Source organism: Magnolia sinica, chromosome 7, assembly GCF_029962835.1.
Source record: "Magnolia sinica isolate HGM2019 chromosome 7, MsV1, whole genome shotgun sequence".
Classification (NCBI taxonomy): Eukaryota; Viridiplantae; Streptophyta; class Magnoliopsida; order Magnoliales; family Magnoliaceae; genus Magnolia; species Magnolia sinica.
The window spans coordinates 80,411,286-80,483,374 of NC_080579.1; the positions used below are offsets into that span (position 1 = coordinate 80,411,286).

A 72,089-nucleotide genomic window follows, 5' to 3' on the forward strand; every position below is an offset into this window, starting at 1 on the left:
AATAACCATTATAGTGGGCCTTAGGAGGTTTTTGACATTGAACATTCAATCACTACTGTTTTGCCATGGTGTGGTCCACCTAAGATTTAGATCTACCTCATTTTGGGATCAAGCCCTAAAATTATTTTTCAAAATGGATAGACAGCATGGATAAAATACATACATCATGGTGGGGTCCGCATAGCACTGACCACTAGCCACCTGGCTGGTGGTGGCATCACTAGCCAAACCGCGTCCATTTCCTCCTAATTCTACTCTTGCCCCACATGTCCCAAGATTCCACTTGTGTGCATCGGCCGGTCATAATAGGCACGTCAACTACTATGACAACGCTTGTTTGAAAAATGTACATGCTTGTCATAGTGGGGTAATTGTGCATGTCATCTCTCTTATATATAATGCATACCTCTTCTTTTTTCTTTTCTTTTCTTTTTTTTTTTTTTCTAGTTCCACGAGGAGCAGTGGCGGAATGACGCATCGGCCTGAGGGATTCAACTGTAGTAAAACAGGGCTTGATCTAGACATGTATAGAATGGGACATATCATATTGGAGCATTTGATAAAATAAAAAAATAAAAAATCAGGCTGTTTGGTTATCAGGGTGTCGGGCTTCTTCTTTTTCCAAAGCAGCGGACAGCCTAATAATTAAATAGCCTGAGTATTTGATCAAATGATTTGGGGATCCACCAAATACATTGAGTGTGTTGTTGGTGGAGCAACCATTAGTGGGGTTTACTAATAGAAAATATCTGTTATACATTGATGATATTGTGACATTGTATATTAAAGTGTGATTGGGTTTCGAAGACAAATGCCATATATCTCTCCACTAAGAGTGCATTTGTGATTGCCCGTTCCCCCATGAAAAGTGATCAAAGCCCTTCATCACAAGGTCTTTCTAACAGAAAATTTCTTGTCCGTCAATCACAATCTAATCACAATGTCACGGTCCTCACTCTTGCCCCGGTGGTAGACTCACAGGTCAAGGGTTCGACTGCCCGTGGGTGGACAGCGTGGGTGTGTGCGCGTGAAAACAAAAATCACAATGTCACAAATACTCTTTTATCTACGTGGTCATGCAATGGAATGGATGGATGCACCATCCCTCTCGTTGCCCATAACTCTCTCTCTCTCTCTCTCTCTCTCTCTCTCTCTCTCTCTCTCTCGTGTAAAAAATAAAAAATAAAAACAGAGAGAGAGAAGGAAACAGAGGAGAAGAGAAAGAAGAAGATGGGGCTTACTCATTATTGATCCAGACCTTGACTGCGGGCTTACTGTCACTGAACTCAGATAGTGGGCTAAAAAGATTCATCCTCTTGACTTGTGATTGATTTATGCTGGTCTCCATGTTTTTTTTTTTTTGTATTTTAGCTCCTTATTCAATCCCATTGTGCAGTTGCAGATATCAATCTACACTATCCATCAAATGATACTCCTCTTCCAATCAACACCGACGCCCGAAAGTAATAACAGTCGGTAAGGTGTGGCTGAAGGTGGAGCAACCATGGAGGTTTGTTACCACACTTCTCCCTCATTTATTTTGGATTGTAAGGCATGTATGCCAATGTGTGTTGGTGTGAAACTCTTTAACTCCAAGGACAGTATACTTTGGATTTTCAAGGCATGTAATGGTGTGAAATTCTCTACTCCAAGCACAGTAAGACTGTAATATTTGTGTTGTGTGGATGTTTCATTTGGATGTTAAGGCATGTGTCAATGTGGTCCCATGAACTGATAAACAGGTTCAGAAATGAAGAGGAGGTTACCTGGCTCTAGCAAGCTAATAAACTGATTTCAATCAACCAAGACATCAAGATGTGCCATGATTTATACTGCTTGAGCTTGCAAAATTGGATTTCGATATGTAGCCATTGATTTACCAGAGTGCATTAATGGATATTTCGTGGTAAGATTTTCATAATCTTTTAGTAATGTAATTGAGAAGAACTAGATCCCAACTCGTTTGGACATAGAAAAGTTAAAAGAACCAAAATGGGTTCTTGTCATTGGTAAGAAGAAGAAAAGGCCTTATAGCCTCTTTGTTGGAAACATTCCCTTCAATTTCTCACCAAATTTGACACAGGGATGGACATGATGAGGTCGATCACCATCTTCCTCAAGGATACATAACTACTCCGAATCCACAGAGCTTCTTTAGACTCCTCACAGAGATTCCTTGAAATCACGAGAGAAAAGAAATAAATTCTAATAAAATTGAAAATAACTTGATTGATAATTGTCTGATGTGTGTCCCTGTTACACTATTAATAAAGAAAAAAAAAACTAAAATTCATAATTACCAAAAATAAAAAAATTCTAACTCTAATAAAAATCCTAATTCTATTAAAACTCTTTTCAATCCTAATTTCTAAAAATAAAAATTTTAAATAAAATTTTACTAGAAGAGTCATATCATGATTACAAGTTATTTCTAAAAAAGAAGAAAATCTAAAAGTCTAAAAATTTTAAAAAAAATATATTAAAAAAATCAAAACTACTAAAAATAGTAATTTTTCCTTAAATTTTCATTTTTGAGCTGAAAGTGCGCATTTTCTGACAAAACGGATAGATGTGACCCATGTTGTGAGTCAGATTTCCTTGGATGGCCCGTTTCAATAAAGATTGATAGGTTATGCGCCTCGTAATGATTCTCGAATCAAAGGTTATGGCCAATTTATGGTTTACCTCACTATAAGAAAATTTACATTTACCGGCGGCCAAAACCTTCGGGTAAAGATCCCAAAAACCACCGACAAAGCCTTTGTCTGCAGCCAAATATACACCGAAAAAGGAGGTGTCGCTTATTCATTTATGGATGCCCATCATGCTTTTCTGGCAGTTTTGCTGATCGCCGCTATAGGGGGAGCTTTACCGGCGCTTCTTCTAACTACCATTGTAGACTAAAAAAGCATCGTTAAATGACATCGTTTATTATTTTTATTTGATTAAAATCTATATTTTTTTCTATATATTTGAAATCTAAAAAATATTGCACAACATAGTTAAAAATGATATTAAAATAATATTTACAATAATAAGTTGAATGGTTCCAAATACATAAAAAAATCCATCGTCCAGCTCTCATTCGCCCTTGCCTACAACCTGCAAAAGAAAATAGCAAAAAGAAATTAATTACATCCCAAATAACAAAAAAAAAAAAAAAACTATCTATAGATGTTAAATTAACAAATGAAGATAATCATCTATTCATATTCCAATCAGCACAAGGATGACAACATGACATGCATATTTTAGATATTCTGCATGAATATTTGTTTCTCCAACTTTAGGAAAGGGTAGACGTTGCCAGGATGATGCAGGATATGAAATTCAAGTATGATGTGCAAGAATTCAGTCTTAGATCATACTAATTCAGAAACAATTACACAAATTTCACATCCCACATGATAGTCCAAACATTCAATGAAAGGGGAATCTATGCGGGTCTAGGGCGACACAGGCTAGGGCTGGACCAATAAAAATTATAAGTCAAATGATGTCAAAGGGAAATAGAAATCAACCACACATGCATAAGAATCAGTGCCTAATCTAAGGGATTCCTCAATTTCAATTCAAGGAACCCTAGGGTGAAAAAAAAAAGAGGCAAATAAATTAGGACTAATGCAAACTAAAGTTAGGGTTTAGGAAATAGGAATGAAAAGAGAAAAATCAGAGGAAAACCTGACCTGGAGAAAGCTCCAGCGTGCAGATAGTGACCTGGAGCTGACGCACATGCGCGGGTGGGCCGGCCGCACATCTGATGGAAGTCCGCCTCCCCAAAGTGACAACTAGGCCTTGGTCGGCCGGGGGAGACCTCCAATTCCTCCAAGTTCGACGGCGATCCGACGTAAGGTCGATGCGTAGTTCTCCACCGAAGTTTTAGCCCTCCTACATGTCCAGATTATGAAAATTGGTTGTAGAGGGATGAATAGCTGCAAAGGCTGAAAATTTCAAAGCAATAATGATAATAAAAGATAAGGTATATGGATGGGAGAGGGTATGGATGGATGAGGATAGATGTGGCTTCACACCACGTAGTTAGCCCTTCGAAAAGGGAGGGCTTTACACCCACTTTTGAATTCTTCTACAACTCACGAAGAGAGCAGAAAAATAAAGCAGGAATTTTTTATTAAGCTTGAATGAATAAAAAGAACTAAAAGGGGTGCCTATTTATAGGGAAAATCCTATATTCCAAAACTCGCACCATGTGTACAACCTATTACTTAGCGGTGAAGTAAACTAAAATAAAAATCAAACAAAGAAATCCAAAGCATTTACGATATTCTAAATAATAACAATAAGCAAAACTTAAAATATGACATCAATCCGACGAGTGAGCCATGATCATAGGTCCCATGATGGGCTTTTCTTGACTATCGGGCCCACCCTTCTGAACCAAAACTTTATCTTCTAACTAAGAGTCCCTCCTTGGACGTCGTCATCGAACCAGATTGATGGTGGGGCCCCCCTTCTACGTACGTATATGCGTAGGGGGTGGCATGCGTGCGCGTGTAGGCGGCGTGCGCACGATGTCCTCATCAACTCTCCCCAGCTGCGAAGATTTCGCCACTAGCGAAATAAAACTCCTAAATTGCTCTAGGATGTCAGGATCAAGTCTCTTAAGCTCTTCCTTAGTGAGCCACGTGCTGTCTGAATCTGGGCGTGACTTCCATTTAACTAAGTACTTCTGAAACCCGCCATCTGACATAAAAACTATCTTATGGTCCAGGATATCCTCTATTTCCTCTCTGGGTGTGTGAAGGGTAGGTATGGGAGGCAGAAGCTGGGATGAAAGGTCGGGAAGAGGTCATTGATCAAAGGGTAAATCTGGAGAATCAGGATAGGTGAGCGCAGGGCCGGACAAAGTATCAGTGGGTCCCTGAAAAGTAACTAGATCTTCCACATTGAATGTGGAACTAATTCCCATAGAAGGTGGAAGATCTACCTCATAGCATTGAGACCGTTTCGCTTTATAATTTTAAAGGGCCCAGCGCTACGCGTGTGTAACTTACGAATGGCCCCTGGAGGGTACCGCTCAGGCCTAATGCGGACCATCACAGAGTCCTCAATATTGAACTCTTTGAAACGTTTATGTTGGTCTGTAGAAAATTTATAATGTTCATTACTAGTAGTGATCTTTCACCTGATTTCTTGATGCAATGAATGTATGTGATGCGCAAAAGACTCTGCAGACTCTGATGGCCTATGAGACAATGACATGGGGATAAGATCAATAGGCTTCCTAGGCTTGTAACTAGTAACGACTTCAAAAGGACTTAGACTTGTGGTCCTATTGACAGAACTATTATATGCAAACTTGGCTATGGGTAGTATAGTGTCCCATGTCTTGGTATGCTCCCCTACTAAACATCGAAGTAAACTCCCTAGGCTCCTATTAACCACCTCAGTTTGGCCATCAGTCTAAGGGTGGTAGGCAAAAGAAAATTGGAGTCTAGTATTCATCATGTGTCATAGTGTCTTCCAAAAGTAACTTATAAAGTGCACTTCATGATCAAACACTATGGTTTTTGGTAACACACGCAGTTTGACGACCTCACTAAAGAACAGCTTAGAAACATGAGATGCATCGGAGGTTTAGAACAAGGAATGAAGTGGGCCATTTTAGAGAAACGGTTCACGACAACAAATATGGAATCGTGTTTCTGAATAGTCTTGGGAAGTCCAAGCACGAAGTCATACTGATGTCCTATCAAGGGATGAATGGGACTGGAAAAGGTGTATATAATCCTGTATTCTGTTTCCTTTGTTTTGCCAATTGACAAGTACGACATTGTCCTATAATTTTGGCCATGTCTTGCCTGAGGCTTGGCCAATAAAACCTATCATCCAGTAGAGCAATGGTCTTATCACGACTAAAATGACCAGCAACCCCTCATGAATATAACTCTGAGATAAGAAAATTGCGGAGGGAGCTGCGTGGTATGCACAAGCGGTCACTCTTAAATAAATATCCGTCCAAAATCAAATATTCACTGTTAACTCCTGATGGACTCTTTAACAACGACTCGTACACAACTCCGAAATCTAGACATGAAGAATACTCTTATTTGATGCGCTCAAGGCCCTTAACTTCAATGCTCATGGAGTTGAGTAATGCGATTCGACGACTCAACGCGTCGGAAGGCTTATTCTCGACACCGGCCTTGTGCTTAAGCACGAAAGTGTACTCTTGAAGGAATTGAACCCACTTGGCATGCCTGGGGCTTAATTTCTTCTAAGAGTTCAAGTATCTCAAGGCCTCGTGATTCGAGAACAAGACGAATTCTTACGGTAATAGATAATGACGCCAATGGCGTAGTGATTGCAATATCGCGTAGAATTCCTTGTCATAGGTGGAATATCTTTGTTTCACCTCATTCAATTTCTCATAAAAAAAGGTGACAGGGTGCCCTTCCTGACTAAATACTCCTCATATGCCGACTCCTGACGCATCACATGTGACTTCAAAAGCTTTTGAAAAATCTGGAAGTCATGTGACTGGAGTTTCGGTCATCTTGACCTTTATCTTCTTGAAGGCCTTCGAGGCAGCCTTTATCCATTGAAACTCTCCCTTTTTTATGCAGTCCATGATGGGAGCCACAATGGAACTGAAGCCTTGAATGAACCGCCTATAAAAATTGGCTAAGCCATGAAAGCTACACACCTCATGAATATTGTGGGGTTCAGGCCAATTAACGATGGCCTTGACCTTCTTGGGATCGGCCGATACACCCTCAGCTAACATAATAAAACCTAAGAAGATCACACTACTAGACAAGAACGCATACTTCTTTAGGTTGGCGTACAACTTTTCGGCCCTAAGGATCCCACAAACCTGCCTCAAATGGTTGAGGTGTTGCTCCTTAGTCATGCTATAAATCAAGATATCATCAAATTATATGAAGACGAACTTCCCCATGAAGGGTCTTAACACTTGGGTCATCACACGCATAAAAGTGCTTGGGGCATTAGTTAACCCAAAAGGCATAACTAGCTACTCATATATCTCATCCTTCGTCTTGAAGGTCGTCTTCTACTCATCACCAGGGCGTATACGGATTTGGTGATACCCACTTTTGATGTCAATTTTTGAGAAGATAGTAGCATTGGCCATCATATCTATCATGTCATCAAGACGCGGTATGGGAAACCGATACTTGACTATGATTTTGTTGATGGCCCTACTATCAACACACATCCTCCATGTATCATCTTTCTTAGGTGTAAGAAGGGCGGGCACAGCACACGGACTCATGCTCTCTCGAATGAAACCCTTCTCTAGGAGTTCATCAATTTGCCTCTTCAACTCAGCGTGCTCCTTTAGGTTCCTTCTGTAATGCGAGAGGTTTGGCAGAGTCGCCCATGGATTAAATCAATGGCATGCTGTATATCCCTCATAGGGGGAAGCTCATTCGGTAGATCATTAGGAAAGACACTACGAAACTCATGTACTACCTGAATGACCTCAGTGGGTAACTCTACACTAGTCTCTGTACACTCTTCTTAGCCACAAGGGCGTATATCGTCGAGTCCGCCTTCGTTTCTCGCTCAAAGTCTTTAGTATTCAAAATATAGAGCGGTTTGTACTTGGACTTTGACTCCACTTCTTTTGGGTCGCTCGCACCACTATATGTGATGGACTCTTTTTCAGTCATATTCTTTGGTGGCAAAGGATTTAGGTTGACTTTCTTACCCTTAAACCAGAACACACACATATTTAAACGACTAAATATGGTGACGTCCCTGTCAAAGAGCCATGGCCTACCCAAAATGATATGACCCACATCCATAAGGACAACATCATACCAAATTGTGTCTTTATATGATCCAAACTGAATAGGGACAAGACAACGGTGTGAGACTGGAATGGATGTTTCATCAACCCAAGAGACTCTTTAGGGTTGAGGATGGGCTTCCAGCTTCAAAGCCAAACGATTCATAGTGCTAGTCGATGCCACTTTGGCACAGCTACCACTATCCATGATCATCTTACAACTTTTTTCCTCACATTTTGCATAAGTGTAGAAGATCGTGTTGCAGCGCCAATCATCGGTGCTCTTGGCTTGAGCCAATGCGCAACACACAATTGCGAGGATCGCAGACTCTTGCAGTAACAGTCTAAATTTTCACAGCCAGAGTATGTACTTGTGCCCGAGGAAATTGGGTGTTAATAATGTACAACTGGATGCTCTGAAATCGCACCCTATTTTTTTATTTGTTTACATCCAGATACATTCATGAAGATAACATTCACAAGAATAAAGTCAACTGCAATGACTATATATCATTAGAGTAAAAGGAATAATCAAGGCCTCATAACAGGAGGTTTATTACAACATCAGAGTTCACAGCGGAAGTATAAAACTAAACAGTAAAACTGTCTTCTTAATCTTTTAAGATAATCTTCTATAGGAAAGTAGTCTTCTAAGTCTTCAATCTGTACATCACCCACATCATCTGTATGGTTAGGAGAAGGTCAATGCCCTACTCATAGTGAAGGTTACCCTTTAAAATTAACAATAATTCAAGAGATACATAACAGGTAATGTCAGGGTCTGATACATCCTGTGCTCCACTAAAACGAGGGTATCAGCATGCGCAAACAACTTACATGAGATGCATGCCTAGCAAAGTATGTGGGGCTCATCATATGTAGTGATCATCACAATGTGGAATACGATTTATAGTTAATCGGCTCGACCCGCACTCTCACTATACGGATATTCGCCGGCATAGCCAACATTACCGTGGATTTATGAGAACTCCTTAGAGCATACAACACATGAGCTGGGTGATTTATGTGACACAACTTGTTCATGGAGCGACTATTTGCAACATCCAATCGTGAGGTGATGTGACGTTGTTGCGACTTACATCGATTTGTGCACCACTACCTAAAAGCTCAAGGACTTAAGTGCCCCAAGAGGGTCTCTACCCAGAGCGCATTACGTCCATAATAGAATATTTGAATCACTAGTTGTGATATATCTTACACATCACTTGCATTTACAGAGATAAATTGAAACATAAAGAATATAACTGAATTTTATCAACTGAATTATGGAGGTTCTGGAATACCAAGACACATGCTTAAGCTGTAAAGATAGACGGCACGAGGCTAATATAATAAAGAGAAGAGTGACAATGGTCAACTCAACAAACGTGGCAATGGCCAATATAATAACAAAAAGAGTGGCAAAGGCCAACTCAAATAAAGAGACAAGTGGCATGGCCAACTCAATAAATTTGATAAAGTAGGGCAAGGCTTGTTTCCATAGCCTCACATAAATTCAGAGAAATCTATTATAATTGACATGATGTCATAATCCCAGTAGGGCCAATCATTGTAATGATAATAACTGAGTCAATTAATAGGATAATTTCCAGAAAAATATAAACGTGAGAGGCAGGATGATTCACATCATTAAAGGTATATTAAGACAAGATAATCCACATCATTAAAGGTACGAAAAGGCAGGATAATTCACATCTTTAAAAGCATGGAAAGGTAGGATAAATATAATAACTTAAATTAGTGTAAGCTTAAAGGATAAAACCCTCACTTTAAGGTCGGATCACCCTCTTGTGTTGTTAAGATTTGGTGTACGCTTTAGGGTTGAATTCTAACATGATTACACAGATTGTACAGTTAGGTTACAATACTAAATAGGTTACAAGATTAGGATTAAATCTTAGGTTAGACCTAGTCTAAGATCTAACTTTGGTTTTAATATATGATTACACCTATATAGAAGACTTAAATTTAAATGGAGTCTAGACAGAGGCTTACCTTATTTAGCAACTGTTCTTGGCCCGACCAATTATTAGTTTTGTGAACTCTCTTTCTGAGTCAACTCAGTTCGACTCGGCGGAACTATGTACTGATTTCTACAACTCAAACTTGAATTGTAAGGGTTATAAAGAGAGATTGCTTTGTGTAACCTACTTACCTCTAGAAAACTGATTCGAACCTGGACTCGAACCCGTGACTCAGCGAGTTACTCTACTATACCCAATGCTCAGCCTTTCTCCTCTCTTTTTCTCTCTTATTTTCTTTACTTTCTTTCCTTTCTTTTCTGGCTGCTGTGTCCAACAAGGAGCTGGACGTTTGTCATGCCCCAAACCCAGAAATCAGATTCACAGGAATCCCGATCATCAAATCCGGTGCCGACAGCCTCCGTAGTACCCCATTCTCTGCTCCCAGCGCCCATATGCTAGGTTCCAATCCTGTGATCCTACAAGGAGAATTTTCAACATGAAATTTATCTCATAAGAAGCATAACCACAAGTATACCCAAATCATAAGAACAACATCATCACCACATATCCACTAATATAATCATTTGAGTACAATCATAAGGACCTTCTCGACTGGTCGAGTGGCCTCCAAGACTGGTCAAGTCCTGCTCGACTGCGTCCTATCGTCACCTGCACGCATCTATCGTGCATACGCTTATAGAAAGCTTAGAGGGTGGTGTAAGTGTGTGCACAAGATAAGTGTCATGTATTCAATACAATACCTTAATCATACAATATCAGAATTACTGGCATGAATAATACGATATCAGAGTAAGTGGAAATACTGCAAGTCCATAAAAATATCATCAACCTCATCCAAGATATGCGATGAAAAGACATAGCAAGCCAATGTCATATACTGAGAAAGTAATGTAAATCGGCTATGTAATGCGGAAACATAATGAACCAGATATCAGATAACGAGGATGCAATACAATATGCAATGCGGAAGAGTTACTAATACCATCAGCCTTATCTAGGTCATATAAATGAAGAAATATAGTAACCCAAAATGCTAAATGCTGTGGATGCAATGCAATATGCGGTGCGAATGAATGACCAAGCTGGAGTGAAGTCGGGATGATAGTACATAGTATCGCAGGCTACGGGGTCCATCATAAGGGACTTCTATCCAAACCAGTCTCATACCTAAATTTAGATAGATAGACTCAATCTGGTAAACTCCTACTCTCAGGTTAGTCACGCTCCTAACAGAAATCCTGGCCATGCGAAGGTACACAATAATTAGTTGCGCACCACTAGCCCGAGTGGATAGTGAATGAAATGAATGCATGAGTATGCAACTCCTACTTAATAAGTCTACATATCAGTACGGTTCTTCTTTAGAAAATCACCGGGGTCTATTACACTCCAAACCAGATTGCCTCCTCATCGTGCCCAATAAGGTGAGTGGAAAAGAACTCACTATCCTCCTGCCAATATCGGGCCCGGCTCGTCAATAACGGATCCATTCTTCGAGTTGGTCAGACTCATCCTTGCATTGCCCCCTCCTCTCAGGCAGGTAAGGCCGTACCCCCTTCCAACCGACCACGACACAATGGGAGACGCGGTCTAACGGTATACGGCCCTCATGCGCTTATGCATCCACTCGGTCTAGACATTGGAGCAACCTCTAGAACCAAGAGGGTTTATGGACTTTCACCCAAGGATATCTATAACACTCCATGTAGAACAGATTTCTAGTGTTCCATATGGCCATCCACGAAATACCTGTGGAGGCTATGGCCCTGATGTCGCTAGGGCGTATGGTGGTCATGTCACACAAATGCGAGATGCATGAGTCACACAGTCCAATCATGCATTAATCATGCGTATACTGTGCGCTCATGTGGGATAACTCCACCTATAAGGGAGCCCCATGAACAACCTGCCCTATGGCATATGCAATGGTCAATCACATCTCATAACAAACATGCAGATGATGCGTATGGGCATGTATTATGATGTTATACTGTCACATACTCATAATCGGCATCGACATTCGGCCTCGACAATGTGGATATTTAACCAACATTGCCCCTAAGGGGTGGCCCACATAGGGTCAAACATATAGTGGACCCATGGCCTCATAAAGGGCCTGATATACAACACCATGGGCCTCACTCAAGAGCTTAATACACATCATGATGGGCCTTTCACATGGGCCTAATATACATCACAATGGGCTCTATCGCCTAGCCCTCAAATGCATCACAATGGGCCTCATCACGTAAGCCTCATATACATCACATTGGGCGTTAAACACGGGCTGAATACACATCACAATGTACCTCAAATATAGGACGCATACACATCACACAGGCCGAATACAGATCACAATGGGCCTCAACTACGGGCCACATATACATCACATAGGTCTTGACAATCGAAATCGACACTCGGAATCGGCCTCGACAATCGAAATCGGTCTATACAATCAGCCTCGACAATCAGAATCGGCCTCGATACTCAGCCTCGACAATCGGAATGGGCCTCGATACTCGACCTCGATAATCGGAATCCGCCTATATAATCGGCCTCGACAAATCAGAATCGACTTTAATACTCGGCCTCGACAATCAGAATCGACCTATACAATCGGCTTCAACAAATCAGAATTGGCCCCAATACTCGGCCTCGACAATCGGAATCGGTCTATACAATCGGCCTCGACAAATCATAATCGGCCCCGATACTCGGCCTCTATAATCGAAATCGGCCTATACAATCAGCCTCGACAAATCACAATCGGCCCCAATACTCGGCCTCGACAATCGGAATCGGCCTCGACAAATCAGAATCTTCCTCGATACTCGGCCTTGACAATTGGAATCACCCTATACAATAGGCCTCGACAAATTAGAATTGGCCCCAACACTCGGCCTCGACAATCGGAATCGGCCTATACAATCGGCCTCAACAAATCATAATCGGCCCCGATACTCGGCCTCGACAATCGGAATCGGCCTATACAATCGGCCTCGACAAATCATAATCGGCCCCGATACTCGGCCTCGTCAATCGGAATCGGCCTATACAATTGGCCTCGACAAATCAGAATCGGCCTCGATACAATCGGCCTCGACAAATCAGAATCGACCTCGATACTCGGCCTCGACAATCGAAATCGGCCTATACATTCAGCCTCGACAAATCAGAATCGGCCTATACAATCGACATATAAATAAGGCGGGGTCCATAAATGAACAACCGACCAACCATAATATAAAGATCGGCCCTCAGCCATAGTTATATCAAATCTGATAGGATGAAGCTATTCGTTTATGGTGAATGGGGCCCACTTATTTGGGTTAACTCACAAGAGAATGATGAGAATGGGCTTAACAAGGCCTAAGGGAAGGTCACAATGTGGACGTCCAACCATCTTTGCCCATTAATGTGGACATCTAACTAACATTGTTCCCAAGGAGTGGCCTACATAGGGCCAAACATATAGTGGGCCCATGGCCTCACATACAATCACGATGGGCCTCATTTACGTTACATCGGCCTCATCATATGGACCAACATACATCACATCAGGCCTCGAATACACAATAGGTGGGCCTTGCACATGGGCCTCAAATATATCATATGGACATCGCACAGCCTTAATACTAGGCCTCATTTATCAAGTGGGCCTCATTACATGGGCCTAACAATACAAACGGGTGGGCCCCACCCACGGGCCAAAATACAGCATGATGGGCTGCACATTGGGCTTCATGTATATCAAATAGGCCGCACCGATGGGCCTCATGTATATCAAATCGGGTCACGCTAATGGGCCTCATGTATATCAAATCGGGCCCACCCTTATGTATTTTTGAGATCCGACCTATTCATAAGTTAACACAGAGATAAATGAAGTGAAAACAAATATCAACTTAATTGGAAACTACTGTGGCCCTTAGAACTTTGAACGGTGGATGTTATTGTCCCCATTAATTTTCAATGGTGGGGTCCGCTTGGGCTTTAGATCTGACCCATTCTTTTACTCATGCCGTAAAATGATATCTTAAATGGTTGGATGATTGGATACAACACATGCATCATGGTGGGTCCCACCGTCCAAACAGTGGACGGTGGAGATAAAGCATGTACATCATTGGGACCTGCAGAACTAGCTGACGTTTAAGAGAGAGAGCAACTACATAGTTGTTGTACGAGCAGCATTTGCTGCTTAAAGAGGAGAGGTGGGTCCCACGTAGGGCCCACCCTCATATATATGTATATATACACAATAATATATATATATATATATATATATATATATATATATATATATATATATATATATATATATATATATATATAATAAAATCCTTAGCTACTGTGGTGCAGCTTTTTTGCATTTAAGAGGGCAGAGGTGGGTCCCACGTAGGGCCCACCACAACATATATATGAAATATAATATATTAATTATATGAAATATAATATATTAATATTATATTATATACTAAGATGTAGCCTTTGTTGCTTTTTAAAAGAAGCAGAGGTGGGTCCGACGTGGGGCCCACCACAACATATATATTAAATATATAATATTATATTACATTATAATATAATATATAATATAATATATTAATAAATATACAACGTCTAGGCCCTGGATGGCCTGGACATACACATACATCATGGGTAGCCCCACATGTGGGGTGGGTCCCACCGTCTAGGGACGGTGGATGCCTCACACGCATCACGGTGTGGCCCATTTAGATGGGTGGACGACGTGGGTGGGTCCCACGAACCCCACTATCCGTTCACACCTCACTGTTAGCACCCACCTCACTGTTAGCACACACCTCACTGTTAGCCACTCCACGGTCAGTGTTGAAACAAGATATCATTCACTCAGTCTGCTACTTGAGCTATGGATCAAGGTGGATAAATACATCAAGGAGGGCCCCACCCACATGTGTGGGGTGGGCCACGTCTTAGATGCACGGGTGAGATGACATACAAACATCATGGTGTGTCCCATATGGATAGGGTCCACCAGTAGATGTCATGGATATAAACATCATGGTGGGCCACACACTTCATCATCATCATTACCATACAAAAAAGAAAAGAGAGAAAGAAAGAGAAAAAGGAGAGATCGGATGGTGATGGAGGGACCCCGCCACTATGGGTCCTCCATGGTTGCAATACATAGATCAAGATGGGTCTCACCATATGTGGGCCTTCAAACCACAAAAAAATTAAATCATAAAACACCCACCGTTAGATCTCATCTTCCTTCTTCCGCCTATAGGTTCTCGAGGTCCAAGGAAACAATTTCAACAGTTGAGATAGTCTTTGAATGGTGGAGATGGGAAGTAAGAAGGTGGGCCACACACAAAGCTCTCTGTCATGGAAGCTCTTGCTTGGATGGTTTGGACTCTCATAGGGTTTGCTTGAAAGCAAAGGAATGAGCGAGAGAGAGGATGGGATGTAAAGAGACAGAGAGATGGGTGAGTGAGTGATGGGTAATGGGTATGAACTTGACATGTAAGGGTGTGTAAGAGAGAGAGTTGACTTTGGGGTTGCTCTTATACTTGACAAGAGGTGATTGATGTGCACTTGATTGATGAGACATGTTGCAAAGATTCTCTTGGGATTGCAAATGCGAGGCATTTTCTCGAACTAAATGCGGCTCACATCTCCTGGCCAGGGTATCGCCTCGGCGTGCGAGACGCAGCATCGGAACCGCTGCAACGGCGTGGTCGCTAGGGTACAAGTCTCAGGTTAAGTCGACTCAGGTTAACAGGACTCGGCTTAGGATCACGTGTAAAAGTCGGATAAACATTGAAGGTTGCCGGAATTCGACCAGGAGGACCGCGGAAGCCTACGGAATGGTACGGGATAGGATACGGGTCTCACAACGTTGCTCTCTCTCTTGTTTCATTTTTCCCTGGCTAGGTGCTAAGGACTTTTTAGAGCCTGCTGGATCTCTAGATCCTTCTTACGTAGCCTTGTATCCGGAAGCTTCTTGCAAAACTCTGGGTGCGGAACATGTAGTTCGCTCTCTGTTTTACGTAGGATTCCTGGAACGGACGATGAGTGGGTTTGAATCTCTATCCCATCGTGATTGCTGATCTGATCAGTCTGTTTGGACGGTTTAGATTCCTGTTTTAGTGGCCCCAGATCTCTGAGATTGGTAGTCCAGGTGATTGCGTTGGAGGATTTTCCAGAATCTTCTTTTCTCGCGGCGGAGAAGTTGGAGAAGAAGACGGAACCGCCTGTTTTTTGCGTAGCAGTGGAAACGGAACCACGTTAAAGGGTGGAGACGGACTCCCTTGCGTGCAGATTTAACGGTGATGATGGCTTTTTCTTGAGTGCGGATGGCCAGGAAGAATGCTCTAGGCTGTTCTTTTCCTGATCGTTTCTTTGCACACAGTCCGGTTTGTAACTGGATTATGACTCCGTGGGACTTCACCTCGGAATGAAAAAAGCGGGGATTCGCCCGGTTTTGTCCTAGCTTTGAGGTGAATGGTTTGGATTTTCCAGATGGGCCGTCCTAGTGGGCCACCAGCGCATCAAATGCTGTTTGCTATGTCATAATGTGAGGCTTTCCTTTACTGGGGATTTGAGTACACATACGTGTACAGTCCCGTATGAAGACAATTACAGTTAGGACGGAAGTGGATTCCGAGAATGATGGACGGTGTAGATTGGGTACATGAATGGTCCAGATGGGCCAAATCTCGTTTTAGACGGACGGTTTTCCGTCGGTTGCAGGAAGAAGAAAGGAGAGTCCTTTCTTTACAACGTCTTTGATCGGGTCAAACAGGTCAAACAGGGGTTTGACCCGATCCTTCCTACCGTGCACTGCTGGTGCACGAGTGCCATGTGTAAGCACTGCAAGTGGGCTTCAGACTTCACTTTTCGGTCCATATTCTGTGGCATCCAAGACGTTCATGTAACTGGGAATACGCTACTAAGTCCGCGTACTGGCCTTTCCCACTTGATGGAGATAAAATTTCAACGATCGAGGGTCGATTTCCCAATTTGGGCCGCTATTATGGTGATCCGACAGCTGAAAGTTAGTGCGTATGGTTAATCTATGATACTTAGGCGTGGTGTAAAGTTTCACATGGACTGGATCATGGGGACCACATAACCTGGATTTAGGGGTATAGGTTAATGGCGTTATCGTAATTATTGTTAATCTTAGAGTTTTGTGAAATCCAATGGTTCTACGTAGTTGTAGCCACGTTTCGAACTTATTTTTATAAAAGAAATTACATCTAAATCCTTATGAATAAGCAGTTATTCCTCTATTCATTTAAAGGAAGGTATACATGTCAAATTACATACTGGATGGTCTTATCACCAAAATCAACGGTCGGATGACTTGATCTATGAATGGGGATCATTCCTAACGGTTGGGTTTGTGTCAGGGCAAGGATGTAAGGCTGGAATAGTCAGGTTGGTATCGTACCCATGTACATACTAAGTAAATCTCTTGGTAACGCTCGAGAACTTTCAATACTCGGGCATTGAAAAGTTCGAGGTGTTACACTTGTGTTCCCTCTTGCTCATCACTAGGGATTTCGACTGGCTCATATTCCTCCTCCTCACCATCACTCTCTGGGGGTACTACTTCTACTTGCCCATCAATAAAGAGTACTTTGGTACCCTCTCTCATGCCGCACTGGTGAGCAAAATGACCAAACTCCTGACCCCTAAAACACCTAGTGGCCCCGCTTCCGTGCGAACTAGACCCGACCTCTTTACCCTTATCATCCTTGGGTTTGGGCTGAACATTAGGGGAAGGTTTGTTTTGGAATCCCGTGTTAGGTCTATCCCCAGGGGGGTTGGCCTTAGTACCAGATTCGCAAAAGTCAAACCGTCTTCCCACAAATGCTTTAAGGTATTACTCGACATCTAACACTACTTGGTACAATTGTTCAATAATGTTTATCTATTTAGCGAGCAATTCTCTCCTGATGTCAGGACGGAAGCCCGTTTTAAAACGAGTAAGGGTAAGTACTAGGTCCTCATTAACCTCACAGCGAGTCGAGTATTCTTCAAACTTCTCGATATAGTCCGCAACACTCATGGAACCCTGTCGAAGAGACTGCCACTCCTCAATCAATCATAAGCGACAAGAGAAAGGGAGGTACTGAACTATTGGGAGTTCCGTTGCTCTTTCATTCTTTCGCTCAACTGTCGCCCAAAACCTCTTTGCTTGACCCACAATCTTCATCTTGCCAAATCGGACTCGTCGAGCATCCGACATATCATACCACTCAATATAGTGGTCCATATCTGACAGCCAATCTAGAAAGGCTTTAAGGTCTAAGTGACCATCAAATGTAGGGGCATCTACCCTAACTCCCTTGAGAAGTTGTGCATCTGGGTCATATTGATCATGATGTCCCTCACGGGGTGGGTGTACAGGTCTGCGCTCATGACCAGCTCCTTGGCAGCCTCCATTCCTTTGTCTGATCTCCTGACCAACTGCCTGAGATTGGGCATCCTCCCAAGTGGTGGGGTTTTCCCTAAAGGAGGCCTCTATTTCTTTAAGGCGTTTATCTGTGTTGTTCCAAGTGCTTATTCAAGGACTCAACCTACTAGGCTAATTTGGCCATTGTTTTTTGTAGTTGCTCCATGTTTAGTGTGGGGTGCAAACCGAAACCGCGACTCGTACGTGTGGGCATACACTGACTTGCTCAACCTAAGGACCTGTTACGGAAACTATATGCGTCTAAAAACTAAATGACCCTACGAGACTCTATATGAAGGAGACTGCACACCGTTATGAAAATTCAGCTATATATATCAAGGACTACGGTTTTCTAGCAGCTATATATGATGGACTGGATGTATGAAGGACTCAAACAAACTAAACCCTAAATATGTGGTGAATTCCCCTACAAGAACCCTAGGCTCTAATACCAAATTTGATGCAGGACATAAAATTCAAGTATAATGTGTAAGAATTCAGGCTTAGATCATACCAATTCAAAAACAATTACACAAATTCCACATCCCACATAATAGTCCAAACATTCATTGAAAGGGGAATCTATGCGGATCAAGGCCGACACAGGCTAGGGCTGGACCAATAAAAATTATAAGCCAAACGATGTCAAAGGGAAATAGAAATCAACCACACATGCATAAGAATCAGTCCCTAATCCAAGGGATTCCCCAATTTCATTTCAAGGAACCCTAAGGTGAAAAAAAAGGGACAAATAAATTAGGGCTAATGCAAACTAAGGCTAGGGTTTAGGAAATAGGAATGAAAAGAGAAAAATCAGAGGAAAACCTGACCTGGAGAAAGCTCCTGCGTGCAGATGGTGACCCGGAGCTAACGCACGTGCGTGGGTGGGCTGGTCGCACTTGTGATGGAAGCCCGCCTCCCAAAGTGACACCTAGGCCTTAGTCAGCCAAGGGAGACCTCCAATCCCTCCAAGTTTGACGACGATCGGATATAGAGTCGAGGCGTAGTGCTCCGTCAAAGTTTCAGCCCTCCTACAGGTCCAGATTATGGAAATTGGCTATAAGGGGATGAATAGATAAAAAGGCTGAAAATTTTAAAGCAATCATGATGATAAAAGATGAGATATATGGATTGAAGAGGGTAGGGACGGATGAGGATTGTGACTTCACACCACGTAGTTAGCCCTTCGAAAAAGGGAGAGCTTCACACCCACTTTTGAATTTTCCACAACTCACGAAGCGAGCAGAAAACTAAAGCAGGATTTTGTTATTAAGCTTAAATAAATGAAAAGAACTACAAGGGGTGCCTATTTATAAGGAAAATCTTATATCATAAAACTCGCGTTGAAGTAAAGTAAAATAAAAACCAAACAAAGAAATTCAAAACGTTCATGATGTTCTAAATAATAACAATAAACAAAACCTAAAATATGACATCAATCCGACGAGTGGGCCATGATCATGAGGTCCCATGATGGGCTTTTTTTGACTATCGGGCCCACTCTTTTGAACCGAAACATCGTCTTCTAGATAGGAGACCCTCCCAGGATGTCGTCATCGAACCAGATCGATGGTGGGGCCCTCCTTCTGCATACGTATGTGCGTAGGGGGGTGGCGTGTAGGCGGCGTGCGCACGATGTCCTCATCAACTCTCCCCGACCGCGAAGATTTCGTCACTGGCGAAATAAAACTCCTGAACTGCTTTAGGATGTCAGGATCAAGTCTCTTAAGCTCCTCCTTAGTGAGCCACGTGCTGTCCAAAGCTGGGCGTGACTTCTATTTAACTAGATACTTCTGAAACCCGCCATCTAACGTGGAAACTATCTCATAGTCCAGGATTTCCTCTATTTTCTCTCTGGGTGTGTGAAGGATAGGTATGAGAGGCAGAGGCTGGGATGAAAGGTTGGGAAGAGGCCATGGATCAAGGGGTAAATCTGGGGAATCAGAATGGGTGGGCGAAGGGCTGACAAAGTATCAGTGGGTCCTTGAAAAGTAACTAGATCCTTCACATTGAATATGGAACTAATTCTCATAGAAGGTGAAAGATCTACCTCATACGCATTGAGACCGTTTCGCTTTATAGTTTTGAAGGGCCCAAGGTTATGCGCATGTAACTTACAAACGACCCCTGAAGGGTACCGCTCGAGCTTGATGCAGACCATCACAGAGTCCCCAATATTGAACTCTTTGAAACGTCTATGTTGGTCTGTAGAAAATTTATAATGTTCATTACTAGTAGTGATCTTTCGCCTGATTTCTTGATGCAATGAATGTATGTGATGCGCAAAAGACTCTGCAGACTCTGATGGCCTATGGGATAATGATATGAGGATAAGATCAATAGGCTTCCTAGGCTTGTAACCAGTAACAACTTTAAAAGGATTTAAACTAGTGGACCTATTGACAGAACTATTGTATGCAAACTCGAATATGGGTAGTATGGTGTCCCATGTCCTGGTATGCTCCCCTACTAAACATCGAAGTAAACTCCCTATACTCCTATTAACCACCTCAGTCTGGCCATCAGTCTGAGAGTAGTAGGCAGAAGAAAATTGGAGCCTAGTATTCATCATGTGTCATATTGTCTTTCAAAAGTAACTCATAAAGTGCACGTCACGATCAAACACTACGGTTTTTAGTAACTCATGCAGTTTGACGACCTCACTAAAGAACAGCTTGGCAACATGAGATGCATCGAAGGTCTTAGAATAAGGAATGAAGTGGGCCATTTTAGAAAAACGGTCCATGATAAGAAATATGGAATCGTATTTTCGAATAGTCTTAAGAAGTCCAAGCACGAAGTCCATACTGATGTCCTGCCAAGGGATGAATGAGACTGACAAAGGTGTCTATAATCCTGTATTCTGTTTCCTTTGCTTTGACAGTTGACAAGTAAGGTATTGCCCTATAATTTTAATCACGTCTCGCTTGAGGCTTGGCCAATAAAACCTATCAACCACTAGGGCAATGGTCTTGTCACGACCAAAATGACCTGTGCCCCCTTCTGAATATAACTCCCAGATAAGAAAATCGCGGAAGGAGGTGTGTGGTATGCACAAGCGGTCACTCCTAAACAAATATCCGTCCAAAATTAAATATTCACTGTTAACTCCTAACGGACTCTCTAACAACGACTTGTACACAACTCTAAAATCTGGATATGTAAAATACTCTTATTTGATGCGCTCAAGGCCCGTAACTTCAATGCTCATGGAGTTGAGTAATGCGACTCGACGACTCAATGCATCGGTAGGCTTATTCTTGACACCGGCCTTATACTTAAGCATGAAAGTGTACTCTTGAAGGAATTGAACTCACTTGGCATGCCTGGGGCTTAATTTCTTCTGAAAGTTTAAGTATCTCAAGGCCTCGTGATTTGAGAACAAGACAAATTCTTGTGGTAATAGGTAATGACGCCAATGGCGTAGTGATTGCACTACCGCATAAAATTTCTTGTCATAGGTAGAATATATTTGTTTCACCTTATTCAGTTTCTCACTAAAAAAGATGACAAGATGCCCTTCCTGACTAAATATTCCTCCTATGTCGACTCATGACGCGTCACATGTGACTTCAAAAGCTTTTGAAAAATCTGGAAGTCGCGTAACCGGAGCTTCGGTCATCTTAACCTTTATCTCCTTGAAGGCCTTTGAGGGGGCCTTTGTCCATTGAAACTCTCCCTTTTTTATGCAGTCCGTGATGGGAGCCACAATGGAACTGAAGCCTCGAATGAACCGCCTATAAAAAGTGGTTAAGCCATGAAAGCTACGCACCTCATGAATTGGGGTTCAGGCCAATTAACGATGACCTTGACCTTCTTGGGATCCGTCGACATGCCTTCAGCTGACACAATAAAACCTAAGAAGATCACACTACTAGACAAGAACACGCACTTCTTTTGGTTGGTGTATAACTTCTCAGCCCTAAGGATCCCACAAACCTGCCTCAAATGGTTGAGGTGTTGCTCCTTGGTCATGCTATAAATTAAGATATCATCAAAGTATACGACCAGGAACTTCTCCATGAAGGGTCTCAACACTTGGGTCATCACATGCATGAAAGTGCTTGGAGCATTAGTTAACCCAAAAGGCATAACTAGCCACTCATATATCCCATTCTTCGTCTTAAAGGCCATCTTCTACTCATCACCAAGGCAAATACAGATTTGGTGATACCCACTTTTGAGGTCAATTTTTGAGAAGATAGCATTGGCCATCATATCTATCATGTCATCAAGACACGGTATAGGAAACCGATACTTGACTGTGCTTTTGTTGATGGCCCTACTATCAACACACATCCTCCTTGTACCATCCTTCTTAGGTGTACGAAGGGCGAGCACAGCACATGGAATGAAACCCTTCTCTAAGAGTTCATCAATCTGCCTCTTCAACTCAGCGTGCTCTTTTGGGTTTATTCTGTAATGCTGGAGGTTTGGTAGAGTCGTCCCAGGGATTAAATCAATGACATGCTGTATATCCCTAATAGGGGGAAGCTCATTCGGTAGATCATCAGGAAAGAAATCACGAAACTCATGTACTACCTGAATGGCCTTAGTGGGTAACTCTACGCTAGTCTCTGGTACACTCTGCCTAGCTACAAGGGCGTATATCGTCGAGTCCACCTCCGTTTCTTGCTCAAAGTCTTTGGCATTCAAAATATAGAGCGGTTTGGACTTGGACTTTGACTTCACTTCTTTTGGGCCACTCGCACCAATCTGTGTGGTGGACTCTTTTCCAGTCGTATTCTTGGGTGGCAAAGGATTTATGTTGACTTTCTTACCCTCAAACTAGAACGTACACACATTTGAATGACCAAATATGGTGACGTCCCTGTTATAGAGCCACAGCCTACCCAAAATGATAGGACCCACATCCATAAGGACAACATCACACCAAATTGTGTCTTTATATGATCCAAACTGAATAGGACAAGATAACGGTGCGAGACTGCAATGGATGTTTCATCAACCTAAGAGACTCTGTAGGGTTAAGGATGGGCTTTCAACTTCAAACCCAAACGACTCACAGTGCTAGTCGATTTCACGTTGGCATAGCTACCACTATCCACGATCATCTTACAGCTCTTTTCTCCACATTTTGCATAAGTGTAGAAGATCGTGTTGTGGCGCCAGTCATCGGTGCTCTTGGCTTGAGCCAAAGCGCAACGCACAATTGCGAGGGTCGCAGATTCTAGCGTTCCCTCTTCCTCATCACTAGGGTTTTCAACTGGCTCATATTCTTCCTCTTCACCATCACTCTTTGGGGGCACTACTTCTACTTACCCATCAATAAAGAGTACTTTAGTGCCCTCTCTCGTGCCGCACTGGTGAGCAAAATGACCAAACCCCTGACCCCTAAAACGCCTAGTGGCCCCGCTTCCACGCGAACTAGACCCGACAATCTCTTTACTTTTATCATCCTTGGGTCTGGGCTAAACATTAGAGGAATGTTTGTTTTGGAATCCCTTGTTAGGTCTAGCCCCAGAGGGGCTGGCCTTAGCACCAGATTCGCGAAAGTCAAACCGTCTTCTCACAGATGTTTTAAAGTATTGCTCGACATCTAACACTACTTGGTACAATTGTTCAATAGTGTCTATCTCTTTGGCGAGCAATTCTCTCCTGATGTCAGGATGAAGGCCCGTTTTGAAACAAGTAAGGGTAAATATTGGGTCCTCATCAACCTCACAGCGGGTTGAGTATTCTTCTAACTTCTCGATATAGTCTGCAACACTTATGGAACCCTGTCGAAGAGACTGCCACTCATCAATCAATCGTAAGCGATAAGAGAAAGGAATGTACTTTTCTTTAAGCGTTTATTTCATTTCTACTTAATGAACTATTAGGAGTTCTCTCTCTTTTTTTTTCTTTTGCTCAACCGTCGCCCAAAACCTCTTTGCTTGACCCATAAGCTTCATCTTGGTGAATCGGACTCGTCGAGCATCCGACATATCATACCACTCAAAATAGTAGTCCACATCCGTTAGCCAATCTAGAAAGGCTTTAGGGTCTAAGTGGCCATCAGATGTAGGGGCATCTACCCTAACTCCCTTCAGGAGTTGTGCATGTGGGCCATATTGATCATGATGTCCCTCACGGGGTGGGTGCACAGGTATGCGCACATGACTAGCTCCTTGGCCGCCTCCATTCATTTGTTTGACTTCCTAACCAACTGCCTGAGATTGGGCATCCTCCCAAGTGGTGGGGTTTGCTCTGAAAGAGGCCTCTATTTCTTCAAGGCGTTTATCTATGTGTTGTTCCAAGTGCTTATTCAAAGATTCAACCGACTGAGCTAACTTAGCCATTATTTCTTGCAGTTGCTCCATGTTTAGTGTAGGGTGCAAACCAAAATCACGACCTGTACGTGTGGGCATACACTGACTTGCTCAACCTAAGGACCTGCTACGGCAATTATATGCATCTAAAAACTAAATGAACCTACGATACTCTATATGAAGGAGACTACACATCGTTACGAAAATTCAGCTATATATATCAGGGACTATGGTTTTCTAGTAGCTATATATGATGGACTGTGCACGATGTCCTCATCACAGGATGTTTCTTCCCTTTTTTTCATTTTTCTTTTTCCTTTTTTTCCCTCAATGGATCAATTGTTAATGATTAAAATGTTAAAATGAATAGGCATTTGGGAGCATAAAATTACTTGGTTGACAAGGACAACACGCTAGTCATGAAGCTACTCAATGATCATGTCGCGGACAGTAGTCTTCCATGATGTTGCACCACCACAGCAACTCCTATTCAAAATGCACCATGGGTGAATTTTCCTAACGCCGCACCACCAAAAGTTCTCGTGATACTTGTGGGGATTGATTACAACTCACAAGTATGTTAAATTGTCGCCTCAACAATATTCATAATTAGACCTGTGGCCCAATGGTACTAGTCACTTAATCCTAATATCTAGGCCTAGAGTTCAAACCACGATAGATCTACAACAGTGTTTAAATATCAAATAGAATGTAGGGTAGTGTTCACCTATCTGAAGCATGGGGTACAAGCTACATAGCATGAAGCTACACGCTGCTACTGAATTTTTAATTAAAATATTAGATAAATTGGACTAGTAAATATGAAGATAAAACTAGCAACATAACTTATTTAATAATATTCCTCATATTATTCACTCAAATCATTGAAAATATTAACTAATTTTTAGTGAAAATAGCAAAATATAACAAATCATTTAAAAAAATTAATTAATTTTACTGTTTAGTGAAAAATAACATTTAGCGGACACAAAGTGTGGATGATCTTTGGGTGGTTGGTCGGCAAGGAAAAAGTCCCGAGGATAATCTTCAAAGACATTCAGTAGTTATCCCCAATGCATGTATCATGTGCATGGAAAATGTTGAGTTGATTAATCAACTCTTTATCCATTGTCAATTTGCGCACAAGTTGTGGAGCGGTAATGCGTTATCCTCATATGTTTCAACATGGTTTGGGTTATGCCAAGGTCAGTTGGTGAGTTTCTCAATGCATGGCATAGAGTGGGCATGCGGAAGCAAACTTAGGGATTTTTGTAGGCTAGGCCCTTTGGCAGGTCTTTGGGGTATTTGAGGGGCAAGGAATGGAAGATGCTTCCGAAATTATAATAGCTAAAGGGAGATGGTTTTTAGTAGGGCCTTGTTAAACATAGCAGAATGGGCTTCTTGCATGAATGGGTTGAAAGAATGTTCTTTGCCCTTTTTAGGTTGTATTTGCTTTGGTTTCATTTGTAGTTGTTGCACCATCTCAATGCTTTTCTTTATAAAATATTCTATTGTTGCCTCTCTCAAAAAAAGAAAAAGAAAAAAACACATTGTATGCAACATAGCGTGTAGCGTAGGTTATGTGGCAATTAATGTATGCTACATAGCATGCATATGCTATGTAGTACGTAGTGTATGCTACATGCAACTTAAGATATTTTCATGAGCTACATAGTGCCAAGGCTAGGCAATGCTACCTAGCGTTAGCTATTTAAAACATTAATCTACAGTTCAACTCCATCTTCCAAAAGTACGATCAGGGTTGGAGTTGGGTTTACAACCTCAATCATAGAAGGAGACTCCTCAACTGCAATTTCCTGGGCTGAAAGCAGGCAACCCCTTAGAGGATTGCGGATCTCATTGAGGAGGCCCACGATCAGAGTGGTATTCATCAGATTTCCTTCCTCATGTTCCTAGAAAAACGAAAGGGAAGTAGACATTTTGGCCAAGCAAGGCGGAGACAGGGATGATATCCTCATTGAAGATCTGAGATTACTTTTTCTCTGTTTTATGTGGGCAAATTTCTTTTAGTTTTTGAAGTACTTGTTGAGGATTTGAGAATATCCTTACTTTTATTTCTTTACAGGGTGTGACAGTATGTGTTTGGGGTGCTGCCCCTGTTGTTTGTTGTATTCTTCATTGTTTCTTCTTTCCAAATAAAAGTTGAGCTTACACACCAAAAATTTCGATTAAACACTGATGTAGAGCGAGTTGCGGACAGTTTCATGGCCAAGATGGATCAGAAAAGGCCCGATCAGAGGTGGAAGTGATCTGGACTGCCAGGGCCTTAAAATGGGCGTATCTCTTAAACTAGAATGAGTTATCCGACGTGCTGTATATGATTTTGGGGTAGGATGAGCTACTTTAGCCACCCAACCAGTTGCGCGCGCCGATTTTGCAAAATACCATCAGATTGACAGTCGAATCCTTGTTTTAATTTCATTTTTCCTATTTATAGTAAGTTTTAGTTTGAGTATAACTCTTGGTCCATTGGGCTTTAGAGGTTGCGCCTAACACAAAAAAGTGCTTAGAAAAGTTAGGGGAACATCATAGTTCAGGCCAAATAGGACACTTACTATTTTTGGCCGAAAACCATGTGCACTAGTAGGAATCACAACCGTCTATAAATAGTAAGTTTTTACTATTTATAGTAAGTCACGATTTCTAGGAGTTTTAGTTATAGTATGATTCCAAAACTTCTCGCTTGGGTTCGGAGCCTTATTTAAAGAGTTGTAAACTCATTTTTCATCGTCAATAAAGTTATTTCGAATTTTCTATAATTAATTTCTATTTTTCCTCATGGATTCAAGGCATCTCTGTGAGGAGTCCAGAGAAACTCCGTGGATTCGGAGTAGTTATCCTTGAGGAAGACAGTGCTCGACCTCTACACATCCTTCCCTATGTCAATTTGGTATCAAAGCGAGACTTTTCTTTGGATTTATGGCTTCTAACGACAGGTTGGGCAACAATTCCATGGACGATGCTCCATGGAATCATCCTTTAATCGCAGCAGCTTTTGAAGCAGCAGAGCGAGAGAATCGGCAATTCATACAAGAGAATCGACAAGTCATGCAAGAGTTGCAGGCTACCATTGACCACTTGACAGAGGCTTTAGGGCAAATCCGTGGTTATGGCGTACGGTAACCCACTACCAGTATTCGTAGCTAAATAGATCTGACTATGATTATAATTTGTAGCACGACCGTTGCAACTGGTACCGTAGCCATCGCTTCAAAAGAATTAGCTACGAATTTAATCCGTAGCAATAGTTAACACAGCTACGGATGAAAACGTAGCTATAATTCTGGACAAAAGATACAAATAGCTACGGATAATATTGTAGCTAAAAGCAAAACTAGATCCGTGCACTATGCCAAACTTAATAACGGTTATGGTGATAAATCAATCACTGCGGTTAAAATCCATAGCAAATCTCTAAAAAGAAAATTCTAACAACAGTGTCTCTTACCATTTGCTAGTACATACCCTGATATAGATCAACTCATCCAAGCCACGACCTATTTTCACACCACTCATGCCCAGATGATGGATGGCTCTGATCATCCCACCATCCCCACCGATGGGGCCCATGGGGCACCATATGATCGTGATCTCTAGTGGCCACATTGGCACTATGAACTCTTACACATGAGAGTAAGAAACAAAGGGGAAAAAAGATGGGAAAAAAACAGAAAAAGAAACCTGATTCAAAGCCCTAGCGGACGCCATACATACAAGTTTAAAACAACTAAACTTCAACATTAAGTTAGCATGAAATTCAACACTTTTATTTCCATTTCCATTTTACAAATCAACATATTATAGTACCTCTCCAATTAAGGTCACAACTTAGCAGTAGCTATTAGTTGGCCTACAAAAAATGTAGCTTCAAGTGATCCAAGTTGGAATTGCTTCTATCCCTGCAGAAACCAAAATCAAGATCATAATTACTTATATGAACGGAACAATCATACACAAGGAAATCTATACTGCACACCTAATGCCTTTCATGAATCTCAACCGTTCATTTATCTAAATACACTTTCGGGGAATGTTTGCTACACGATAAACCAGCGAAAATCATACCATGCATCAAACCAAACCCTTTGCTGGTGAAGATCACATGGTACAATAAAAGACATTTTCACTCTTGATTCATCCTCTTCCTAAAGCAACATGCATTGCAGGGATCACTGATAAAGTAGCATGGTCAAATAATTTATTTGAAGGACAAATCAATAATAAGACTGAAAAGACGAGCACCACAAAGATACATACCTGTATGGAAAAGTGTCAAGTTAAGACATAAAAGCATGAAAATGTTGGTAGAACCAGGAGAAACGAGGAAAATTCTTCAGACCATCTCCAATCACACCAAAGTAATCTGAAACTGGTTTCTCAACATCCTCATTGTCCAGCTAGATCAAACTAACTAGTGATTACAATGCTTTAAGAGGAGTTCTGAGTAGTTGGCATCTGGTAACTAACAAATCTCTTTGAAGTGCATAGTTCCATGAAAAATCCAAATCGGCACAAAGTTTTTGAATAGGTAAGCTGGGCTTGAACCAGAGACCTAAGACCTCTCCATAGTCCACACAAACATTTAAATGCAGCACAAATGCATATGGGACATTAGAGCTGTGCAAAAAGGTAAGAGCATCAGGCTGATCCATTCATTAGATGGACCACACATGTAAGACTACCGATTTTTTTTAAACAGAATATTGTTTTTGAGCGTGTGGCTGCCAAATGAATGAACCTACCTGACTTTTATCCCAAGTGATCTTCACAAATGGATCCAAGCTCAAATCTCCCACAAGCACTAGAAAATATCATACAAACAAAACATCTCATCATCGTCAAATCACCATTTCCACCGCATTCAGTTAAGGGCCAGTTTGGGTATTTGCGGTAAGGCGTATTAGGGTGGATGGGATCCACTAATCCCAGATAAGATGGACGGACGCGTGTTTGGATGGTGTCTGTCTCTCCGCGATTTAACAAGGTCTAACTGGTGCAATGGAGTCGGTGGGACATCGAAAACCCTCGAGCCGCACCCCTTTCCTTCCCAATACGTCATCGAGAGCCAGCGCGATGGGTTTCAGCCTATCTTCTCGCCTGCTGTAAAGACCTGCGTCTGTCTTCCTCGTAATTGCAGGAAATGGGTAGAAATGGCAGGATTGCGTGTGTTATTTAACCCCAGTAGAAGGATTCGTCGTAGATGGAGGAGGAACTTACCCTGGGCAATCAGCCATCCTTGCAATCAGAAGGTTGGTTTTCGGAATCCTTGTCCCCATTATGTTTTCTATGGTTAGCATGCTTGAGGGACAGATTGTCATCCAAGCCCTGACCATGAAGCCTGCTTCATTGAGCGATGGTTGGAGGTTTAAGTCCTTTGAGAAGCTCTCTCAGGACAGCCAAATTCATAGCATTTCAATGGAAGGGCCACGGATGGATTCATCAGTGTCTCTCCAGAGTAAAGAAGAAGTAGAGTCCTCAACAAAAAAAAACTCCTACCTGATCTTATTTGATATGAGCAGAAATTGATCCATGTCATGAGAGGTTGGATATTGCTTTACGTTGTGACCTTAATTGATACTGGAACCACACCCAGTCCATTGCAACCAAATGCCCTTTTTACTCCAATGAAGCCTGCATCGATACCTCGTTTTATGTTAGGAGACTGTTTGGATGCTCCATGATTTGCAATGGACTGGGTGTGGTTCCAGTTTCCCACCCAGCCCAAACGCAAGTGGGTTTAGTTCTGCTGAAACTGCACAAACAGTTGCAATTTCTAGGGACTTCCAATTGGGTAGTTAGACGTGCATTCTCTTCTGTTTTCCTTGCTTTGTTTACGGTTTGTAATTCATCGTTTCTTAAAACTCACTTATACACATGATTGTGTCTAAGGGATGCCCTTTAGATCAAAAAAAAAAAAGTGGCAGTGATCTGTTTTCTTTTCGATCTTAATTTGTTATTGTCATTTGTTCGGTTCTGTTAGGTTCTGTCTAATGGTTATTACATTATGTTTTACAATTTCGGTTGGCCTTCTCATGTATTTTTTATATTTTACCAATGGCATAGATTTACACCCCTTGTAAATGTGAAAATGGCTTTCTGATAAGTGATATTTCCTACTCTTCTTGGATGTCTGTTATTGCAGGAAATGGCAGAAGAATGTAGTTTAACTTGAAGATCAATTCACTGCTTCTAGGTCAGGGTGAAACACGACTAGTAGGCAGGTGGTTTGGTTACTTGACGATTTTTAGATGTGTTTTTTTTTTTTTTTTTCTGTGATGTTTGGGGTTATTTGATGAGTTTTAGATGTATAACTCTGTTTTCCAATGAAAACAGCTTGTGTAAGTTTGTTGGTTGTACCTTCTTTTGATGGTTGCTTGATGTATAAGAAGAAGTATGTTAGTCACAAAAGAAAATGCTCTCTCTCTCTCTCTCTCTCTCTCTCTCTCTCTCTCTCTCTACAAGTGGTCTATGGGAAAAATCTCCTCCAAAAATTAAAAAAAAAACTATATAGGTATTTGTCAACCTTAAGGCTGTATTTGGAAGAACTATTGAATTGAATTGCGATAACTAGTTCCAATGCTGAATTGTAAGTCTTAACGAGGCAGTTCATGTACATGCCCACATGTGTGTGCGGTCTTGGAAAATAGAGGTTTGAGATCCAATTCATCCATCAGATGGGCATTACTGGATGTCATGGCCCAAGAATCGGGTCTGGTCTAATAGCTGAGAAACGAACTTGGTTGAAGTTTTCTATCCTGTCTACCTGATTCTAACATCATGGTGCACCAGCTGAGTGGACTGGCTTTATTTTTGGGTTAGACCCATGTAATGGATAGCTTGGATATTGCACCTGTTTGCCACACTAGATTTATTTTTGGGTGAGAACATCCATGTGGTGAGACCTACCTGATTGACAGCTTGGATATTGTACCTGTTTGCCACACTGAAATATGTAGGCATGTAGATGGAATGCTTAGAAATCACAAAAAATAAAATAAAATAAAATAAAATAAACACTATTCTTTTCCACAGTTTCCTCAGTTGTTGAGTTTTCCTTTCCAAATCTACTTCTTGGATTTATGCACTAACTGAACTAGTTATTGCAATTCAATTGGATAGTGCATCCAAACACAGCCTAACACTAGATGCATATCAGATAAACTCACCTTGATCAATCCAGTCTCGGTCCCACATAAAACAATGTTGTTCGCAGTGAGTAGACTTGTTATCCTGCTGCTTGCTGATAATCTTCCTACTTTCTGATGCTTTCCTCTCAACCATATCTGATTTCGAATAAAACCGTTTCGAAGACTTGAAAATAAAACACACATACAAACACAACTAATATATCTGATTCTCTAAAAATGCAACTGAAGAATCACCTGAGTTGCGGTTGAGACTTGGGCCCCGCCATGCCTTCTCCATTCCTGCATTCCTTCTCCATTACATTACTAGATGGTGTTCTTGCAAGAATCTCTGCTCCACTTTCTTTTCCTTGCTTTTGTTTTCATTTGGATTTGGATGGTGTTCTTGCCTTTGCTTTGCATTCTTTTTGTTTTTTAGTTGCTTTTGGGGTATCCTTGCTGGGTTGCATTGCTTTACGTTGTTATTATCGTCTTGGAGTAAAAAGGGCATTTGGTGCCTTTGTTATAGTTTTTCCAATTTTGGTATGGTGAATTTGATGGTGGATGGGGGTTATGTCTCCTTTTTTTTAGGTTGAGTGCTCTTGTGGATCAGGCCTAGGGCACAACTTGGACCTGATTGTGGCAATACAATTTTAACTTGGGTTATGTATCGGTTTCATTCTTCAAGACCCTATTAGATTGAGTCATGACAGGACCCAAATATGCATACTTGATTGGCCTCAATATGCAATGTTATAACTAATTGGAACATGATGAATAAGTCATATATGGTTCTAGATCAATGAGCGAAAACTGTGTACGCTGGTGAAAATCATTAAGAAATAAATCCAGATCATCCAATCAAGATTACAGAAGTCTTAGAATCCTAATTTCAATCCAACTATTCAAGAATAATCGAAATTAAAAACAGAAATTTGTGTTGTTTGTATCACGTGCGATGTAAACTGCCACGGCACTCTTTTGCAGAACCTATTAGACAAACACATCTCAGCCTTCGATTTTTTTATTTTTATTTTTGTCTACAAGCCCCAGTGGAACAAACACATCTCAGCCTTCGATTTTTTATGTCTACAAGCAGGGCTGTTGACATAGTTTTATGGTTGTAGGTTGTCATGGCTCTATATATGATGTAGCATACTTTGAATTGTAAAGATGGCAGGCCAGTTTTAATTAATGAAATACATGAAATCAGTTTTTTAGTTCTATTTCAGGGCTGGTGACTTCAATCCAATGGTACTCTTCTTGTCTCAGAGAGTCCTTGATTCGAATCTTGCAAGGAAAGACTCCATCTTTGACACCACCTCCGCATTAGGGAGCAGTTATAGGAGTTGGTGCTGTTTTTATTTCTATTATTGATATCGTCTGATTAGGATTATACAAGCATCATCTGTATTATGAAACCATGCCATTTTTATTTTTATTTTAAAATTTTTTTGGAAGTTTTGAATCTTGTTGCTTCCTTCAGAAACTTTAGGAAGAACCAAACGGCCTCTTTTTTTTTGTCTTTTCTGGATTCAAATCATTTGGGACTTGGTATCTAAAAAGGGTCTGAAATTAGCTCCCGCCCTCGCAAACAGGCCTTGAAGAGTGCATTTGGATACACAATTCATTGAATTGCATTCTAATTGTCAGTCAAACGGTGAAACAGCTAGGTTCTACTTGCTTAGTCATCTAAGTTGAAGGCCTGTTGAGGGCCTAGGCTCCAAATTGCAATTATGTTACTTTGAAGTTGCGATTGACACCTCCAAATTGCAATTATGCTACTTCAAAGTTGTTATTGCTAGGAGACTTGTTGGCTTCTGTCATTCGTATTGCTTTCGCAGACAAACATTCATATCCTCATCAACATGCATGTGAGGCCTGCTGGCGAGATTGTACGATAGGCCAGGTACAAGGGGGTCTCCAAAACCCTATAAATTGGCAGCCATTCGAGTTTGATTTCCAGGAGCTGACTGACCCCATAGTGGTTTTTGGGTTTTATTTGCTGGTTATGATAATATCTTCTATATGAGATTGTCGAACTTCTGTGTAGTAAAGGGAAATAAACTCATTTTCCATGAATTGCATGCAAATCCTACTCTTCACATAATTGGGCGGAAAGTCTCACCCTTTATATTTATTTCAATCATATTCAATATTCAACAGGTATGTCTTAACTCATTTGCCATTTATGGTGTCCTTTTCATTTTCCACATTCATCCAACAACAATTTTTTCACAAAATGATCATGTACATCCGCTATGTGGACATGTGCATACATAGTTGTCCTATAGATCACTACTCATCTAGAAACAGTACTTTGGAGGAGCTACAACTCTTTTCTACTAATCATAGTGAAAAAATCAAATATGGTGAGTTGATCAAACAGTTGATAGTGAAGATTCAAGTATAGTTTTCAGAGGTGATTTTATAGTATGTTGTATCCATAAGTGTAGGTGAGCATTAGATCATGGATAGCAACGATGACAAACACTTTGGCTGATTCCGTTGTGGTTTTTGCAGTGGCCGCATGCATTGATGCTGTTGGAAAATATTGTCATCACTATATGTTTAGACAACCGGCGCGTCAAGGGCATGATGATAGGACAAGATTTATCAACTCTATCATTCGTGTAAATGACAGGGACTGTCTTACTTAGTTAAGGATGAAATGAGAAAGTTTCTTCCGATTATGTAATATATTGCGTGAGAGGACGCAACTTCGCGATGCTCGTAACGTTAGTCTTGAGGAACAATTAGTCATCTTCCTACATACAATTGGACATAACGTGCGTAATCGCGTGATAGGACACAGGTTCATACGTTCAGGTAAAACCGCAAGTCGTCACTTTCACTATGTGCTAGATGTGATAGTGTCTTTATACCCTGAATTTGTTAAGCAGGCCGGTATTGACACCCCCGCTAAGATTCAATCAAATCCCTACTGGGCCACTTATTTTTAGGTACCATTTTCCATGTAGGACTCTTCTGTTGTTATTTTCGAATAAGCTAACATGTTACATATTGTCTTATGAATGAAATATGACATAATGCCGGATAGGATTGTGTTGGTGCAATTGACGGAACGCATATTCCCGCTCATGTGGAAGCATCTCAGCACCCAAGTTTTCGCAACAGGAAGGGTATCATGTCTCAAAATGTACTTGCTGCTTGTTCTTTTGACATGACATTTATATACGTGCTAGCTGGGTGGGAGGGTTCTGCTTTGGATGCAAGGGTCCTACATAACGCTTTGATGCAAAGTGATGATCCACTGCAATCGATTTTCACCAATAGTTGGCAATGTTTTCCACCGTAACATCATACTCAACACACTAATACCAAAACCACAAATTTAACATGATGTAGGAAAATATTTCGTCGTCGTCGCGGGATACGCTCACTCACCTGGCTTCATGGTGCCTTATTGCGGCGTTCGATACCATCCGCAAGAGTATCGAACTGGAAAAGCACCTATGAATATGAAGGAGTTATTTAACTACCGACATGCGCAATTGCGTAATGCAATTGAGCGTTGTTCGGTGTAATGAAGGGCAAATTTCCTATTTTGAAGACGGCCGCACAATATCCATTTGAAACACAAGTCAAGATTGTAGTAGCATGTTGTGTGCTACATAATTTCATTCGTCGGGAAGAAGAAACTGACCAAGATTTACAAGATGTTGGAATATCTGTGGGCGACTCTGAGAGTAATCTTACACCAAATGAGGTATCAACAATGGATAAGCGGCAGTGGCTAGTTCAGGTGACCCAGCAGGAGAAAGATGCCTGGATGAGAGCTCGTGATCAGATTGCAGAGCGCATGTGGGTGGACGCCCAACTAAATAGTAGGAATAGATAAGAGAATTTTATTTCATAAATACTTTGACTGATGAGAAAGACATTTAAACCACTTTGTATACATGTATAAGAAATTATATTCGAGTTGGCACCCAGTCATTTTGATATAACATATTTTCTTAATACGATTATTTAGTCTTCATGTCGAATATATTTGGTAGTAGAATGGTATACATTAATTTATTTTCTGTTAATAACCATTTGTCCATGTATAATTAGGTGGAATGTCTGACAATTGGGTAAGTATTACACCAACACCAACGCCGTCCCCTTTTCTCATCCTAGGGTTCCTTGAATTGCGATTGGGGAATCCCTTGGATTAGGGACTGATTCTTATGCATGTGTCGTTGATTTCTATTTCCCTTTGAGTATTGTTTGGTTCATAATTTTCATTGATCCAGCCCTAACGTGTGTAGGCCTGGATTCGCATAGATTTCCCTTTAATTGAATGTTTGGATTTTCATGTGGGATGTGGAATTTGTGTGATTGTTTCTGAATTGGTGTGATCTAAGCCTGAAATCTTGCATATCATATTTAAATTCACGTCTTGCATCAAATTTGGTATCAGAGCTTAGGGTTCTTGTAGGGAATTCATCACATATTTAGGGTTTAGTTTATTTGAGTCCTTCATGCATCCAATCCATCATATATAGCTGCTAGAAAACCGTAGTCCTTGATATATGTAGCTGAATTTTAGTAACGGTGTGTAGTCTCCTTCATATAGAGTCTCGTAGGGTCATTTAGTTTTTTTAGATGCATATAGTTGCCATAGCAGGTCCTTAAGATTGAGTTAGCCTGTGTATGTCCACACGTACAAGTCGTGGTTTTGGTTTGCACCCTACTCTAAACATGGAGCAACTACAAGAATCAATGACCAAGTTAGCCCAGCAGGTTGAGTCTATGTCTAAGCGCTTGGAACAACGCATACCAGCAGGTTGAGTCTATGTCTAAGCGCTTGGAACAACGCATACATCAACACCTTAACCAATTTGATGATCGCGTTACTCAAATAGAGGTCTCCCTCAGGGCAAACCCCACCATTGGGAAAGATGCCCATTCTCAGGCAGGTGGTGAGGAGATTACACCAAGAAATGGAGGGGTCCAAGGAGTTGGTCATGGGCATGCACCTGTGCACCCATCCCGTGAGGGACATCATGACCAATATGACCCAGATGCACAACTCCTCAAGGGAGTTAGAATAGATGCCCCTACTTTTGATGGCCACTTAGACCCTAAAGCTTTTTTAAATTGGTTGGCGGATATGGACCACTATTTTGAGTAGTATGATATGTCGGATGCTCGACGAGTCCGATTCGCCAAGATGAAGCTTGTGGGTCAAGCAAAGAGGATTTGGGCGATGGTCGAGCGAAAAAAAGAAAGAGCAAGGAAACTCCCAATGTCCATTTGGGGAGAAATGAAAGAAACACTGAAAGAGAAGTACCTCCCTTTCTCTTATCGCCTGCAGTTGATTGAGGAGTGGCAGTCTCTTCGACAGGGTTCCATGAGTGTTGCTGATTATATTGAGAAATTCAAAGAGTACTTAACCCGCTGTGAGGTTGATGAGGACCCCGTACTCACCCTTGCTCGTTTTAAAACGGGCCTCCGTCATGACATTATGAGAAAATTGCTCGCCAAAGACATACACACTATCGAACAGTTGTACCAAGTAGTGTTAGATGTCAAGCAATACCTTAAAGCATCTGTGGGAAGGTGGTTTGACTTTCGTGAATCCGGTGCTAAGGCCAACTCCTCTGGGGCTAAAGCTAACATGGGATTCCAAAACAAACATTCCCCTAATGTTCAGCCCAGACCCAAGGATGATAAGAGTAAAGAAATTGTCGGGTCTAGTTCACATGGAAGTGGGGCCACTAGGTGTTTTAGGTGTCAGGGGTTTGGTCATTTTGCTCACCAGTGCAGCACGAGAGAGGGCACCAAAGTATTCCTTATTGATGGGCAAGTAGTAGTAGTGCCCCCAGAGAGTGATAGTGAGGAGGAGGAATATGAGCCAGTCGGAACCCCTAGTGATGAGAAAGAGGGAGCACAAGAGTCTGTGACCCTCGCAATTGTGCGTTGCGTCCTGGCTCAAGCCAAGAGCACTGATGACTGGTGCCACAACACGATCTTCTACACTTATGCAAAATGTGGGGAAAAGAGCTGTAAGATAATCGTGGATAGTGGTAGTTGTGTCAACGTGGGATCGACTAGCACTGTGAGTCATTTGGGCTTGAAGCTGGAAGCCTATCCTCAGCCTTATAGAGTCTCCTAGGTTGATGAAATATCCATTCCAATCTCGCACCGCTGTCTTGTCCCTATTCAGTTCGGATCTTATAAAGACACAATTTTGTGTAATGTTGTTCCTATGGATGTGGGTCATATCATTCTAGGTAGGCCGTGGCTCTATGCCATGGATGTTACCATATTTGGTCGTTCAAATATGTGTACATTCTGGTTTGAGGGTAAGAAGGTCAAGCTAAATCCTCTGCCACCCAAGAATACAACTGGAAAAGAGTTCACCACATAGAGTGATGTGAGCGGCCCAAAAGAAGTGAAGGAGTCGAAGTTCAAGTCCAAACCGCTCCATATTTTGAATGCAAAAGACTTTGAGCGAGAGACAGAGGCAGACTCAATGATATACGCCCTTGTGGCTAGGGAGAGTATACCAGAGACCAGCGTAGAGTTACCCCCTGAGGCCATTAAATAAGTTTCGTGATGTCTTTCCTGATGATTTACTGAATGAGCTTTCCCATATGAGGGATATAGGGCATGCCATTGATTTAATCCCTGGGGCAACTCTACCAAACCTCCCGCATTACAGAATGAATACGAAGGAGCACACTGAGTTAAAGAGGCAGATTGATGAACTCCTAGAGAAGGGTTTCATTCGAGAGAGTATGAGTCTGTGTGCCGTGTCAGCCCTTCTTACACCTAAGAAGGATAGCACATGGAGGATGTGTTGATAGTAGGGCCATCAACAAAATCACAATCAAGTATCGATTTCCCATACCGCGTCTTGATGATATGCTAAATATGATGGCCAATGCTACTATCTTCTCAAAAATCGACCTCAAAAGTGGGTATCACCAAATCCGTATACACCCTGGTGATGAGTGGAAGACGGCCTTCAAGACGAAGGATGAGATATATGAGTCGCTAGTTATGCCTTTTGGGTTAACTAATGCTCCATGCAATTTCATGTGTGATGACCCAAGTGTTGAGACCCTTCATGGGGAAGTTCCTGGTCGTATACTTTGATCATATCTTGATTTATAGCATGACTAAGGAGCAACACCTCAACCATTTGAGGCAGGTTTGTGGGATCCTTAGGGCCGAGAAGTTGTGCGCCAACCTAAAGAAGTGCGCGTTCTTATCTAGTAGTGTGATCTTTTTAAGTTTTATTGTGTTAGCTGAGGGCGTATCGGCGGATCCCGAGAAGGTCAAGGGCATCGTTAATTGGCCTGAACCCCACAATATTCATAAGGTGCGCAGCTTTCATGGCTTAGCCACTTTTTATAGGCGGTTCATTCGAGGCTTCAGTTCCATTGTGGCTCCCATCACGGACTGCATAAAAAAGGGAGAGTTTCAATGGACAAAGTCCGCCTCGAAGGCCTTCAAGGAAATAAAGGTCAAGATGACCGAAGCTCCAGTCACGCGACTTCCAAATTTTTAAAAAGCTTTTGAAGTCGCATGTAACGCGTTAGGAGTCAGCATAGGAGGAGTACTTAGCCAGGAAGGGCACCCTGTCGCCTTTTTTAGTGAGAAACTAAATGAGGCGAAGCAAAGATATTCCACCAATGACAAGAATTCTCCGCAGTAGTGCAATCACTACACCATCGGCGACATTACCTGTTACCGTAAGAATTCGTCTTGTTCTCAGATCACGAGGCTTTAAGATACTTGAACTCTCAGAAGAAATTAAGCCCCAAGCATGCTAAGTGGGTTCAATTCCTTCAAGAGTACACTTTTGTGCTTAAACACAAGGCTAGTGTAAAGAATAAGCCTGCTGACGCGTTGAGTCGTCGAGTCACATTGCTCAACTCCATGAGCGTTGAAGTTACGGGCCTTGAGCGCATCAAAGAAGAGTATTTTGAGTGTCCAGATTTTGGGGTTGTGATACGTCTTTATTAGAGAGTCCGTCAGGAGCTAACAATGAGTATTTGATTTTGGATGGATATTTGTTTAGGAGTGACCGCCTGTGCATACCACGCACCTCCCTTCGCGATTTTCTTGTCTGGGAGTTACATTCAGGGGGGGTCGCAGGTCATTTCAGTCGTGACAAGACCATTGCCCTAGTGGAGGATAGATTTCATTGGTCAAGCCTCAAGCGGGACGTGGCCAAAATTATAGGGCAATATCGTACTTGTCAACTGACAAAGCAAAGCAAACAGAATACATGATTATATACACATTTGTCAGTCCCATTCATCCCTTGGCAGGACATCAGTATGGACTTCGTGCTTGGACTTCCCAAGACTATTCGGAAGCATGACTCCATATTTGTTGTCGTGGACCGTTTCTCTAAAATGGCCCACTTCATTCCTTGTTCTAAGACCTTCGACGCCTCTCATGTTGCCAAGTTGTTCTTTAGTGAGGTCGTCAAACTACATGGGTTACCAAAAACCATAGTGTCTGACCGTGATGTGAGATTCATGAGTTACTTTTGGAAGACACTATGACACATGATGAATACTAGGCTCCAATTTTCTTCTACCTACCACCCTCAGACCAATGGCCAGACTGAGGTGATTAATAGGAGCCTAAGGAGTTTACTTCGATGTTTAGTAGGGGAGCATACTAGGACATGGGTTGTCGTACTACCCATAGCTGAGTTTGTATATAATAGTTCTGTCAATAGGTCCGCAGGTCTAAGTCCGAAATCGTTACTAGTTATAAGCCTAGGAAGCCTATTGATCTTATCCCCATGTCATTATCCCATAGGCCATCAGAGTCTGCAGAGTCTTTTGTGCATCACATACATTCATTGCATCAAGAAATCAGGCGAAAGATCACTACTAGTAATGAACATTACAAATTTTCTGCAGACCTACATAGACGTTTCAAAGAGTTCAATATTGGGGACTGTGATGGTCCACATCAGGCCCAAGCAGTACCCTCCAGGGGCCGTTCGTAAGTTACACGCGCGAAGCGCTGGGCAATTCAAAATTATAAAGCGAAACGGTCTCAATGCGTATGAGGTAGATCTTCCACCTTCCATGGGAATTAGTTACACATTCAATGTGGAGGATCTAGTTGCTTTTCAGGGACCCACTGATACTTTGTCCAACCCTTTGCTCACCCATCCTGATGCCCCAACCTTACCCTTTGATTCATGGCCTCTTCCCGACCTTTCATCCTAGCATCTGCCTCTCATACCTAGCCTTTACACACCCAGAGAGGAAACAGAGGATATCCTGGACCATGAGATAATTTTCATGTCGGATGGCGGGTTTTAGAAATACCTAGTTAAATGGAAGTCACGACCAGCTTCAGACAGCGCGTGGCTCACTGAGAAGGAGCTTTAGAGACTTGATCTCGACATCCTAGAGCGGTTCAGGAATTTTATTTCGCCAGTGGCGAAATCTTCACAGCCGGGGAGAGTTGATGAGGACATCGTGCATACGCACGCCCGCACACCACCACCCCTACGCACGTACGTACGCAGAAGAACCCCACCATCGATCTGACTCGATGACGACGTCCAGGGAGGGCCTTCTAGTTAGAAGATAAGTTTTTGTTCAAAAAAGTGGGCCCGATAGTCAAGAAAAGCCCATAATGGGATCTCATGATCGTGGCCCACTCGTCGGATTGATTTCATATTTTAGGTTTTGCTTATTGTTATTATTTAGAACATTGTGAACGCTTTAGATTTCTTTGTTTGGTTTTTCTTTTAGTGTACTCCATCGCCAAGTAATAGATTGCGCACATGGTATGAGTTTTGGGTCATAGGATTTTCCCTACAAATAGACATCCCTTGTAATTCTTTTGATTCATTGAAGTTAATAAAAAAAAATTTGCTTTATTTTTCTGCTCTCTTCGTGAGTTGTGAAAGAATTCAAAAGTGAGTGCGAAGCCCTAGCTTTTCGAGAGGCTAACTACCGTGGTGCGAAGCGACATCAATCCTGATTCACCTCCGTCCTCCATCTTTTTTTTCCATCTTCCCCCACCATCCGTACTTCGAATTCGTCCCTTTTGTTGCATCAAATTTCTTCATTACAGCAGGTTTCCAGATTTCAGCCTGCAAGTGAGCTGAAACTTCGGCGGAGCACCACACTCAGACCAGAGATCAGATCGACGTCAGATTTGGGGGTTTGGCGGCCCAAGCTTGGCCGACCAAGGCCTTGGAATCCGTTTCTAGATTCCAACCCCCACCACACGTGCGGCCAGCCTCAGGCGCACGTGCGCCCGCACCTGGCTCGCTGTCCACACTCAGGGACTGTCTCGAGTTCAGGTTTCTTCCTATTTTCCTCTCTTGTATATATAATTTCATAAATCCTGACCCCAGATTACATTATCCCTAATTGATTTGCCCCTTTTCTCATCCTAAGGTTCCTTGAATTGAGATTGGGGAATCCCTTGGATTAGGGACTGATTCTTATGCATGTGTCGTTGATTTCTATTTCCCTTCGAGTATTGTTTGGTTCATAATTTTCATTGATCCAGCCCTAACATGTGTAGGCCTGGATCCGCATAGATTCCCCTTTAATTGAATGTTTGGATTTTCTTGTGGGATGTGAAATTTGTGTGATTGTTTCTGAATTGGTGTGATCTAAGCCTGAAATCTTGCATATCATATTTAAATTCACGTCCTGCATCACTGTCCATATCAGACACTTTGCTAGATATGCATGGCGGCCTCCTGCAACATCCTACTCTTTCCAAGATTGTGATAAATAGCCATGCAAACATGCAAATCATACTTCCTATAAAACTGGATGATACTTGGTAGAAGACAATTGGGTACTGCTTTCAAGAATCATCTGTTCAACTTGGAAAACGATGGAAAATGAAAATACAAGTGGTCATGATGATTCATGGGCGATCGACCATTAGTACTCTTGGCATAGAAGATCCTCACCATGAGAAGATTTAGGAAAATGATTTCCCCACCAAATCTTGTAGACCAATCCTTTATCAGCCCAAAACCTCATGTGATTATCGTAACCAGCATCATTTGAACCAGGTTCCTCTACTAGAACATGTTATAACCAATCTAGAGAAAAGCCCACATGCTATCAATAAGCAAACGTTAAATGACAAAGAAGTATGAAGGCTTATCAACATCTGTCATTGCCACGAGTTTTGAGCATGCCAAACTACATGATTTAACCTTAAAAAAAGGAAATAGAAGGGCATAAAAGAAATATATTAAGACAGGATGCACACCTACAAGGCATCAATCTCCTTCAATGAGGGCTTTCTTTTAGGTGCGTCATCTTCAATTTCAATGTCTCTAGCAAAACGTTTGGGCAGTGCAGATCCAAACATATCCATCCCTAAAATCATGCGAACTGCCTTTACCATTTGTGCCATAGTGTTTGTTTGCAGTTCAAAATGATAAGGTTAACATAATTCAGCAAGTGCATAATCATATCTCGCAAATATTTGAACAAAGCAGTGGAGTACCTTGATAGAACCATTCCGGTTTCTTTTTTAATTATTTGTACAACTCATATGAAAGTTGATCTTTGCAATATCCAATGTTACTCAAGACCATCAACATCTTTTGATGTGAATCAACAACAGTGCTTGGAGATTCAATGCTTTTCCCTTCAGACCCTTGTAAATATCCATTTTCTAAGTATGGCATTTCTTTGTTCGACCTAGTTTCAGAGAGCTCACTTCCAATCCGCACTAGATAACCTGTGTGGCATGCACAAATGAATATCCCATGAATGTATCAATGGTGAAGGCTAGACAGAACTAACACACAAAAAACACATTTTGCAGGCCCCAAATGTTAAATTGTGACAATTAAGCACACCTGCAAAATCTGGGCAATAATTTAAAAATGTAATTCTGACGGATTCTTGAATTTCTTGGACATGCAAAAATATATCATTAGACTTTGTGGCTTCGCTTCTTAGATTCTGAATCATCTTAGAAACAGTAACAAACTTTTTTTTAATCAACTGAATGTAACCAGAATGAAATAAAGAGTCTAATGTTTTTGCATTTGGTACGTCTCCAACATCAGATATGCCAAAGTTCATCAGAAGCTGAAAAAATAGAATAAAATGGAGCTATGCAAGCAGAACGGCTCAAAACTTGGCTAAGGCCCCAGCGAATTCATCAGATTCTGATGGGCCAAACAGAGCAGGATCACGACATCCATCCAATTGCCTAGCGTTCATCCTCCGTCTTACCAGTAAATCAAATTTCTGTCTCTGGAAAGCCTTTAAATTCAAAAAAATGCTTTGCACAATAGATACAATACAATTTTTTATTTCCCTGATACCCAAGAAAAAATAGCAACTCACCAAGCAATTCAATGCAGCATCACCAAGGAGAAAGAAAGCATTCATCGAATGTGCAACAATCAATAGCTGCCACACAAGATAAGGTGAAAATACTTCATTAAAACAAAATGACTAAAGGTCTAACAAATGAAAGCGAGAATATATTTTCAACACCATTAAAGTTTAGAGGAAAAAAATCAGAAGCATGCATAATCACATCAATGCCAGGTGATTCTCCAAATATATTATTTTTCTTTTGATAAATCAGAATAGGATTTTGGCTAAGAATGTTGACTTTCACTGACCCTCATCAATCAATGTAGCCATTGATCTCGAATGTCCATTAGAACATCCACTACTTATATTGGCTACTACTCAAAATCCATTATCTAAAGAGAACCATGCAAAAAGCAGCCCATGATGGTTTTTTTTTTTTTTTTTGAAGCAACAAGAGTTCATTAGAAAAGTGGTGAGATAGCGCACCAAGCTACAACCCAAGAAAAACAAAAGGCAAAAAAAAAAAAAAAACCGCCCTACAAAGGTGCGAAACAACCTTTCAGATGACTGGAATCCCATCATTTAATCAATTACTGTGCATGAGGAGCCATGCCACTTGTATTCCCAAAACAATGCCCAGCAACAATGACTGGAATCCCATGGTTTCCTGCAGCAACAGAAGCCATATGTCTGTATGTCAAGTTCAAGAATAGACCATCAGTAATCATTATTTAGGAGTTAGGAATTCACTGAGAAGCAGAAACTTTTCAAAACCTTACCAGTGCATTAAGTCAACTTTTCAAAACCTACCAGTGCATAAGTTCATAGACATCCAAGAGAATCAGCAAACAGAAACTCATGACAGTAATAACAGTGATTTGAGCAGAAGAAATGGAACTTCTTAGTGAGATACAAAAGCAAATTTCATCATCAGCATCATGGCCTTGTCCATTCTTATATGGAAGCAACTTTACTATTACAACAAACGTACAACATCTTGTCCTTTAGGCTGAATACCAACATAAATCAGCACACATGTTGGTGCTCGATGGGGACATGTGCATCAGGGTGTAGATATGAGTTGCTGGAATGGAAACCTTGAAAATCCCAATATGCCACAAGGCTCTTATGATTATCTGATGATGTCAATAGGTTTAATTTTACATAGACGTTAGTTCATAAAACATATAGAAAGAAGTTTCTAGATAAATTGAAGTACATTATTAGAGGTATACCAAAAGAAAATTAAATAAGTGGGATTATGGTTGATAAGATAGCAAACATGTCATGGATAACTAAGTGACTTTCACAGGCTAATGTTACTCAATTATCACAAAATTCTCTTAAATAATTAGAAATCTATAATTCATTGGTCATAATATTCTTCTCTTGATCACTAATTGAAACAAGCAGGAAAAGGGAGGTAACTCAAGCAGAAATTGAAGAGGCAATTCATGGCAGGCTTGTGGCATTCAGGCTACTCAGTTGGCGGGGTTCATTGAGAATGCCTATCACAGAAACCAGCGATCAGTTGGACCAACTGTTTATGAGATACTATGCAACATTCACAATTCAATTGACGGGGGCATCGAAACGTGGACAAAATCAACTTCATCGAAAGGAGTGGAAAACCAAATATAGCTGAATTCTAGCATGGCACATGCATTTTTCAGGTTGTTCTTTGCAATGCACATGCCATTCATGCGTCCACTACCAGAAATTGACGGCTCAATCACATCTCTTCTTCAACCCATCTTTGATTTGCTGGACAGCCTTGCCTTCAGCTCCTCTGCCACTGCATCAATGGACTCTTCAGTATTCAAATACTGATCTCGGTTAATCCTGCATAGAAAGAAAGAAAAAGAAGAAGAAGAAGCTTCAATTGGTTCCTTTTGCAGCTTTTGGCTTCCGAAGATGAAAGGATGTTAACATCACAACAGCAACAACAATTGTGAGAACATCCTCTTGAGATTACTCGGATCCATGTATGGTAAGTGCAAGATCTTCGGGGGCTATGGGTCATTGGAGAATAGTGCGCAAGGGGAAAAGAAAATTCCTAAAATCCCCAAATCAGCAATGTTGGCAATAGAAGGGAAGAAAGCCAAGAAAATAATTGTGAACGGCCAAACAGCCTCTAAACCCTTGCCATATCGCGAACGATTGGCCTTATAAAGTCTAATTCTAACCATAGATAAGATCAATATGGCTGAATCAAAACCATTGAAAAGAAAAATCCTTAGTGGCTCACGTTTCAACTGAACAAATCAATGGTCAGGCAGATCCTCTCCACGTGATTATTAGCCCCCATTCAAATTAACATTGATGGGATGAACAACAAATTCCAAGCATCCAAAAAGACCCAAACCCCATTCATTCATTAAAAATCCACATTACCAAAAAAAAATTTAAAAAAAAATACGGACAAAGAAGGTGCCGTAAAAATGCCCCACCTTCACTCATACATACATTTCTAAAAAAACAGAGACACAGACAGACAGACAGAGAGAGAGAGAGAGAGAGAGAGAGAGAGAGAGGAGTCAATGAGGAATATTGTTTCAGAACTAAACTGAAAAAAGAATTGAAATGTTAGAACTGAAGAAGAGAAGAAAATTACCGTGGAGGCGGGTGATGCATTAAATGCACGGTTAGGGTTTTCCTTACATGGATTTCTGACGATGAGAATCGAGCCTCGCTCGGCGATGAGCTGCGAAGGAATAATGGTTTTGAGGTAATCCTGCAGAGAGAGAGAGAGAGAGAGAGAGAGAGTTGCTGGAAGATGAGAGACGGAGAGAGAGGGTAGGAGGTGGAGTGAGAGAGAGAGGGCAGGCAGTGGAGTGAGACCGGGAACGAAATGGACGCGGATTGCGTCCTACCCAGGGCTCTGTGGGGGCCACAGTGATGTAAGTGTCTTATCCCCGCTGTCCATCGCTTTTCTCAGATAAATTTAAGGTAATATTCTAAAAATGAGCCACGTACCGGTCTTAAGAAGTTTCGGATCAGGCTGATATTTGTGTTTTCACTTCATCCACGCCTACATGACCTTATTAATAGGTTGGATGGTAAAAACAATCACGGGTGGTGTCATTATCACTACAGCTTCCTTTGGTGTGGACTGCGTGGATAAGAAACTTACATCACTGTGAGCCCCACGGAGCCCTGTCGGGACGGATTACTGTCCGGGCGGGGTAGGACGCAATCCGTGTCCAAACAAAATGGGCGTGCGTGAGTGTGGGGATGAATTTTTTAGGCGCGGTTTGCCTCCGGACGGACCTAGAGACGGATGGTTCTATCAGGGGCTCCTTAGGGCCCACCATTACGTATGTGGTTCATCCGCTCCATTCATTCCTTCAAAAGGTTTGTTCAAGTATAAGTAACCAAAATGAGATAGATCGAAAGCCCATGTGAACCACACCAGATATAAACGGTAGGAAGTTAATCTCCACAGTTTCATACGGTGTGGTCCAGTTAAGCCTTCAATCTACCTCTTTCTTTGGGCTCATGCCCTAAAATGAGCCGTAAAATAGATAGACGACTTATAAAAACACACACATTGTGATGAGCCCCATAGAGCTCCAGAGGGGAGTTAACTTTAGATATAGTGTGATATGGTTAGAAGCTTTTAGCTACAGTTGAAAACCGTAGTAAATTAACTACAGTTATTATCCATGGCTGAAATCCACCATCTTCCGTAACTTTTGCTCACACTTGTTGCTGGAACTCGTAATTGCCCTGATCATAGGATAGTTTCAGCAGTAAACCAAAGGATCATCCCTAGGAAAGGGGGATCTGGCGATGAGGAGGTCGATGACATGATCCTCAAAATCCTAGGTAAGGCAGCAATTGGGTAGATCGAACAGATCGAGAATTCAGAATGAGGGGCGATCTTCCTAACTTCAATGGCCAACTTCACATAGAGAATTTCTTTGATTGGCTTTCTAGAGTTGAATGATTTTTCGACTATATGGAAGTTCCTAAAATGAAGAAGGTCAAACTTGTGGCTTGCAAGTTTAAGGGCATAGCTTCAGCTTGGTGGGAGCAACTATAACTTGCATGGACTAGATAAACTGTAACGCCCCAGTTTTCGGGGGTCGAGTAAAAACTCGACTCCCAATATCCCGGGTGTCACTTATGCCTTGCGGAAGCGAGTGATTTGGGTTTATTTAGTTGGTACATAAACATTCAAAGAATTAAATGGATAATGTAAGAATACGGAATTATCATAACGTAAATCTAAACATTTGAGTCAAAATGATAGGTATTCAATCAGCTCACGGGGCTGTATCCTAGTAAGAATACACATGGTCCAAAAATATACAAAAAAAAAAAAAAAAAAAACCTTCCCTACAACTCCATCATTGGCCCTAAGGCAACTACAGTGGCCCACCCAAGAGCTGGAAATAAGAGAGCTTCTTCTCTGAGTCTATGGACGCCTCGTCGAACGCGATGGACTCTGTGGCACCTGCATCTAAGATGGGGTCTAGTTGGTGTTTTTAAACATCATTCCATGGTGGGAGTGAGTGATCAACTCAGTGGTTCCATTAACATTAAGTTACACAAGCTATCAAATCCACATGCACAATTAATGAAAAGCAAAGTAAGCATACAGTCCTTAGACACTCTTGTTAATGCACGTACATGCTATTATGATATGATGCATGCCCTTATCATCCAACACCCCCTCATAGCGACTCCATCTTACATTCGCAAATGACCAACACTCCCTCATAAGGCGACCTCGACTGCCGAGTCGTAAACCTAACTAATGCAATGTTATGAATGTTCATGTTAGCCGAGTATTTAATTAAGTCTGTTCATCCAACAAAATTGGGAAAACTTAAACACTTTCATTTAATCAATGACCTTATTTAGATCACTTGGCTTAGGGCAGCCGTAACGGCTCTGAGCCTGCGATCCATGATCCAAATTTAGATATCACCCAGTTGTCTCACAAATCAATAATTCCAAAGGTAAGGCATGATACCCAAAGGTATAAAGATCAACTCAGTATGGGTCATCACCCAAACACTGAGTATGATCACTCAGTTCTAAGGTGCGAGCTTGTTAAATAATCAAATTACCACACGAAAAAGGGCTTGTCACCTAATTCCATTCATGCCCTAGTCGTTCGAATGGTACTCTGGCATGGAACCATTGGCCGGTTAATTTGACAGAGTTGTTCAAACAAGGATCTATCACCTCCCGTGCTCATTGGTCACTGCGAGGAGGCTTGTCACCCCAGAGTAGGCCGACAGCACGGACATAGTGTCCCATACCACCATGCCCGGCTCCCGAGACTTGGGGATCGTACCACTAACGATTAATGGTAGGCCTCTCAAAGGTATGGGATGCTTTAAATTCATGCAAGTGTGAACATACATGGTGAACACACACGATTGGTCGTCTAGTGGACTAATTCAGCTAACTCAGGCGCATTACGGTGCAACTGGCACTGGGTGTAAGCATCCTGTGTAGTATAACTACTATTGGTTGTCCGTCTTCGGCTTAAATCAGTTGGATTGGCACGGGGCAGCCGATCCAATAAAGCTACCCTTGTGAGTTTTTCCGCTTACTGACCAACTTAATAGACCAATAGGCCGAAATTTAATAGTATACCACGAGCATTTCTATTTTAGGAATAAGCAAACATACATGTCAGAAAATCAGGATATCTCAGTTAATATGGGCAATCAATTGGAAATGCAGGAGCATTATTCAATTATCACAAAATTCATAACATTAAAGTAATTGGGTGCATGTGTTGGGGGAAAATGTAAAGCATATGGGCATGAAATTTTCAGTAGAGTCAATCTATTCTAACATGCATTCAATGATCATTTATTCTAGGCAAGCTACAAGTCATGGAGGATGTTCTAACAACGAACTTCTCATTTGTTTAGCATACAAATTTCAAATTTCACTACACAATCATCAATTGTTACATAGGTTCGATAATCGACAACCTAAAGGTAATGGTTTGCACCTTGGGTTGATTCGTCAAATTCGAACTCGCTCCTATGGCTAGGACTCCATGAAACGGTTCACCAATGCCTTATACCAACACAATTCATTTATAAAGATCCATGCATTCAACCTTCAATACTCAAACCTTAAAAAAAAAAAAAAAAAAAAAAAAGATTTGTTATTACCTCCAATGGTCGTCAGGGCGACTCCGGGATTGTAACGGCCCGTACTTTCCAGTACTCGAGTGTTACCATATAATCTAATTTAATATAAATACAAGCCTAGCTTAAATGAACTCTCACGTTCATTCTAGCCTAAACCCAACCCTTGAAAACAATCCACATTCGTACATCAAGCTATCCATCCATCGACTTCCAAGATGGATCACCATACCACTAGATATACCTATTTTAGGATTTCAAATTCACTAATAAACAAACCTAACCATACATCATCTGATGTAAGACCTAGATTAATGGACCCAACTCGCCATATCCACCATTCATCAAGTCTATGGCATCTTGATCAATGATCAAGAGTTAGATCGTGTGAATTTGACTACTTGATAGTAGCACTAACTGATCATGTGCACCTAGACTAGGTTGGAGTCCTCTTAGGACCATTGATCATTGACAGTGAGTCAATTTGATCGTTAAACTCCCTTTAAAATGGACTAGGATCCTATATGAGCCTTGGAGATCAGATTTAAAGATGATCTAACCATCAAGTTGATGGAAACCCCCAAATAGGACCCAAGAGTCATGTAGTGGGGCCCATCTGTGGTTTATATATGCCCCATCCCTGGTTAAGTGTCTCACAACATGACAAAATATATAAACGACAGTAAAAATATTGTAATGGTAATATACAACACTCTAAACACATATTAGGGCATCTAATCCCTAATGCAACCGCTAATTCCCAACTGAGTGGTCCCTTGGACCCTTTTAACTATTGACGTTCAATTTCGGAATCATTCGACCATTAGATTGACGGAAAACCACCATTAGGACTGTAAATCAAGTTGTGGGCCCCACCTAGGCCTTAGATGTGCCTGATATTCAATCAAGGGCCACGTTTAAGAACCCAGAGGTGAAATAGACAGAGTGGATTTCCCACAAACATCATGGTGGACCCCACACGCGTGTTGCGTGTGCACAGCTGGTGCACACCCGCCGTGCATGGGTCTGGGGAGCCCTGTCAAAGCAGGGCTGACCCGTGATTTCCTTATAAAGAGAGAAATTCTCTCTTTTAGTTTCGATCGTGCTTGGACAAATGGACAACGTCCGTCTGTGGCTTCTGTTGCCCACCATCATCATCCAGTTGCATAATCCAGGTGTCCATCGTGTGCGCAACGTGGACCTGACTAGAACCACGTCACTCGTGCAGGTCCATGCACACGTGTGTTCACACAACAACAGACGCAAACAGGCAAGCGTGCAAGTGAAAATGTGTTTCTAGCCCTGATAAAGCGGGCCATTTGTGATCGATACAAGACGCCTTGGTCCGATGCAGACCGTTCATAGGATCCAGGGGGTGGGGCTGACCAAATCCACGTCGTCCATACACACTCATGCACACATGCATGCACTCAAACTGAGCCCGAAAAGAGTCGTGTTTGGCATTTCCGGAAATGGAAACTACAGCTGGAAGATTCTTTCCTCCTCACGATCCGCGTGAGCCCTCCTTTCTCAATCCTAGCTGTCCATGGGCAGTCTATCCTGACCATTGAAAATGGCAGGTGTTGTTACCAGCTATCCAGTCGAGCAGCAAGATATTTCCAATGAAGAGAGAGAGAAGGTGGAAGCCCTAGATTCGATCCACACCACTCCCTCTCAATCCAACGGCTTAGAAACCTTTGTGCAAGCCATATAAGAGAGGAATCCTTGAGCTAGGGCTCTTCCTTCCTCACAGCAACTTGAAGAGAAAGAAAAAAATGACCGCCACCTTCAAACCAGTGAACCCACCACCCAAACCTTCTTAGAGCTTCAAAAGAGCCCATCCATAAGCCTTTTAGGACCCATACGGATTGCTTGCTTTAGTCGAATTTGAAGGAAATGTGGTGATGGCGAGGACGCCATTAATGGCATCATCTTCTTCTTGCCATTCCACCGCACCCAGTAACTCAAATCGAGTCGAGTCTGGACCAAGTCTGGCTAGACTTGGCGACCATTGTTGGATGTTGCTAACTGGAAGAGAAGAAGAAGAAGAAAGCCAGAGAGTTGAGTCTGGCGATGCACCGTTTGGGCCGCATGGGGTTGACTCAACTCAGCTCGCCTAAGTCAAGTTGGGCCTGGTGCGTCTAAGCATGCTCGGTTGAGCTTGTCTCAGTCCAAAGGTTGTTGGGCATTACCACAAAGAATGGAGAGAAAGGAGGAATGTGGAAGATAGAGGTGAGAATGGAGCCGGCGTGTTGGTTGTGTCGCACTAACTTAAACCGGGCCGAGTTTGGGCTGAGTCAAGCAGGGCCCATTACTGCTACTTGATCTGTAGCAGATAAAGGGTAGAGGGAAAAGAGGAGATAAATGATGAAGGGAATAAGAAAGAAGGAGAGTAGGTGGTGTGGCTATTGCACCGCACCAAGCTATCAAGTTGGGATTCAATTGCGTGACTTGGTCTCACTCAAGTTGGCTTGAGTTGCTGCCCAACGTTGTCAAGTTGAACTCCGTCCGAGTTTAGGCATTGCCCGTCATTGTAATAGGAGAGAAGAGAAAGGGGCAGGTGCATCGCTGCACCAGCTTAAACCGAGCTGAGTTTGACTCGCTGTCGAGTTGCAAACTCGAGTCAAACTCAGTTCTGCTGAGTCCATTGCTAGACACCTTCCAGCAGAAATGGTAGGAAAAAAAGGGAGAGAGGAGAAGTAGAGGGAGGAAGTGTAAGTGTTATGGTATCTAGCTCCTATGATTGTCAAATTTTGTAATGTCAAAACCTCTTGAAATCTGTGTCTTGTGTAGCGCATCTACATATACTAGACAAGGCATCTCATGTACAAGTACAAAGGTCCTTACTTTAAGAACTTCAAATGCAAGATTACATGTACATGTTTAAGTACAACATCAAGTGTGAATTCGATCTTTCAAGCTTCAATAGTTCAAGTTTTTAAAGCTTCTTCCAAGTCAAGACAAAGTTCCTATACTTTGAATCTCAAGCTCAAGCTTCAATGTTAGTTAAATTCAAGCTTCAGAAGTCTCAAATTCAAGCTTCATCATATGGATTAACCATAGGGTAGGTCATTTTGAATACATAATTGGGTCACTGTATAAGTGCATAGACTGTTTCTCGACTAGTCTTAGACTAAGTTCGACTAGTCCTAGGACTGGCTCGACCAATCCAAGAATTCCTCGACCAGTCCTAAGTTTGTTACTTATTTTCAAAAATTTTTGTTAAAGCCTCGACTAGTCCTAGAGACTTCTCGACTGGTTATATGAACAGTGCTCGACTTGTGCTCGACCAGTCCTACAGGCTCGACTCAAAGTCCAGCAACTAAATTGGGTTTCACACGACCAGTCGTGGACAGGACTCGACCGGTCGTGGAGGCCACTTGACTGGTCGAGCAGGTCCTTCGACCAAGCGTGGAACGACCTTATCTTATCGCGCCCAAATTTTCAAAAGTTTGTTGATCCTTCGACCAGTCGTGCCGACCTCAGGACTAGTCGAGAGTGCGATTTCTGCACTTATAAATAGAGCACAAATTTTATAGTTTGATATCCAATTCAAGCAAAATCAATACACCACTCTGAGAGATAAGTTAGTGATATTCTTAAGCTATTTAGTGCTCATTTTATATTCTCTTTAATTAATTTTCTTTGCATTTGATTTTATATTTTGCATTTCAATTTTATATGAAAGAGGGATTGCAGTATTCCCATTTCTTGGAATCAAAATCAAATTAAGCTAGCCCAAGGTGATTTAATTTAAAATCAATTTAGAACCTAGAACCATTTCATAAATGAGTGTGAACATTGAACTTCTACATTGAACTTCTACTCCGAATTGGTTCTTCCGGGCTGCATCAAAAGGAGAATATCAGATAAGTATTTTACTGCTTTGTAAATTCATTATTTTGGTTTTTGAAATTATGCCAGGAAAATCTCTGTTTTGGTTTATCTGAGGTGATCCAGAAAACTCAAGAGTGTGGGGTTTTTTGAATTGTGTAAGCCCATTTGAAAGATACAATTGTGAGGTTTTTAAGTGAACCTTGAAAAACCTATTTTCAGAATAAACGCTAATATCCCCTATGTGAGGATATTAGGGGTGGAGTAGTTGTGTGGTTGTTTTACTAAACAGTTGGTGTATACATAAGCAAACCACTATAATTTCTGGTCTTGTGGTGATTGATTGTTTATTTTATTTTGTCGATGTTGAAATTTTCCTTTATGCAATTGTGAAGAATATTGTAATTTCTTTTATGCAAGTGTGAGAATATTGTAATAACTTAGTTATTTCCTTTGCTATTTATTTCTTTATTCCTCTGTATTAGTTTGAGTTTTTGATACACTGACCGTTCTAGGAATCAGGTTGTCCTACCATACACCTTTGGTTTTTGGTGCAAGGTTGTCTTTAGAACAAAATTGTATCAACCTCTCAATACTTGTACTCTTGAGGTTGTTTTACATTTCTACATTGTAGGATTGTTTATTGCTATCAGTATTTATATTTGTTTAAATTTCGCTTTTATTTTTTAATTTAGTATAGTCCTATTTACCCCCCCCCCCCCTCTAGGACTCTTAGCTTGGCCTTTTCAAGTGGTATCAAAGCTTAATAGCTTGTTTTAATTGTTATTTTTTTTGGATTAATTTCTTGAGCTAATCGATCTGAGCTTTGTAAGATGTCAAATTTTGATAGCCTTTCAGTCACTAGGCCTCGACCATTTGATGGCTCCAATTATGCCTATTGGAAAGTCAGGATGAGAATTTTCTTAAAATCCATGAATAAGAGTGTGTGGCAAGCCAAAGTTACTAATTGGACCCCTCTTACCACTGAAGTAACTGGTACTGACGGATCCAAATCTATGAAAGTCACAGCTTATTTTTCTTGAACCACTCTTCAGAAAAGTGAGAGTAGTGCCAATGCAAAGGCTTTAAATGCAATCACTAGTGCACTATCACCGGATGAATTCATGAGAATTATATCCTATGATACTGCAAAGCAAGCCTAAGATATTTTAGAAATGACACACGAGGGAACAACAATTGTTAAGAAATTTAAAGTCCAAATCCTCACAACCAAATTTGAGGAAATACGTATGGAAGAAAGTGAAACTTTCATGGACTTCTATACAAGATTAAATGACATTGTGAACTCTATGTGGGTTGTCAGTGATAGAATCCCAGAAAGCAAAGTCTGTGCAAAGATACTACGCTCACTACCTGAACGGTTCAATTCAAAGGTGACGGCGATCCAGGAACTTCGTGATACAGATAATATGAGGGTATATGAATTAGTTGGTTCATTACAGACCTATGAGTTAAACTTTAAAGCTCCTAAAGGTAAATCCATCGCTCTTAAATTTTTTAAATGTATTTCTCAAGAAAACAGTAGTAATTTTGATTTAAAAAATTCTGAAGATGATATGGCTCCTTTAGCTAAAAAGTTCTATAAGATTTTCAAAAGTAAAAAGAGGGTTGATTTTCAAAAACCTAATGAAAAGAAAAGATCTAAATCTTAAACTTGAAAATCTTTAAAAGACAGTCAATGTTACAATTGTCATGAATATGGGCATTTAGTAAACAAGTGTCCTAAAAAGGACAAACCTAAAAAGAAAGGTATGTTGGTTCCTTGGGATGAATCTTCCTGCTCTGAAGCCTCTTCTGAGTAAGAAGATTCTGAAATCGAGTCGGGTAATTGTCACGCCCCGAAATTTGAGTACCCGAATAAGGTCTTCAGGACCCAAATCTCAAGGTGTGAGTTATAATATAATGACATTAATTACAATCTAGTTAATTTAATCAAATTCAATCAACATTCAACATCATCTAAAAGGAAATACAACTAAAATATTTTTTTAATTCAACCCTTTTGATAGTTTTCTCTTTCTACATCAAAATTGAACATAAACTAAACCTAAATAACAAAATGATTTGAATTAAAAATAATCCTAATTTAAAAAATAATAAAAATAAAAATAAAGCTAATAGTAGAGGCCCGCCTGCTCATAGTATTCCAGTTCTGCACATGTGCATTTGTTTTAGTAGGATGAGCATAACAGCCCAGTAGGGTCATTTCTTACCCAAAATTTAACATGTTCAGATAATATCAATTTTATAAAAATGAAGGAATAAAAAAACAGATAATGAAATTTAACAACAGAATTGTGAAAATGCAATGCATGTGATAATTCCATGAATACTCATAACGTTTATATTATTTCTTACAACACTGTACCCAAGCGGATAGTCACGTTGCATTAGCGCCCACGCACTAGTACCTCATGGTGAGGGACCCATTTATACGTTAGCTGGTCAGACTACTGCTCCAGTTGTACTCTTGACGTATGTCCATTCATACAATTGTATTCATACGCCGTACACAAAGGAGACTCTAAAGGATCCAGTGGGTTCTAGGGTCTCTCACCCAAGGGACACGATTGCCCTACTTGCTGACTTTAGGGTCTCTCACCCAAGGGACACGATTGCCCTACTTGCTAATTTAGGGTCTTTCACCCAAGGGACACGATTGCCCTACTTGCTTACGTTACATCTAACATAATAAAATTTAATGTTCAATGAATGGTAGACATACATGTAAGATTAGTAATTATTTCACAACAAAATATCAACAATATAATTCTAATTAATAATTCTAGATTTAAATTTTTGTTGAAACTTTAATAATTCAAATACTTAAATAAAGTATTATTTTACTATTATTTAATTCAGGAATTTCTGTGAAACAATGTACAATAAATTTTAGTTTATATTCCAAATTTTTTAAAAATTTTTTTCTTAAACTTAAGTTCATTTAAATTTAATTTAATTAACTCTTCAAATTTTAAAATTAAAATTTGAATTTTAATCTTTACAAAATAAAAATTATTACACTGATTTTTATAATATAGCATTAATAATGTAATTAAGTTATTATTTGATAATTTAAAATTTATTATTATTATTATTATTATTATTATTATCTAACTATTTAAATCTAAATTCAGAATTTTATTATTATTTATTTTTAAATCTAAATTGAATAAGGTTAAGGAAGATATTAATTTAGACTTTGGATATTATTATTATTATATAAATTAATTGTTACAATATTATGTGTCACGCCCCGAACTCGGAAACCGGGCTCACAAAATTCCTGATCGCCGAATCCGGCACCGACAGCCTCCGTAGAACCCCATTCTCGGACCCCGGCACCCATTCACCAGGTTCCGATCCTGGGAGACTACAAGGAGGGTTTCAAATCATCAGTCTGAATCATAATGAGCATAACAAAAGCATAACCCACAAACAATAACCACAAGAACACCATCACAAAATCCACTATGATCAAAAACTTTTTAGTACAATGCGACTGAAAGGGAAAAATACAATGTAATAAAAGAAACAAAACTCCGGAAGCTCAGCTGCACGCTCCAACTACAGCGAGACTATGGCTGCGACTGCGTCCTGGCGTCACCTGCACGCATCAATAGTGCATGAGCTTATGGAAAGCTTAGAGGGTGGTGTAAGTATGTGCAATATAAACGTGCTCAAAATGCAAGGTCAGAGTGATGCAGAATCATGGTGATGAGCACATGAATGCAATCAGCCGTACCAAGGCTATGCGGTGCAAGATATGAATGCTATCGGCCATAACACGCCATGCGATGCGAGATGCAACTCAAGCATGCCAATCCTCATCATATATCAGTACAGTTCTCATTCTGGATAATCACCGGGGTTCAATACACTCCAAATGGCACTGTCGCTCTCCTAGCCGCACAGTCCAAGTGAGCGTAAGAAACCTCACTATCCGCCTGACCAATAGTCTGCCAATACCTATCCGACACGTCGATAGCGGACCCATTCGCGAGCTGGTCAAACTCAGCCTAGTATTGCCCCCTACCCTCGGGCAAGTAAGGCCACACTCCTTTCCAACCGACCACGACACAGTGGGAGACGCGGCCTCCTGGTATTCGGCCCTCATGCGCTCGTATATCCACTCGGTCTCGACGTTGGAGTCATCCTCTGGTACCATCGGGTTTAGAGACTTTCACCCAGGGACATCTATAGCGCCCGTATGCTAGAACCAAGCATTTCCGGTATCCAACCCAGCCATCCACGATGTGTCTGTGGAGGCTATGGCCCTGATGTCGCTAGGGCATATAGTAACAACAATCACACAAATGCAAGTGCATGAGTCACACTATCAGTCATGCAACAATCCTGCGTACACCATGCACTTATATGAGGCAACTCCGACTATCAGGCAGCCCATAAACAGTTCGCCCGAAGGCATATGATATGATCGGTCACTCCTCACATCAGGCATACATATGATGCGGATGATCATGAATCATGGATCTATACTAAACATGTATAAAGAGATGAGCTCTGTGTATAACGGAGATGGGCCTAGACGGCCTACTTGCCACAAGTATGGGCCTATCAGTGGGCCTTAGGGAGAGTTATAATGCGGACATTTAACTAACATTATCCATTCAATGTGGACGTCAAACCAGCATTGCTCCCAAGGCGTGGCCCGCTACAAATTCAATACATATATCATGGTGGAATTACACTACATTGGGCCTTATGTATGTCCTATTGGGCCTTGACCCGTGGGCCTCTAATACATCAAATGGCCTCATACATGGGTCTCACAGATACATATCAAGGTGGGCCTCAATGACGGGCCAAAATTGCATCAACATGGGCCTAGTCACACGGGCCTTGCATACATTACAGTGGGCCTCATGATATGGGCCCTAATATAAATCAAGGTGGGCCTCGACATGGACCACCAATGCATGAATATGGGCCTCCACAATGGGCCCTAATTTATCTCCAAACGGTTGGACTGTTGGATGAAACACATGCATCATGATGGAGCCCACACTAATGGAGGGTGTGATTTACATACATATGCGGGGCCCACCATAATGCTTGTTTTTCCCACCCTGCCTAGGGCCTAATATAATGTTTATTTTCCAACCACTATTCATAAGGTCATGTGGACCAGGGTAGGGCCCACCAAATTATTTATTTATCATCCAATCTATTCATAAGGTCACGTGGGTCTGGATAGGGCCCACTACTATTTATTTTCCGTCTAAAATAGGCCCACTGCAATGTTTGTTTTCCTTACAACCTGTTGATAGGTCGTGTGGACCAGGGGCCCACTGAAATGCCTAGGTGCACCCAACCCTTTCACAGGGCCATGCAGCCAGGGAGGGGCCCACCGTAATGGTTATTTTCATCTAACCTGTTGAACAGGTTACGTGGGCAGGGAGCCCACTGTAATGTTTATTCAACGTCCAACCTGTTGGTAAGGTCATTAGACCTTGGGGCGGATGTGGGCCCACCGAAATGTGGTTCACAAATCCAGCCCATTCATTGAGTGAGTCCCACCTCACTGACGGTACAGACCAAGTTTCAGCAACGTTCAAAACTCAGGTAGGCCCCACCAACGATTTTTGTATGTTTTAGGCATGTCTTCACATGATTTTAGATGGTATGGCCCACCTGAGTTCTGTTTTCGGCTAAGTTTCTGGATGGACGGCTGGTTCGAGGGGACCCATCAAATGCACGGTGCGGATGGTCGAAATTCATCAAAGTAGGGCTCACAGCTGGGGCCGTGACCCTAGCCTGCCCGTCCGTCCGTCAGCGGCAGCGCAGGCGCTGCCTGCGTCTGTTGTCAGTGGCAGCGGCTGCTGCTGCTGCTGGCTTTTTTTTTTTTTGAAAAATTGATTTTTCTATGGTTTTTCCTAGGCGGGGCCCGCTTCAGTAAGATCCACACCAGCCATTAGTCCCTGTGGCTCGATACAAACTCATAGAGTCCAATATTGGGCTGTTTCAAATATACAGGAGCATCAGGGAGTAAATCAAAGTTAGGAAACTTGTTTCCTATGGTATGGCTCGCTAAGGAAGGGGATCAACTTCATTTTTTTTGGCTCAACGCCTAAAATGAGATGGGGAACAAAATGGACAGCTTGGATTTTACATATACATCAAGGTGGGGCCTGCATGAGTGGCCCACCACTCCCTCCTCTAGGCTAGCTCGTTAGTACAGCCCATACCAGCCAACGTCCAGCGTCCCAGGGACGCTGGTCGACTTACATGATCACTTCATTGTGGTGGGCCCCACGTAGACGTGGCCCACCAATATAAATACATATATATATAATATATACCTTATGTTATATATGTATATAAATACATATTATATTATATGTTATATACATATATTATATAAAATATAACATATATGTGTATATATATTTATATATATAAATATATATACATATATATATATATATATATATACATATATATATATATATATATATATTTATAAAGATGCATTGGGCCCATCCAAACAGTGGATGGTGCGGATCATCACCTGTAATAGAGTGGGCCACACCGTCTGATGTAGATGGACGGGGGAGATGTAACACATATTGGTGGGATCCACACCATTACAAAGGAAGAGAGAGAGATAGAGAGAGATATACGGTGAGATAGAGGGACCCCGCCACTATGGGTCCTCTTGATTAAATCACATACATCCAAATGGAACCCACCAACAAGTGGGCCCTAAAATTTAAAATAATGGAAAATCACCCACCTTATCTTCCTTCTTCTTGATCCCTTAGACTCCAATGCTCCTTAGCTTCAACTTTGATGGAGGTTGATGGACTTTTGATGGTGGGGATGAGAGATGAGAGGGTGTAGATGGAGGATGGAAGGTGGACCACACTCGTGGTTTGGGAGAGGAGTGTTGGACGTGAGAGGCTTGGGTTGCTTGGAGAGATATGAGAAATGAGAGAGAGAGAGGGGTGATATGGATGGGTGAGGTGTGATGGGGGATGGTTTGGGTTGAAAAATTGTAAAAGGGGTATGGTTGATGTTGAAAATGGGAAAAAGAGGAGTGGTGAGGTGGAAAGATTGAGGACTTTTGGAAAAAGAGGGAATGGGTGAAGTACTTGAGGTATGGTTGCATTTATGGTTAATTAATGGGACTAATTATGTAGAGATTCCCTCGAAATCCGCAACGCGCGGTGTTTCTCGAAATAAACGCAGATCGGCATCTTCTTACCTGGGTATCGGTTCGGTGCGCAAGTCACGGCGTTGGAACCGCGGCGATGACGCGGTGTCTATGATACAATTTTCGGATCAAGCCGACGTCGGTGCACGGGACCTGACTTAGGATCGTACACAAATACCGAATACGGTGCGAAGGTTGCCGGAATTTGACCGGAAAGGCCGTGGAAGTTAACGGAACAGTACGGATTAGGACACGGGTCTTACATTATGTCAGTATGATTAACCTTATTTTATAATTGACTATCTAAATTAATAAATTTACTTTTGTTTGATACATTTAATATAATTATTATATTACTTTTATGTTAAATTGTTAATATCATCATTTAAATATTTTTTTAAAAAAATAATACATTATATCTATTACAATTTTATATATTATCAAATAAAACTTTTCTATTTTGTTACTTATAACATAATCATATAAATAATATTAAATACTTATGTATTAAGTATGTAACATAATGTTATCTTACACATGTTTACTTTAATTATGTTATATATTTTGTCAATATTTTTTTTTATAACCTACAATTATATTGTATTACTACTATATTATTATGAGACATAATATTTATATTTTACTATACCTTAATGATCTTATAAACCTTTTTATTTTATTTTATTTTATTATATATCTTATTATATATCATATTAATACTGATTACATATTACAATTATATAATTTATAATTTGTTATTATTATTATATATTTTTATTTTATTTTCATAATCATATTTTCTTATATATACTTATTAATTTTACATCACTTATATTCACAATTCTGCATAATGAATCATCAGTACTTTAAATAATTAATTATATATTCTGTTTGTACTGTAAAATATTGTAAGATATTATAATTTATTTAAGATTTAGTTTAATAATTTTTTTAACAAAAAATTTAAGAATTAATAAAATAATCTTAAATAAACTATTTATTTTATTCTGTAAATTTATTTTATTTTATTTATATATAAATTATTTCATTATTAAATATTTTAAAAAAAAGTAAAATAGAAACTCCTAAATGAGTAGATTCCCTACATAAAAAAAAATTTCAATTGACAATAATATTTCTACAAAAATTTGGATTAAATAAACATAATAATAACTGAAAATAGTAAATTTCAGGTTAAGATCACCAACCTTAAAGTCTGACGATTCGGCCCCGCTTTAATCTCTCTCTCTCTTGATTTACAGAGCTCTCTCTCTCCCACTCAATTTTTTTTTTTTAATTTGATTGATTCCTTCGATTCTTTCTCTCTCTTTTTTTTATAAATGGATGTGTAATGGAATGGAGGAGTGAGAATTATGGGACAGTTTCATTTAGTGAGAGGTTCGGCGGCCATTACTGTATAAAACAGAAGGAAAGTAGAGAAAGTGGTTTAGTCGTGCGGAAGATATAACTTTTATTTTTTATTTTATTTTTATTTTTTATTTTATAGTGGGTCCTACTAACAATAATTTAAATCTACTCCGTCCATCATCTCGGCTTGGTCAAGAAAAGATATAAGGCAAAAAATGAGGCTCATCTGAAACTCAGGTGGGCCACACGCAAACGGACGGTCGGGTTAGTTCCCACAAAAAAAATGGGTTGTTACAGTAATGAAGTTAAAGCCTTTATGACTCTAGCCAAGTTCACTTTTTTAGATAATAATGATTCAACTAGTGAAGAAAATCTGAATAGTGATCATGAAAACGAAGAAGATCTTCAAGATGCTGATAATGCCCTATACAAGGAAAGTTGTAAAATTGCGGTAAAACTAAAACTTCAGAAAGAAAAGTTTTTAAAACTTAAAGAAAATTTTGATAATATTGTTTTAGAAAAATATCACATTTCAGATTGTTTTGAAAAAACTAAGTACGACCTAGATTTTAAAAACTTCCAAGTTAAAAACTTAAAATCTGAAAATAAAAAGCTAAAACTTGAAGTCTCTTCACTTTTGAGTCTAAAAGACATTTGGAGGTATGCCCAAGGTGATCCCAAGTTAGAAAAACTCCTATCTGGATCTAGAAAATGTGGTGACTGATCTGGTTTGGGCTACAACAAAAGTATTTCTCCCAAATATAAGAATACTCCTCCTAAGTTTGTGAAAGAAGAGTCGTCAAACTCAAAAGGAAAAAGTTTAAATCAAAATTATCCTAAAAATGTTAAAACTTTTCAAACCTTAAAACCTAAAAGTAACCATATCAACTATAAAAATCAGAATCATAACCTTTAGCTGAAAAAATTGTTGATTTACTTAAGGAGCTCTTAAAATCTAATTCAATGGGTCGATTTTATATCAACTATAAACATAAGAAGACCAACTATACTCCTAAACCTAAGACTGTAATGAAATAGGTTCTAAAGCTTAATTGCTTGGTTGCCCACACTGCTTTCAAAGCTACAAGCCATTCAAAATGGTACTTAGATAATGGATGCTCCAGACATATGACAGGCGATAAAGGTCTGTTCACCAATCTTAAAGATATGACTGATGGTTCAGTCACATTCGATGATGGTAGCAACTACGGGATTGTTGGCCAAGGTACGGTCCAACTTTTTAACCTCCCTTTATTTGAGAGTGTTTTATATGTAGAAGGGTTAAAACACAACTTATTAAGCATCTCTCAAATATGCGATAATAATCATAGCATAAAATTTACTAACATAGGGTGTGAAATTTTAAATAAAAATGGTTCTGTAATATTAACTGGTCGCAGAACTTCTGAAAACTGCTACATTGTAAGTGATTCAAGCTCATCTAATTTATCGTGTTACATGGTCCATACCGATGAGACCGATTTATGGCATAAACACCTTGGACATGTACATTACCGCAACTTATATAGATTGAGTAAAAGAGAGTTAGTAAGAGGCCTACCCAAAATACAGAAAATATATAAAATATGTGGTGAATGTCAGTTTGGCAAGCAAACTAGAAGTTCTCACAAAAAGGTGGACTCCAATGCCACATTTAAACTGCTTGAACTCCTCCATATGGATCTTATTGGATTAACTAGAATGGAGAATCGAGGTGGCAAGAAGTACATACTGGTAATTGTTGATGACTTTACCAGATATACTTAGGTAGTCTTCTTAAGAGACAAATCAGAAACTCTCGATGAAGTAAAAAGGGTACTTAGATGTATCCAAACTGAAAAAGAGTCTCAAGTCTGTAAGATCCGTAGCGATCATGGATCAGAATTTGAGAATAACGGTTTTGAGAAGTTTTGCAGTGATCAGGGAATATCACATGAATTCTCTACACTGAAAACACCTTAGCAAAATGGTCTAGTAGAAAGAAAAAATAGAGTGCTTCAAGAAATGACAAATGCAATGTTAAATAGTATAAAGCTCCCTAAAAATCTTTGGGCTGAAGCCGTAAATACTGTGTGTTATATACTTAACCGCGTTTATACTAGAAAATCAAATAGTAAAACAGCTTATGAAATGTGGTTTGATAAGAAGCCTACTGTCAAATTTGTGACAAAACATACTTCATAATAACATAAGCATTATACGCACAATAAAGAATCATGCATCAGTTATCAATAGGTCAAAACAATTCGCATCTACTCCCCCAACAATACTCCCCCTTACAAAAAAAAATAATAGATACCCCTACCTATCCACAATCCACAATCCACGTATCACAAGCATGATAAAATTCTCCCCCTTTTTGTCACAACATGACAAAGGAAGCAATAAATGGAACATGACGTACATAAACAATGAAGAATAAGAAGAGTAATGAGGAATAAATTATCAAGATAGTCAAGATATTAAATCCATAATTAAGCATTGTTCAAGCATGATCAATCAAGTTCAACCCAAGAGACAAAAGAAATCTAAGTATAATTAAAGTTATTACAAACCACATGAGAAAATACTAATATCATCCATGTTAATGTCATCTGGAGGTAAATCACTTTCCTCTTCATTTACTGCATCAGCTTCACTAACACCCACATTGACTTGGCCTACAACCAACCTCAGATTCATTTTGTTTATATTGGAGTTGTTAAAGATTAGGTGTTGAATGGGAGCTTCTCCAACAGGCATAGCCACTAACATATGGGTAGCCAACACAGTCATAAGATATGCGAACGGAATGTCACTGTGTCTAGGATGGAGAAGAAATTGAAATGAAGAATTCGAACTATGAAAGTAGTGAGTTCGATTTTGTTACTAGAATGAGGATAGACATTTGAAATGAATATCCTATGAAGGACTCTGTATTTGGGCAACAAATACTTTGAGGCAAGCACATTTTCATTAGTATTTCATTCTCCATCTATATTGCACAAAGCTCTAGTAAGCATACACTTCTCAGATTCAGATGGTTTAGCCACTAGAGTGCTAATGGGAATACTTTTATCATTGACAGGTATGTCCATTAGACCAGAGATCAGATGTCAGTTTACTTCAACTGGACCTTCTCTAGTTGTAATAATAAATGTCAGATTTTCTGTAGAAAAATCAGTAATACATGTATACATAGCTTGCATAATGGACATGTATGATGGTCCACCCCAATGTAGAATGTTATCCCATCATACAGATTGGAGGAGAGGAAGGATATCAAACAGAGCTAGATGTTTAATATGAACAGGTCCTTTAACTATAACATTGCGTAACCTAATGTCTCGCACATAAGATGGATCATCTTCGGGTGACTGAAGTTGACGCACTATGATAGGAGTCGACCTAGAAGTTGAAGGACCACGAGATCCTTTCTTCTTGGCTCTACCTTCCATTTGCAACAAAGAAATCAAAGAGCAAAGAGTTTGCAAAAGAAGTAGAGTAGGTTTTCACTAGAGTAGATTTTTGAGAAAAAAACCCCAAAAACTATTATGAATTAAGAAATAAATCATACTAATGATGAAAAAGGAGTGCTAAGAACTTGAATCTATAAGGAAAACGTAAATAAAACACTAACATTGAAGAACTAGAAGATGGGTTCGACCGGTCGACCTAGGCCCCGTTAGAGAAGAAACCCAAAATGAAGAAAAAAGGATTTCCCCCCCAAATAAAGTACCAACCCGCGCTACGCGGCTGGTTGAGTATGCACTCGACTAGTCGTGCACAGCCCAAAATATGCAATTTTCATAAAATTTTAAAATTTAAACATTTAAACTAACATATATATATATATACACACACACACATTATGATACAGAAATACGTAATATATCAATTCAAATTGCACATACCAAGATCAAATTTTAATTTAGCAAACCTGCTTTTGTCGAGCGGTTTTGTGAATATGTCAGCAAGTTGAGACTTGGTCGGAATATATTCCAAAGAAATTATCTTTTCTTCCACTAATTCACGAATGTAGTGATATCTAATGTCAATGTGCTTAGTTCGTGAATGTTGAATTGAATTTTTAGATATATTAATAGCACTGGAATTATCACAATATAAAATCATAGAGTCTTGTGCAATTCTGTAATCGCTTAACATCCTTTCAATCCATACAAGTTGAGTACATGCATTACCTGCTGCAATGTATTTAGCCTCAACAGTTGAAAGCGATATGAAACTTTATTTCTTACTTTGCCAAGAAACTAAATAGTTCCCTACATAGAAACAACCACCACTAGTTGATTTTCTATCATCAATGTTACCAGCCCAATCAGCATCAGTGTAACCAGCTAATTAAACACTAGTATCATGTGGATACCAAAGACCCAGATTTGCTGAACTTGTGACATATCGCATAATCCACTTAACAACAGTTAAATGTGACTCTTTAGGGTCAGATTGATATCTATCGCAAATTCCTACACTAAACGCAATATGAGGTCAGCTCGTAGTTAAACACAATAAACTACCTATCAAACTGCGATACAATTTAGGATCCACTCTCTTACTTGTAGAGTCCTTTGAGAGTTTTAAAGTAGTACTCATAAGAGTATCAAAATTTTTTCTTATTCTAAAATCTGAACTTTTTAACTAAGTTTAGAGCATATTTGGTTTGAAAAATAAAGAAACCATTAGGTTGTTGTTTAACTTACAACCCAAGAAAATAATTTAATTCTCCAACCATGCTCATTTCGAACTTAGATTTCATAAGATCTGCAAACTCAAAAATCATGTTAGCATAGGTAGATCCATAAATAATATCATCAACATAAATTTGCAGTATTAAAATGTGATCATTATGTTTCTTTACAAACAATGTCTTATTAACACTTCCCATTATAAAGTTATGACTTAGTAGAAACTTAATCAACTTTTCGTACCATGTCCTAGGAGCTTGTTTTAAACCGTAAAGGGCCTTTTTAGGCAGTATACATGATCAACATTCTTAAGGTCTTCAAACCCGTTAGTTGTTCAACATACACTTTTTCATGCAAATCGCCATTTAAAAATTCACTCTTTACATCCATTTGGTATATTTTGAACTTTTTAAAGCATGCAACGGATATAAATAGTCTGATTGATTCAAGACGAGCTACTGGGGCAAAGGTCTCATCATAATCGATGCCTTCAATTTGAGTATACCCTTGTACAACTAGTCTAGCCTTGTTTCTAATAATATTTCCAAGCTCATCAAACTTATTTTTAAAAATTCATTTTGTTCCAATAATGTGTTAATCTTTCGGTATAGGAACTAAGTACCAAACATCATTTCTAACAAATTGATTAAGCTCTTCTTGCATCACAACTATCCAGTTTTCATCAGTAAGAGCTTCTTTTACGTTAGCCGATTTTATCTGAGATGTAAAGCACACATTATTACACAATTTTCTAGTTGTTTATGAGGGCGTACACCAGTGAGAGGGTTTTCAAGAATTTGATTGGTTGGATGGCCTTTAACAATTCTCAGTTCAGAGGTATTTTGACCTGATGAAGAATCTTGTTTATCAATTAAAAGTATTTCATTATTTTCTGAACTTGAGACAGGTGTATTCAAGTGATCGTCAATAACTACATTAATGAACTCTTGAATTACACTGGTCCTCTTATTAAGAACCCGATATGTTTGACTATTCAGAGCATACCCTAAAAATACCCTTTCATCACTTTTGGTGTCAAACTTACCTAGATTTTTCCGGTCACGTAAAATGTAGCACTTGCTGCCAAAAACTCAAAAGTATTTGACAGTATCCTTCTTATCAAACCACATTTCATAAGCCGTTTTGCAATTTGATTTTCTAGTATAAACGTGGTTAATTATATAACACGCAGTATTTACGTATAATGCTTCTGTTATTATGAAGTGTGTTTTGTCACAAATTTGACAAAGGGGGAGATTGTAAGGGCTATAGTATCTACCTCCTATGATTGTCAAATTTTGTAGGGCCAAAACCTCTTGAAATCTGTGTCTTGTGTAGCACATCTATATATACTAGACGGGGCATCTCATGTACAAGTAAAAAGGTCTTTACTTCAAGAACTTCAAATGCAAGATTACATGTTCAAGTTCAAGTACAACATCAAGTGTGAATTCGATCTTTCAAGCTTTAATAGTTCAAGTTTTTAAAGCTTTTTCCAAGTCAAGACAAAGTTCCTATACTTTGAATCTCAAGCTCAAGCTTCAATGTTAGTCAAATTCAAGTTTCAGAAGTCTCAATTTCAAGCTTCATCATATGACAAGATATCAAGCTTTGTAAACTTCAAAGATCAACTATCAACTGAAGCAAAAGAAGATTCAATGTTCATACATCATGTATAAGGTATGAATGACCCTAGATTGACCATAGGGTAGGTCATTTTGAATAGATAATTTAAATTGGGTCACTGTATAAGTGCATAGACTGTTTCTTGACTAGTCTTAGACTAAGTTCGACTAGTCCTAGTACTGGCTCGACTAATCCAAGAATTCCTCGACCAGTCCTAAGTTTGTTACTTATTTTTAAGAATTTTTGTTAAAGCCTCGACCAGTCCTGGAGGCTGCTTGACCGGTCGTATGAACAGCGCTCGACCTATGCTCGACCAGTCCTACAGGCTCGACTCAAAGTCCAGTAACTAAATTGGGTTCCACACGATCAGTCGTGGATAGGACTGGACCGGTTGTGGAGGCCACTCGACTGGTCGAGCAGGTCCTTCGACTAGGTGTAGAACGACCTTATCTTATTGCGCCCAAATTTTTAAAAGTTTGTTGATCTTTCGACCAGTCGTGCCGACCTCAGGACTAGTCGAGAGTGCGATTTCTACACTTATAAATAGAGCAAGAATTTCAGAGTTTGACATCCAATTCAAGCAAAATCAATACACCACGTTAAGAGATAAGTTAGTGATATTCTTAAGCTATTTAGTGCTCATTTTATATTCTCTTTAATTAGTTTTTTTTGCATTTGATTTTGTATTCTGCATTCCAATTTTATTTGAAAAAGGGATTGCAGTATTCCCATTTCTTAGAATCAAAATCAAATCAAGCTAGCCCAAGGTGATTTAATTTAAAATCAATTTAGAACCTAGAACCATTTCACAAGTGAGTGTGAACATTGGACTTCTACATTGAACTTCTACTCCAAATTGGTTCTTCCGGGCTGCATCAAAAGGAGAATATCAGATAAGTATTTTACTGCTTTGTAAATTCATTGTTTTGGTTTTTGAGATTGTGCCAGGAAAATCTCTGTTTTGGTTTATTTGAGGTGATCCAGAAAACTCAGAGTCTGAGGTTTTTGAATTGTGTAAGCCCACTTGAAAGACACAATTGTGAGGGTTTTAAGTGAACCTTGAAAAACATATTTTCATAGTGAATGCTAATATCACTTATGTGAGGATATTAGGGGTGGAGTAGTTGTGTGGCTGTTTTACTAAATAGTTGGTATACACACAAGCGAACCACTATAATTTTTGGTCTTGTGGTGATTGATTGTTTATTTTATTTTATAGATGTTGAAATTTTCCTTTATGCAATTGTGAAGAATGTTGTAATTTCTTTTATGCAAGTGTGGGAATGTTGTAATAACTTAGTTATTTCTTTTGCCATTTATTTCTTTATTCCTCTGTATCAGTTTGAGTTTTTGATACACAGACCGTTCTAGGAATCAGGTTGTCTTACCATAAACCTTTGGTTTTTGGTGCAAGGTTATCCTTAGAACAAATCTGTATCAACCTCTCAATACTTGTACTCTTGAGGTTGTTTTACATTTCTGCATTGTAGGATTGTTTATTGCTATCAGTATTTATATTTGTTTAAATTTCACTTTTATTTTTTTAATTTGGCATAGTCCTATTCATCCCCCCCCCCAAGGACTCTTAACTCAGCCTTTTTAGGAAGAGAGAGAGAGAGAGAGAGGAGTGTGTGTGGGTGGTTGATGGCTTCTAGGTTCAATACCGAGTTGACTCGTTGAGTCTTAATTGAACCAGGATGGGTTCATTGCTGGAATCCTGAGTCTGGTGTATGTCTGGATGTGCAACATGGAAAGGAAAGTGGGAAATGATGGAGAATGTAAGGTAGAAAGGGAGGATGGAGAAGAATGAAGAAAGCAAAGAGAAGGAAGGCAGAGAAACAATGGAATTTTGATTTGCTGAGTCAACTCACCCGAGTCAAATCATCGAGTCAAGCTACCGAATCGTGAGTTAACACTCTATTCCCAAATTAAATTATTTTGAATTACCATAATTGTGACAATTATTAAGCATGAATAACCTTTAGTAAATTGTCTATACTTATATTAGTTAGTACATATTATCATTATTAAATATTAGTGTTTTATTTTGTCATTATTACATACTATCGTTCATGTTAGAGCATACTACTTATTTTAATCACAATGATTTATTAAGGTCACATTGACTAATATTAGTGTTAATGATCACCATGAAATTATTAACATTATTAGTGTTATGGTCAAATGTACATCAATTAACACTAAAATCCTAAATCTAAGCATAGAACTAAACCCAAGGATGAAACCCTAGACCTAGGTAATCTAAACCCTGGGTTAAGACTTTAACCATAAACAATGTATTAAGTAGGATTAACCATTGATTGATTCTTCATATTAGCATTGAATATTATAAACAGAATTATGATTATTAGACACTTATATCTATTTACTATCTTTAAGTATTATCATGAAAGGACTCAGTATTGATAGTTATTATTATTACCAATAGAAAATATTATCACTTTCATTATGGGGTTAGTAAAATTATTATTAATATAAATATTATTATTAGTCATCGTCACATTATTGTTAGTAAATATTCTATCCCTAGTACCTCTATTAATTAATAAATCATTAGTTATTATAAGAACATTAGGCATTGTTGGTATATTTAAGTACCTACTTGTGAACCATCATTATTAATATTGATAGATTAATACTCCTATTATGAATATTATTTGATCCATTGTACAATAATAATAATAATAATAATAATAATAATAATAATAATAATAATGATAATTTAGGATTCAAATCCTAGAATCTAAGTTTACGACTAAACCCTAGGATGAAAATTCTAATCTTACATCAAAACCATAATATAAGTAATTAAAACCCTAAGCTATGATTTTAAACTTAGGTAATGTGTAGAACTTGGATCTTATCGTACAAGTGATTTGTGGTAAGATTCGATTAAAAGGGTGCAAACACTTAGCGACACTAGAAGGTGATTTGGTTAATCAGGTGATTATTTCTTCCCCTTAAGCTTTCCATCTCTAAATTAGATCAAGGATAGCTTTTAAATTGATTATAAATGATGCCTTAGAGCTTGATTAATTATATGATTAGTTTACTTGGACATATGTTTGAGAATTGATCATGTAACACTCCAGATTTTCTATACTCAGGTGTTACAATCTAGAGATCTAAATAACTTTATACATGTGTGAGAACACATGTAAATTAGACCACACACCTCTATCCAACAATTCACAATCTATCCATCTTGACCATTAGATTCAGACTATGACAGCCACAAAGTATCTGCAAGGTACTTCGAGTTGACCCTTGACCTT

The 72,089-nt window shown here is 40.1% G+C and overlaps 1 protein-coding gene and 2 long non-coding RNA genes across 12 annotated transcripts in view; 2 read left to right on the forward strand and 1 right to left on the reverse strand.

Annotated features, from left to right (window-relative positions):
• The window catches only part of LOC131251519 (putative disease resistance protein RGA3), a 6,369-nt gene extending 4,657 nt beyond the window's left edge, over positions 1–1,712 (forward strand). The window contains exon 2 of one of the 3 annotated variants that reach the window (XM_058252275.1): positions 1,397–1,712. In XM_058252275.1, coding sequence (XP_058108258.1) covers positions 1,397–1,467 — 71 coding nt within the window. In that variant the 3' untranslated portion in view covers positions 1,468–1,712. Of the gene's footprint in view, positions 1–447; positions 487–1,396 lie in introns of those variants that run through there. The other 2 variants (XM_058252276.1, XM_058252277.1) reach the window with 2 other exon arrangements.
• Positions 1,713–28,124: 26,412 nt separating this feature from the next.
• LOC131251520 (uncharacterized) lies at positions 28,125–46,707 on the reverse strand. 8 transcript variants are annotated; one of them, XR_009173926.1, is made up of 6 exons: positions 44,517–46,566; positions 43,985–44,050; positions 43,131–43,367; positions 42,891–43,019; positions 28,591–29,326; positions 28,133–28,424 (listed from the first exon to the last, which is right to left on the reverse strand). It is a non-coding gene; the product is annotated as an uncharacterized LOC131251520 (long non-coding RNA). The 8 variants fall into 8 exon arrangements; XR_009173929.1 differs by lacking the exon at positions 43,985–44,050 and having other exon boundaries at positions 28,178–28,424; positions 44,517–44,650; positions 44,740–46,566; XR_009173928.1 differs by lacking the exon at positions 43,985–44,050 and having other exon boundaries at positions 28,178–28,424; positions 44,517–44,627; positions 44,740–46,565.
• Positions 30,011–30,400, forward strand: LOC131251522 (uncharacterized). Its single transcript, XR_009173933.1, has 2 exons — positions 30,011–30,066; positions 30,156–30,400. It is a non-coding gene; the product is annotated as an uncharacterized LOC131251522 (long non-coding RNA).
• Positions 46,708–72,089: the final 25,382 nt, after the last annotated feature.